Here is a 72,089-nt window from a genome sequence, read left to right as displayed (position 1 = left end):
CTAAAAAACACAAACATGTAAAAACACACCATAAATAAGACTTAATACACAGAAGAGTAATGGTAGGCCATGAGGTTTGCAAATGATTCCTGAACTGCAAATGACTGAAAAAAAACCTTTTATTTCTAGCAAACATCCCCTATTAAAGAGCCTTTTTTGGTCTTTTAGACTTGACCCTCTAAAAAGGCTAGAGAATTTGTCAGGCCCAAAGGGTGATATAGAAGGAAGCTCACTGGAATGGAGGCCAGGTAAAAGAGCTCTGGTCCTGGTCTGATCTCTAGCCAGCAGTGTGATTTGGGCATGTGTCTTCCCCTCTATGGGTCTTAATTTCCTCATCTGTAAAATTAATGTTGTACCAAGTAATCTCTAGGGCAGTTAAGTGGCACAGTGAAAGAGTATCAGGTCTGGAGTCAGGATATGCATCTCCCTGAGTTCAATAATGGCCTCAGATACTAGCTAGCTGTGTGACCCTGGGCAAGTCACTTAAGCCTGTTTGCCTCATTTTCCTCATATGTAAAATAAGCCAGAGAAAGAAATGGCAAACCACTCCAATATCTTTGCCAAGAAAACTCCAAAATGGGGTCACAAAGAGTCAGACGTGACTGAAACAACTCAAGAACAACAAAAAATGATCTCTAAGTTCACTTAGAGGTCATATCTGAAAGTCTATGATTCTCACCCTTTCCTGACGCTAATCAAGTGTAAATTATTGTCAAGACTAAAGGTGGGAAACTGAAAGTCTCCAGTCTAAGCCAGAATCTATGAGTGCAGATGCAGAGAAATGAAAAATATTAACTTGACTTTTACCCCTTCACTGCCCCCAGTCTCCTCTCTCAATGGACTTAGCTCAGATTTGGGTGGCTCTCCTTGTTTCACTCCTCCTGACTTGCATTGCTAAGTAAATCCTAGGCAGGAGATTAAGTTTTTAGAAGTACAATGACTGTGAGGAGACTAAGTTGTCTTAATAGGAAGGAAGGAAGCCAGTATTTGAGCTGAGGAAGAGTTGATGTGATAACAATATGATAACAAATATGCTAGGAAAATTTTTCGAAGCAGTCATTTTTTAAAAATGACAGCAGCATCCATCCTCTATATGTATCAGGCCACGTTGTTTACTGCACAATATAGGATTGAGCTCTACCAACCTTTGCCCTCGAATATGATGAAGAGACACCCCGGAGAGTTAAACAGACAACAATCAAGGCCAAAAGACAAGACGAGTTCACACGGAAGGCAGCATTGCATTGTGGTTAGATGACTGAACTTGTAGTGAGGAAGCCCAGAGTCTGAGTCTTACCTAGCTGTGTGACACTGGACAAGTTGGTTAACCTCTCTCGATTTCAGTTTCCTCATTAGTAAAAAGTGGAAAATAACAGCTAGCCCCTATCTCACAGGGTTGTTAGGAGAATCAAATAATACGCAAAAAGTACTTTCCAAACCTTAAAGTGCTTTATGAATATCAGTTATTATTATTTTTATCATTATTATTTAGAGGTAGCTAGGTGACACAGTAGATAGAGCTCTAGGCTTGAAGTCAAGATTACCTAAGTTCAAATCCAGCCTCAAATACTCACTAGCTGTGTGACCTTAGTCACTTAGCCTCTGTTTGCCTCAGTTTCCTCAACTGCAAAATGGAGAAAATGAGAGCACTTACCTCAAAGGGTTATTGTAAGGATTGAAAGAGATAATATTTATAAAGCGCTTGGCACAGTGCCTGGCACATGGCAAGCTCTATATAAATGCTAGTTATTCTTTATTAATTGTTATTATATATCAACAAAGCTAAAAGGCATCAAAACAGGAAAAACCCCATAGGCAAAGCGGATTGATTCATTTATCAGGACTACTACATCATGCTTAAGATAAAGAGATGTTATCTATGGTCTAAGCACAGTCACTCTCTCTGCTGATATATAACACAACCTCTCCATACCCTCCTCCCTTGTTCAATTTTTGTCCATATCATTCCATAAACCCTCCACAGAAGCTCTACCCAGTTCAGTGAAGACTTCCCTATGCTTCTTTTAACTATATTGTTTTTCTAATAAAAAAAAAAACATCCTGATGACATAAAATAGCTCATTCTTTAAGTGCTGGCTGACTAGTGCACATCAGATAGAAAAGATAAATTGAATGGTATACTTTTATGGAAGTATTAGTAAGGAACTCTTGTGAGATTACCTTGATGAGGCTGGAAATGGATGATATACCCTAAATAAGGTGTGAATGTGCGCATTGGTCCATTGACTCCGCACTGAGGATAATTAATTGAGTCATGACTAGTCAAACAGCTGGACTATATTCTTGGACTTTTGCCTTTAACAAGGCAAGTAGACCAAGACCAAGATAGCGCATCTAGGAGAAAGGGTCTATTCTGAACCATGACATGGAAAAGCAAACCCAGATCTTGTGGATCTTTCACTGATGCCATGAGTTATGTGACCTGTACAGGTCCTGAGAGAGGAGATAACTCTCTAACAACCCCCAGAGGTTTCCTTTTAGAGTCAGGGGTGGTCTAGAATACCATAGCTTTCTCTAAGGAGCATGGAGGTCAATTGGAGAGAGAATGAAAGTTACTTTAACTGCTTATGGATTTAAGTACAAGTTCTGGGAAAGGTCTCCTGCAGAAGGTGACATTTAAGTTGAATTTTAGGGAAAGGCAGAGCTTCTAGGAGGTAGAGGTGAGAAGGCAGAGCATTCTAGGCATGAGGGACAACCAATGCAAAGGCATTGAGGAATGCGAACTGCAGAGGGGAAAGGAGGGCATTCTAAGAAGAGGCAAAACTGTAAGCAAAGGCCCAGAGAAGGGAACAGGAATGGCATGTTCAGGGAATTGGTGAGTTACCAATCTGGATGGAACATAGAATTTGTCTAGGACAGTACCATATTAAAGTAATAATAATGAGGTTGGAAAAGTAGGTGGTGAACAGAGAATGAAGCCCCCTCATTACACAGATTAAGACTTGGTATACGCAGGGTGAATATCTGGTTGTTGTCCTTCCTTCTCAAAGAGGATCAAAATGACATCACTATGTCAAGGTCAAGCTACAGTGTGTCTGACTGTGGCTGATCAAATCAACATGGGCTTGGAAGGCTCCACCACAGGTTGGACACAAATATTCCATATGAGCATTTGGAGTGGAAATGTTTCTAAATTTGTGTTTCTCATGATTCTTTTGAGCTGCCGCAATTCTGCTTTACTCATGGAGCATAGCACCTTCTTTGATGTAGGCATACAATGCTGAGTAGTTCTGTACCAGGGTCTCCCATGTCTCACAATTAATTCCAAAGTTCTACAGAGACACTTTGAAAGTGTCCTTGTACCAATTCTTCTGACCTCTACATGACAGCTTTCCTTGTGCGACTTCTCGATGAAATAGTCTTTTAAGCAAACATGCATTTGGCATTTGAACAACACGACCAGTCCATCTGAGATGCACTCTCTGCAGTAGAGTTTGAATGCTATTTAACTTATTCATACAATTCCGGTTCCTTCTTCTTGATAAGCAGAGAGGAAGAAGGAATTGTAAGAAAAAGTGAAATCCATAAAGAAATGGAAAACCCAATTTCAGCCATGAGCTTCATCCCACATCAAGCCTTCAAAAAGTGATTCCAAAGCAGTAACTTCCCTCCTTCTCCTAACCTCCCTCCCTTCTTTTCTCTCTTCCTTCCTTCCTCCTTTCCACCTTCCCTTCTTCCCTTTCTTCTTTCCTTCCTTCCTCCCTCTCTTCCTCCCCTCCTTCTTTCTTTCCCTCCTTCTATACTGCCCCAATCAAACCATATTTGGAGCATTCTCTCCAACTCCACATCTCAGCGAGAATCTTCTACAGAAGATTTACGGGAAAAAATGGACAAAAATCATACATGATGAGAAGTTTTGGAGGGATGGTGACAGTTAAGAAAAGACCCACCTCAAAATAAATATGGATCCACTGAAGAATCAGAGGAAATAAATAAGCTCCTGCCTTGTCTTTCAGTGCCCTAACTTTGACATATTAGATTTGTATAATGCTTTTTGCTTCTGTTACAGCAGAGTTATCATCCTGCTATTATCTTTTTGTCCCAGCACCTAGCTCAGGACCTTCACTGTATTGGGCACTTAATGAATGTTTGTGGGATTGAGTTATTGTACTTTCAGCAGCAGAGAAGACTGACACAAGGGACCAAATAATTGTGGTATTATCATTGTCTAAAAGTTAGCACCTGCTGAGACAAAGAATCTAGCAGCTCTGATGGCTTTTCCATTGTGGAGCCTGCTGCAGCCATAAACCTGATTTATTCTACCTGCCTATTTAGTTTTGCTGCAATACATAAAGACTTCCAAAATTTTAAACTATAATAAATGTGTAAGTAGAGTCTATAGTTGGAATTGACTCTATCCTTCTCCATTTTGGCATAGGCAATGAGGTCCTGTGGTCTGAGCAATTTTAAATCTTGTTTTTACTGCTGATGCCTGTGGCAGCCATCACTACATGACAAACTATACTCCATTTTCTCTATCTCTAAAAATGGTGATATTCCTCAGAATATCAGGGGAAATACTTGACATTTTCTAGGGTTCAAATCCTTTAAAGGTCATAATAGCCTTTTACTAAATGCCACAATGTTCTCTTGGGATTCGTCTTAGGTTATGTGCTCCTCCTATTTTTCTTTTGATATATCTCCTTTTAAAATCTGAGTTCATCATATTGTTCTCTTTGAAATGACCTTTTGGTCTTTCTTCTCCAACAGGTTAATTTGCTATTCATTCCTTCAGCAAATTGCTAAATAATGATTGTGATAAATATTTCACTAATCAAAGGAAAGATACAAAGTTTAGATAAAATACGATCTCTGTCCTCATGAGGCTTATAATCTAATAGGTGATTAAGATACTAATGTAGATACCAAATGTACCCAACAGTATATGATATGGTTATATTCAGAGAATTATAAAACCAAGTGCTTTGTGAAGTCTGAGGGGGAAGTTGCTACCAACTAAATCATTAAATTATTGAATTTTGTCTTCAATATTCTCCTTTATATCCCTCTTTAGCCGTATTGCTTTTTAAGGTCTCTGGCCACAGGATTAAATCTATCTTTAAAAAATGTATCACTCACTTAACCTGAACTCACAAGGTCTCTAGAGAGTGACTGATTACTACTCCATTCAGCATTCCAAGAATCAACCTAAGCGAAAGGGGTTTATAGTACTGCCAGTCATAAGCCCCCACCAGTGTGCTTCCCATTGATTATGAGCCAGATGGAAGTAACTTTAGGAAAGATAGTTACTAAACAAGGAGAGCAAGTACCATTGTAACAGAAACATCCCCTAAAATTAGGGGCATGTTATCTCCTTGCATGCACAAGCTGCCTGGGGAGCGTGGGTTCAAACTTAGAGAGCACAATTGGCCAAAGAAAAAACTATACTCCTTTTCTCTCCTTGGGGAGAATATTGGAGAAACTCATGAGGTTTCTATTATGTATAACTAAATATGGCATTCTTAGGGCCGTGCCTAAATCTGCCTTTTCTAAGAGTATCTAATTTGTATTCAGTTTATCTCAGCTCCCTGTGATCCATCAAACTGCTGATCAACAACTCCCAGTTGTTCTTGAGTAGTTTCAGTCATGTCCAATTTTCCATGACCCCATTCGGGGTTTTCTTGGCAAAGATTCTTGAGTGGTTTGCCATTTTCTTCTCCAGTTCATATTTTACAGATGAGGCACTCAGGTAAACACAGTTAAAATGACTTGCTGAGGGTCACACAGATAGTAAACATCTGAGGCTGGATTTGGATTCAGGTCCTCCTGACTCCAGGGCAGGCTTTCTATCCACTGTGCCATCTAGCTGCCAGACTGCCCCTAGAGTCGCTGCTCAGTTTTAAAGTTTACAAAATTATCTTCTGATCAATAGGTATGCAGGGGTAAGTGGGCAGAGAGAGAGAGAGAGAGACCTCTTTCTCCTTCCCTGTCCTGCACACCTACTCAGGAAAAGGTTGCTCTCTTAAGTTCTTCACTACTGAATTCAATCACCAATCCATTGACTGCTGCTGGAATGCATGCTTACAGAGTTACAAAGCGGCTCCAAGGTATATCTGATTCTTTCAGTCAGTCACAAAATATTGCCTGCACAGCATCATCTACTTGTATCCAGTGACCCAAAGTACCTATGATCTTTTCAGACTAAGGACTTATTTTCATGTAGCTGACTTTTGATTAATTGATTTAAGAAGTCTGGGTCTTCTGTGATTAAATTAATTATGCTGTTGCAGAGGGTTTATATCTTAACTATGGCAATAACAGAGGGGTGTGCTGGTAGATGGTTCAGTGGATAGAGTGTCAGGCCTCAAGTCTGAATACTCATCTTTGTGACTTCAAGTCTGGCCTTGGACACTTACTAGCTGTGTAAACTTGGCAAGTCATTTAACCATGTTTGCCTTAGTTTCCTCATCTGAAAAATGAGCTGGAGAAGTAAATGGCAAACCACTCCAGTATCTCTACCAAGAAAACCCCAAATAGGGTCATGAAGAGTAGAGCACAACTGAAATGACATGACAATAAACAACAACAGATCAAGCATCATTTCCCACAATAAACAGACAAGGAAATTGGATGTTGAATGACCTACCCAGAGTCTTGCAACTAACAGGTGACAGTATGTATGATATAGTTGAATATGATTAAGATTTCCTTCTGTGGTTCTAAGATGATGTAAACATTTCCCCAAAAGAATTTGACCACTTCCACACCAGCAACCAGTTCATTCTTCTTATTAAGGATTTAATACAGAGAATTCCTCTTTTTTGCCTCCTAAGTCTTCTGAGAAATAAAATTGTCAGCAGGACAAATCAAGAATTTATCAGACACATGGCTTTTACTGGAATTAGAGTTCCAGCTGGTGTCTGCATCACTGAATTCCCCCATCACTCAAAATCTTGCCTTTGTGCAAATTATGTGTTCTATAATGGAAAAGCATCATATTCCAAAAAAATCTATAATGTTGCCTCTAATTAGTTTTATTTGTTCCTCTGTCCTTTTACTTCCAAGGGTGGGGAACTTGAGGCCTCGAGGCCACATGTGGCCTTCTAGGTGCTCAAGTGCAGCCCTTTGACTGAATTCAAACTTCACTGAGGCCTTGAGGCCACATGTGGCCCCCTGGGTCCTCAAGTTTGGATTCAGTCAAAGGACCATACTTGAGGACCTAAAAAGCCGCATATGGCTTCAAGGCTTCAGTGAAGTTTGAATTCAGTCAAAGGGCCACACTTGAGGACCTAGAGGGTCACACGTGGCCTCGAGACCAAACATTCCTCTCCCCCTTACCCAAAGGCTCTCCACCAACATTATACCTTCATGGGCTACTCCACCACCACCCCAAACATATAGCAGGCATACTTTTTAAACAAGGTATGCCATACAATGACCAGACTGCAATCATGAGCCTAATCTTGTCAAGTTTCAGACACCTATAAGAGCATAATATTCACTTTCTCTTTTTTTTTTTTTTTTGAGAGTCACGGTCACATTATTTGCTACCCATTCTCTGCCATGATCTATAGATATCTCAGGTCTTGTTCAAGATCTTCTTCCCTTTATTTTCTCCTGCAAAATACTGGACTCTCATTCGCTGAAGTTCTTCATTCTCTATCACACCTAATGGCCTCTCCAGTCTGATTTCATTCTTTTACCCAACTATTTTTCTCCCTTTTCTTCAAACATCAGCTTAAAGTCCCTCAGTCTTCTCAGATACATTTCTTCCCTTGCAAGGAAAGCCTTTTATTCTTTCTCTTACCCTCTGTTCCTCTCTTCTTACTTCCTTCTTTCCTTCCTTCTTCCTATTCCTCAACAAATATTTCCTGAATGCCTACTATGTTCACAGCACAAGTGCCCTATATTGTTCTAGTCCTAGTTGAGGCCCTCCTTGAGATGAGAATAACTCCAGAGAATCAGCAATAAAAGAAAAGCTATCGGTCTCCAGTTGGTCTTCCTATTTTTAAAATGTGCTTTAGATCTAGCCTATGATGCCAAACATTTCAATGAAAAGGGAAAATTCAACCCATTTGCCAAATGTTTCTACAGTTTGGAAGCAGGTAAACCAAATTGTAGAAGACTGTGGCATTAGGTGGAAACTGCAAAAGCTTTGGGATAAATTTTCTTTATCCTTTTAATTGCAAGTACACAAACTGTTCATGTTGCATCAGTCTTTCTGCCCAAGGAACCTGTCTGGTTGTTGATACTGTGCCTCTCTGATACAAAGAAATCTGATGACATAAACATATCCTTTTCCCCAGTGTTCAAGTTGTGTGTGTGATTTAACCTTTAACTCCTGCTTGTTGATATAGGTGAGATGTCAAATATTTTTGCCAGAGCTGTTGGCAAGTGTTTAAATGCATTTTCATCACTCTCACACTAAGGCAAAGTGAGCAGCATTCCCTTTGACAGGTCATTGTAAGGCAGCCCACATCCCCCACCCTTTCTCTTCTCACCACTTCCTCCAGCCTGAGACAGGAAAGCTGGGACAATGAGCTGGGATCAGCCCTGTAGTCACTGTAAATCTGTAATTACTTAAAATGTCACTTCCTGTTTGGGGAAGAACAAGTCTGTATCACACATGGCATGGAAGCCAAGGTCTTGGTGCACAAACTGTGAACAAATGACTTAAGTTGGGACACAAACATTGAGGAGTCTGGTGTCAGATACCATAATCCCATTCTTAGCTCCTCTTAAGTCTCACTAGACACACAGATAAAGCCTCTTACTTCCTTTGGCTCAAACCCACAATGAAAAGCCTAGATTAACACCTTCTGCTCCCCTCATGTTCAGTAGAAACACACACACACACACACACACACACACACACACACACAAAGGCACAGGCACATATTGCAACTTCCCCGTAGGCTGAGAAAAAACCTTCAAGGGCTGATTCACAGGAGCTAGAAACCTGGCTTCAGGATGTTTTTATTGACAATTTAAGCTATGTGTCTAGGGGCTTATGGGATGTGGACATGGAGTTAGACACGGAAATGAACAGACACATGCTTAGGGATGCAGAACACCTTCTGTCACAAAATATCTCAGCACAGTGATTTATCAGAGGGCTTCATTTTGCTTGCTGGGCATGTGCCTTTTCTTCCTGACCGGCAATGCCCAGTTGCCTACTGTACTCCATCTCTCTCAAGCTGCCCACAAAATGAGAGCATAAACATGCAACGGTTGCAAAAATGGCCCCTGGAATGACTGTTTTGGATAAAACACAGCCCTGACATTAGCATTTTCACCTGCTGGAATAGAGTATGGATTTGTCTCTTGGCAGGGGATGCTACATTTAATTAAAGAAAACTATTGTTCCCAATGCCCAGGAAGTGTCTTTTTCCCCCAGGGAGAAGGGAAGAGGAGGAGAGGGGTCGCCACTGCATCACTCAAATAAGCTTGGGACTCATTCTATCACTAATGTTTCAGAAGCCCATTTCACTTTGTAGTCTAATTATAACTGTACAGTCAGAAGGGAAAAAATAAACTCCACCAGATAAACAGAGAAAGTCTAGAGCACTTTTTTTTTTCAGGAAGTCATTTTAAAGCTATTTTCTACATTTATTTTTAATTGAAGGTTGACTTAAAATGGTCACTGAAACCCTGAAGTGTATTCCTTCAGCCTGATCTCTTCTTCCTGGGGAGTTCAATATATCATTTTCTTCGAAAGTTTCAAAATAGGCTTGTCTTTATTTTAACAAGTATCTGATCCTTCGTTTCAGTATGATCCTGCCCAGCAAGCAAGTTACGCCCTGAAAGGAAGAGCTAGAAACTGGAAGTAACTTCCTTCTTTCCTGCCAGTTCTTGAGTATTATTCCTGGCACTTGATGACATTACGGCCCCAAGGACCTGAAAGAGTTAGTGCTCTTCCCAAATAGCCCCAGTCATCATCACCTGATATTTATTCAAAAGAATTCAGCATGTGGAATGTCCCTTTTATAGAGCTGATAAAATATGAACCATGCTTGTACCCATTTTTCCTGAGTTTACATCTCTAGGGACTTGAAGCTTCAAAATATAATCTGAGAAAGAGGGAGACTGGAGTGGTACAATGCAAAGATTGGATATAACAGCAATGCGGGAAATGAAATCCGTCTTGAGATTTACAATCCTTCCATTTGTAAAGAAGAGGGGGTAAGAAGAAGGATGGATGATGAAGTGAAAAAGATAAAATGAAAAAAGGAATCCAAGCCATGAATTTGACATCATCATATGAACAAGACCTAATTATGTCTGAAATTTACTAGAAGTATTTGCTTACAAGCAGATGGGAAGGGTAAAAATCTACCTTGGAAGCAAAATGCATATCACGGGAGAGATGGGGAGAGACAGAGACGGAAAGAGACAGAGAGAGCTGTATAGAAACTGAGAGAGAAAAGAGATATTTCTCCCTTCTCTCTCTGTCTCTCTGTCTCTCTCTCTGTCTCTCTCTCTCTCTGTCTCTCTCTGTCTCTCTCTGTGTCTCTCTCTCTCTGTCTCTCTCTCTCTCTCTCTCTCTCTCTCCTTCTCTTTCTCTCTCTCTCTCTTCTCCCCCCATCTCCCCTCTGTATTTCACACAGCCACAGTCCCTGAATGTAAAAGCTGCTTAGAAAGGGCACTAGATACAAATCCTCTCTTCTGAGTTCCCCTTTTACACATGAGAAGACTGATCCTCTAAGATATGAAGTGATTTGCCCAAGTTACACAAGTGATAAACAGAAGAACATGACTAGAACTCAGCTTCTTGACTCCCCATCTGGTACTCTTTCCAATATTCCTGACTTCCTTTCTCAAACGTCTAGAATGTTTTGCTTGGTCACCTCAATGACAGCTGTGTTCCTGTCTGACGCAGTCCGGTCCTCTTTGTGAGCCTTCTGTCCCTTCCCACAACTTTTAGAGTAATCTTTCTTTTATCACTTACTTTTGTTGACATCTCCCATCATTTGTCTTTGCATTTTAATTGTGATTTTATTATTATATTGGGCTAATCGTCCCCGCCCCATGCAAACACATTTCCACTTATATAATAGAAATATTTAGGAAAATTCAATATGATGTACAAATTGTTACTCTGAAAAAATGCATCTATTTCATTTATGGATTGTACTTAAAGGCAAGAGAGCGTAACCCAGCTGAAAGAGCACAGGATTTGGAGCTGAAGGACCTGAATTCAAATTCTAGCTTTAATACTTACTACATGTGTGATCTTAAACAGGTCACTTAATCTCTGGCCTTCAGTTTCCTTGTTTGTAAAAAGAGAGAGTGGACTAAACATTTTCTGAGGTCCTTTCCAGATCAATGATCCTTGATGATAGAGGTCTCAATCCCATGTGCCTGCAACATTCTAAACCAAATTAAATTGTAACTGGGAATATCTAACAAAATAAATAAACATACAATAGAAGATAGACAATGTTAACATGTGGTTTTCTAAGTCATTATGTGGCCCCAGGAATCCTCATGCATAGATTAGTGGCCCCATTTCTATTGGAGTTTGACCCCACTGCTCTTGGATACTACCAGGGTATACATAGAAGGCAATATGCTATACTGTCACATTACTAGGCACGTTATTTGATCTCTATCTCATGATTCCTAATTTGTAAAATGAAAGAGTTGAAGTAGATGTTTCATAAACTTCCTTTCAGAGCAGGATCTAAGTCCTCTTATTCACCTGGTCTTTGCTCTCATGTGTTTTCTATAAGAGCATTTCTTACTCATGGTGGATCAGCCAAAAACATTTTAAAATAGACATTTTTCTAATTATCACACAGTAGAAAGATTCATGAGCCCTAAATTTCTGTTCCTGCTGACACCTGAGTGCTGGGTGGTCTGTGCAACATATTTCTCCATTTATTTCCAGCAAAATGAGCTGGCTTATGTCCAGCTAACTGGTATTTGTTTCACATTATACCAGTGGCTCTCCTATCTTTACCCAGATACTTTTCTTTGTTCATGCTCTCGCAGCAGCATAGTGAAGATGAAGGGGGGAATGGGGAGGAAGGGAGGAGGTTGGTTTATAGCAAGCTAGATTAAAATCTCTCCCACAGAGCAGTCAAGTGCTAACATGTCTGAAACACCCTGCCCCATCAAATGAATGGCATGGTAACAAGGTGTCATTCCTGAGCGAATGGTCCCAGGTTCATTTCTGTCCATTTTTTTTAATCTACAGATTCCTGCCCACATACTTTATACCATTATATCTGGAATATGGTCAAGAAAGCTGTGAGGCAAACTTCAATGGACAAAAATGCTGTGCCTAAGAAAAAGGAAGAGTATATACCGTCCTTGAGGGCATAAAGCATGGAAATGGTCTATCTTGGGACCGAGGGAGGGGTTCTAGATCTGGTGTCAATAGACTTGGGTTCAAATCCAGGCTTTATTACTCACTAACTATATAACCTAAATAAGTCACTATACAAATCCAACATTCTGGAAGAGGCCTTTCCCAGCCTACATCTCCCACTTCTAGTGCTTTCCATCTGAAGTACACGCTTATTTATACTATGTATCAGATAGATGATAGATAGATAGATAGATATAGTTATTTTTTAATGTCTTTCCCATTAGAATGTGAGCTTGAGGGCAGGGATGGTATTTTTGCTTTGCTTTATAACTTACAGCTTAACATAGTACCTAGACACATCACAAGGACTTAATAAATGCTTGTTGACTGACAAACTGAACCTCTCTGGGCCTCAGTTTTCAAGTCTGCAAAATGAAGGGGTTGAACTGAGTAATTTCTTAGGATCCTTCCAACTGTGTCTCAGATCTTTTAATTATATTATAAAGGAACAAAATTGACTTCAGAAACAGCCCTGGGAATTCCCCATTGTTTTCTTGTTAAACAGCTGGAACCACATCCTCCACTTCACGGTTCTCCACTTCTTTTCTTTCCCTTCATAGATTCTTCTCTGCCTCTCTCTTTCATTTCCTTGTTGTTTTTGTTCCTTCCTCTATCTCCATCTTCTCTGGTTTTCTCCTGGTCCATTTCTGAGATATGTAATGGATATAGAAGACTGGTTCTGGCACCTGAAAGATGTGGATTTTAGTCCTGCATCTAATCCATGCTAGCTGTGCTAACCCAGATGAGTCACTAACCTCTCAGGGATTCAGTCAGTTCTCTGAGACTCTTTGCTACAGACAAGTCGCTGACCAGCATCAAATCCAGAGAGTTTCTCTACCTGAAAGACCCTACCCAGATGAGAGCATAGACCTGGATCATTTCTACAACAAAGAATCCTGTCATTTCTTGAAATTTCATATTCTTGACTCTCTGAGCCTCATTTCACTTGGTTGTAAAATGAAGGGATTGGACTTTATATTGTTTTTCAGTCATTTCAGTCATGTCCAACTCTTCATAACCCCATTTTAGAGTTTTCTTGGCAAAGATACTATAGTGGTTTTCCATTTCCTTCTCTAGCTCATTTGACAGATGAGAAAACTGAGGCAAATAGGGTCAAGTGACTTGCTCAGGCTCACAGAGCTAAGTGTCTGAGGCCAGATTTGAATGCCAGGCCCAGTGCTCTATCCACTGCACGCTCGACTTCATGACCTCTAATATTTCCCTCAGATCCAAGTTCATGATCCTTGTTAAATGTCGTTTTGCTAAAACAACAATATTAGTAATAATACATTTACATGACAATTTCTGTACTCTACAGTAAAGGATTTAATGGGCTTCTTGCCTAGTTGTAACACTAATATCCCTGTTAGCCAACAGATATCATACTCAACAATAATTTATAGACCAAAAAGCTTTGTAAACCCTACTTCATTATATAGAACTGTGAGCTGTTATTATTTTATTCCTAGCACTTTGCCTGATTCTATGGAAGATGCAGAAGGAAGATCTTCCCTAAGGATTACAATCTCATTAAAGAGAGAAACTAAATTGGGGTAAAAAAACAGCCCAAGAAAGGATAAATTTGTTAAAGCCATAAGCTTCCATCATCTCTAAATCTCTATTCCATAGGACCATAGAATTTCCCCATTGGATGAGACCTCAATGGTCATCTAGTCCAGTCATTATCAAGCTCAAATAGAAAAAGGGGCCCATAAACCATATATAAGGATCCCTAATGGCCACATATTGACTTAGTAAACCACAAATTAACATTATCTATATTTTATTGTATTTTTATTTACTTTGTTAAATAATTCCTCTGGTTCAGGCCACACTGGATGGTGCTGCAGGCCATATGCAGCCTTAGCGACAGTTATCTGAAACCTAAAGGGGTGATGTGATTTGGATCCTTATTATCTCTATGCTCAAACACAAACATCTTCTTTTGGTATTTAAGGCCTTTGACAACTTGCCTCCAGTTTTCCCTTCCAGCCTTATTATACTTTAATATCTGCCCTTCATAGTCTAGCCAAATTGCTCTTTTTTTGTAATTGTTCACACACCATATTCCACCTCCTGTTTCCATGTTCCATCTTATAATGAAGGTCAGTCTCACCTGTACTTCTTAGATTGTCCACTTTCTTTCAAAATTCAGATCAAGTCCCTGGCATACAGAAGATGCTTAATAAATATTTGTTGTCTGATTGATTGATCAAGATTAAATAGGCATTAAGTGGCAGAGCTGAGATTAGGAATGTAAACTTTGTGACTCCCAATGCTATGCTTTTGGCACTAAGTCACACTGTTCCCCCACCCCTTAAAATGAGGATTAATCAATAAACATTAAGTTATTATTAAGTGCCTACTATGTGCCAATGTACTGTGCCAAGCACTAAATGAGAATACCAATCAATCAGCAAGTATTTAGTAAGCTCCCACTATGCGCAAGGCACTGGGACACAGACAAAAGAGAAAATATTCCTGTCCTTGATGAATTTAGTCTATCAGAAGATAATACCAGAATTTGCTACTTCACAATTATGAAATTGAAAATGCTATGTGGATGTGAATTATTATTATGTATAACTATAAGATGAGCATTTCAAAGAAAAGTTGGAGAGACAAATTTAAGTTTAGCATAAGAAAACACTTCCTAACAATTAGAGCTGTCTAAATAGAGAATGGGCTGCCTCAGTAGGCAAGCAGTGGCTTTTCTATCACTGGAGGTCTTCAGTCCTAGACCTAGGTCACTACATATATTTTTATTATTCAGTCATTTCTGACTCTTTGTGATCCTATTTGGGGTTTTCTTGGCAAGGATACTGGCCATTTCCTTCTCCGGTTACACATATAGTGCAGGATTAATTTAATGAGCTGTCCATTCAACTACAAATTGAAAGCAAATAGAATCAGGTTAGAAATCAGTTCCTCTGACTCCAAATATAGTGTTCTTTTCCCTACATCAATAATTATATCATAATGGAAGCAATGGAAACATCCCAATTTATTCTCATGGGCATGAAACACACAAAGGATGAGTGCAGTGACATCCATATATATGCCCAGTCAATTCAGCTGCAATAAAATATTCCATTAAGAAAAACACAAATTAGATTGGTTTTGTGCCATTATGTAGACACACACACACAAAATTAGTTAATTGGTTTGTTTAATAATTCATTACAAATTTAATATTAAACATTCAATTTGATTTGTCTTGTAATCACTTACGTTTCAAGAAATATTTTCAATGCATAAAATGTCCTATTAACTTTTCAGGTGCTCTCTTTACATCTCCATCAGGATTCTTCATTTCTCCCTTCATTCCCATTCACTTTTCTTCTACTATGGTCATACCAAGGACTCTTTTCTTGCTGACTTTGCTGTTTTCACTGTGAATCATTCTACAAAGGTCTTTGGAGATCTCCACTATCCTAACTGTGTCAATTTACTATGTCAATCCTTATGTCAGTCCTAACTATATCAATTTATGTTATTGTGGTATGATTTCTTTAGCCATTTTCCTTTTACTAGGAATTTCACAAAGTTCTTGCAACTAAAAATAAGGCTACTTTAAAAAAAATTTAAGATAGCTTTTTTTTTTTTTTGCTTTTTGCTTTTGGCTGTTGTTGCTGTTTGTTTGGGTTTTTTGGTAATGCTCTTGGGATGTATTCCAAACACACAATTTATTGGGCCAACAGGGCAGCTAGGTGGCAAAGTGAATAGAGCCCTGGGCTTAGAATCAGGAAGACTCATTTTCACGAATTAAATTTGGCCTCAGACACTTGCTAGCTGTGTAACACTGAGCAAGTCACTTAACCCTTTTCCTCATCTGTAAAATGAGCTAAAGAAAGAAATGGCAAACCACTCCATTATCTTTATGAAGAAAACCCCTATACAGGGGCAGCTAGGTTGTACAGTGAGTAGAGCACTGGACTAGAGTCAGGAGGACCTGAGTTCAAATCTGGCCTCAGACACTTGACATACTTACTAGCTGTGTGACCTTGGGCAAGTCACTTAACCCCAATTGCCCTGCCTTCCCCCCTCCAAAAAACCCCCATATATGTAGAGCCTATATCGAATTGCATGCCATCTTGGGGAAGGCGGAGTAGAGAGAGAAAACTTAAAACCAAAAAGTTTGTGGAACTGAATACTGAAAACTAAACATAAATAAATTACTTTTAAAAAAAGAAAAAAGAAAAGAAAACCCCAAATTGACATCATGTAGAATTGGGAATTACTCAACAAGATTTTTTTTTATATTTGCAATCACTTGGTTTGCCCTGACATCACAAGAATGAAGGATTCTTCAGCTTGCCTCCAATAGTCTTCAAAAATAGAACTGCAATTGAGTATAAAACTAGATTGGAGTGTATGTTGGAAGTGAAGCCTTTCCCTTCAAGTTGCCCCTTTAAATACTATCCAATAACAGAAGGAATTCAAGACACAAACAGTATGCTCATCTCCCTCTAGATACCTATGCATTCCTTTAAAATGTGTCAAGCTATTCTGCATCAAATATTTCTTCATGTCACTCTCCCATACTGATCATCAACTCAATCCAGGTTAACAATCATAAAGGTGTCTACAATGTACCAGGTCCTGCGCCAAGTGGTAGAGAAACTGTCAAGTGAAAATAACCCCTTCCTCATGGAGTATATATTCTACTTTCTGTCTTTTTCCTTATATTGTCTACTTCATCACAATCCCCAGGCTGCCATCTTTTCCTCATTCTAAAAATTTTCAGGCTACATCATTGTGTTGTATTATGCCTAACATACTATGGGCACATAGAAGGTGAGAGTGCTGGTGGTGAAGGAGGGATGGGTAGAAGACTTTTAAACAACACCAAAAAGGATGGTGATTCAGTAAAGAATGGCCTTTCCATATAGAAAAAATACCAATTCATTGGTTGTAATCAAGTCAATAAGCAACTACGTTCCAGGCATTGTGCTAAGCACTAAAGGTAAAAGGAAAAGAAAAATATTCTCTGCCCTCAAGGAATTTACAGTCTAATGGAGACAAAAGACAAACAACTATGCCCAAAGAAGATACATACAGGATCAATTGAAAGTAACCTCAAAGATATGGCATTAAGATTAAGGAAGATGGGGGCAGAGATTGCAAAAAAAATAACAATAAAAGGGAGAGGGGATTTTAAATGAGTTGTGAAGGAATCCAGGGATGCGAGGGAGACAGGAATGAGGAAGGAAAGAATTCTAGGCATTGGAGACAGCCAGTGAAAATGCAGAGATGGGAGATGGACTGCCTTGTGTGATGAACATCAGGAAAGCCAACATCACTGGATTGCAGAATACGTGGGTGGAAGTAAGGTAGAAGATTGAAAAGGTCGAAAGGGGCCAGGTTATGGAGGGTCTTAAAAGACAAATGGAGGATTTTATATTTGATCCTAGTAGTGAAAGGGAGTCACTGTACTTTATTGAATTAAGGATGGGGGTGACGTGGTCTGAATTTATATTTAGGAAGATCATTTTGATAACTGAGTGGAGAATGAACTGGAGAGGAGAGAGACCTGAGGCAAGGGGACCACCCTGGAGGCCATTGCAACGGTCCAGATATGAGGTGATAACGACCTCATCAGGGCAGTGGCAGTGACAGAGATGAGAAGGAAACACACATGACAACTGTTACAAATATAAAATTGACAGGTCTTGGACACAAATTGGATAAAAATTGGGGGTAGAGCAGGGGAGAGTGAGAGAGAATAGAGTTGAGAATGGCACCTAGTTCTCAAGTCTGGGTGACTAGAAGGTTGGGGGGTTCTCTTAATAGGAATAGGGAAAGAAAATAAGTTCAGTTTTAGATATGTTATTTTAAGATGTCTGTAGGACACCGTGTTTGAGATATCTAATTGGAAATTAGAGATGCCAGTACAAGGGTTAGGAGAGGGGGTAGGATGGATAAATAGATCTGAGAATCAGCAGCAGAGAGATGATAATTGAATCCACGAGAGCTAATGAGATCATCAAGAGAATAGCATTAAAGGAGAAGAGAAGAGAGTCCCTGACAGAGAACTTGGGGGACCCCTACCTTTAATGTGTATGATCTGGAGGGACATCCAGCAAAGAAGACCGAGAAATGGTCAGAGGGAACCAGAAGAGGCCAGTGTTATAAAAACACAGAGAAAAGAGAGTGTCAAGGAAAAAGGGTGATAGACAGTGTCAGAGGCTACAGAGACATTAAGAAGGATGAGGACTGAGGAAAGGTACATTAGATTTAGCAACTGAGAGATGACTGGTAACTTTTGAAAAAATAGTTTCAGTTTGAGTGATGGGGGTCAAAAGCTAAGAGGCACAGTTAAGAAAACAGTGAGACAATGGGGTGGGGGAATGGATGGAAGGAGGAAAAGGACTTGGAACCCAAAAAATTTTTTTCAAATGAATGTCAAAAGAAAAAAAGAAATAATTAGTGATATGATTCAATAAATAAATAATGAATTCATTATTTAATTTTTTAAAAAGATAAAAAAAATTATTTTTAAAAAGAAGAGTAAGAGGAGAGAAAGTTTTGTTATATGTTATGCTATAATGTGATATGCTGTGATCTGTAGTGTATATATTATATGGTACTGTATTATGTTACATTACATCATGTCACATTATGTTATATCACATTATATAGTAGTATATTGTACTGTATATTATATTGTGTTACGGTATATTATAACATTATATCCCATATGTATTTTATATATATGCATACATATATTTTGTTTGGATATATATTGTTTCCCCAATAAAAGGCAAAATTCTGGAAGTCAGGGCCTATTTCTTTTTGTCTTTGAATCCCAGTGCCTGATACGGGCTGAATAGATGCTTGTGGGTCTCTTGTGCTATTTGGATAGGAAGGTGGGATATTGCTGGTGATGGACGGCAGGTACTCTACCTGTGCTGAAGTCCTGCTACTTGCCAAATCCGTGACTGTGGCTAAGTCACTTCACCTCTGCTTCCTCATATTTAAAGTGAGAGAGTTGATGATCTCTGGCATCCACTTCAGTTCTAAACCTATGCGCCAATGAGCCCATCCTACTCTACTGCTTCTCTACAGCATAAAGGCATCTCTGGCTGTTCAAAATCAAGGCTAAAGGAGCCCAAGCTCTGGCAGGTCCTATTCCCAGTTGGAAAGGCTTGGAGTCTGGGTCTGTCAGTGGCTTCTGTGTCTTGTCACCTGAGTATCAGCCTCACTAAAGTTCAGAAAGGCTCATCACCCAAGGGCTAACCAACAAAGGCTGAATTTTTTTGACTACAATTACTCATGAAGATTTTCTCTACCTATACATGGAGCTGTTGTGATCTGCAGTGGTACAGGAAGGTACTCACAACAGCACCATCTAGGAACATAGGATGCGGCATGGTGTCATAGATAGAGCACAGGAAGACCTGAATTCCAATCCTGCTTCAGACACCTACTAGCTGTGTGTCACTGGGCAAGTGACTTAACTTCTCAATTTCTTTTTCTGTAAAATGGGGATAATAATAGCTCATTCTCCACAGGGTTGTTGTGAGGACCAAATGAAAAAAATATGTGTAAAGCACTTTGCAAACTTAAAGTACTATATAAATGCTAATTATAAGCCAGGGCATTTAACAATACAAGAAAGACATTAATTTTTTTATCCAAAGGAATGTACCACATGGATGAACCCTCTCTGTCTGCCCCTAACCCCCTGAGAAGTTTTGAACAGCAGGTATTCTTAATTTCCTCCAAAAATGAATACTTCTGCTATACAGCTGTGAGCCTTGGAAACAGCTGCTCTGTTTCCCTAAGAGGTGGCTACATTTTGGAATAGGATGAAACAAATTCTATGTCCAAAGTGCATCACACTGAGATACCCTAGAATGAGAGGATCTGTAAATATCAAAATCAGCAAAAGGCTTTGATTTTATTATGTTTCCAAGGTAAATAAATATTATATATGTACAACACACTTCCCTGAATTCATAAATACTTTAGAACCTGGAGTGAGCTGTTCTCGCTGGAACATTTGAAGTAGAGGGAAGAGGACATCTTGGTTTTTGTAAGAACAAATTCAGTTTTGTCTCAAGGTCTCTACCTGTATGGCAAAAGAAAATATGATGTAACTCAGTAGAAAGAAAAAAAGAGTCAAGTCAGTAATTTGATACTAAGAGTAATAATAAATAAGATTTATACCGTGTTTGAAGGTTCACAAAATGTATTACATACATTCTCATTGGAGCCTCACAAGAATCCTGGGAGATGAGTGCTACAGAAATAATGATTCCCACTTTGCAGTGGAGAAAACTGAGGCCCGGAGAAGTTAAGTGAGTTGTGCAGAGTTACTCAGTTAGTATCCGAGGCAAGATTCCCATCCCAGGTCTTCCTGACTCCAAGCCCAGCATCCCATCTACTACATCGCGCTGACTCTCTTTACATAAAGCCTGGATGGATGGATTCAGTTTTTCACTTTTTAACTAGTTGTGTTGGTAACGTAGGGGCACAACCAATGGCCCGTTCCTCTCTGCCTTGCCCACTGTGACTTCAGGACTTGAGAAGTGTAAACAGATAAGTCCATGGAGTAAATCTAGAAGGAAAGAAAATCCCCCATCAATGCTATTTCTAACAAGTACAAGGGGAAAAAAAAATGAAATAAGTGGAAAAGAAAAGGGACATTTGAAAAGCATCTTTCTCTCTCTCTACTGAGCAATAAGTTTCCTAAGTTTCTGTGGCTCTGCTGATGTTCTTCAGGAAACTCAGTGATGTCATTTCCTCTCAATTGGCCAGTTACATAAAGGCTGGAAAGGGGCCAAGTCAAACAGCCCTCAAACAGATGGCTATGTGTGTAAATGCCAGAAAGTGAGAACAGCCACTTGCAGTTAAAAAAAAAAATTACCCCACACATGGTATAATGTTTATTTTACAACCTCTCTTATGGACTTAGGTGGGTCATTCTTGTCATTTTTCCAGACAGAAATCCCATAGGAAGCAATTGTAAAATGCCAAAGGGGGGAACATTTCAGTGGAGATATGAAAATAAAGTAACTTCAGCAGAAGAAAATACAGTGGCTTTGTAGATATAAACATATTCCTAAGAAGCCATCCAAAGCACTGGTATTTGGATACTGCATGAATGGGTTTGGGATACAGGGAGATCAAACCAGGCTGAAATTTCAAGGGAGGAAGGTTTTGTTGTGGAGAAACCAAATTCATCTGCAAACCTTGAAGTTTGAAATTGACTTGCTCAGACAAAGAGGCTCACTTTGCAGGTTTACTTTGAACCCATCAAAAGCCAATCTAAATTTAGCATAAGGGAGCTCTTCATTGACTGACCTATATATCTCTTAGTTCCAAGTACATATTGGTGCAATCAAGAAAAGTTTACACTTCTAAAGCTGGGAGGAATTTCAATTATGCATAATAAAACATGGCAGGGAGCTTTGGGTTTTTTCTTCTTCAGGAACTAAATTCTTGAGCCTGTCTGCTGCAACTGATAATGACAATTCATCCTCCTGGCTAATAGGCAAAATGGAAGCCAGGCGTCCTGTTGGTTAATAGGATGAGCTACTTTTAAAATGCTGCTTCAAAGGATGGTAAGTTGACTTTTTTCCCCAGAAATCCTTTCAATTAGAGTCTCCTCATGCACCAATTTTTCACAGATATGGCAGTATGCCAGTATTGGGCTATTTCTGGCCCCTCTCCCCTTTTGCCTTTTGATACAATAGAATCTGCAGGGAGAAGATAGAAACACATGGGGAACTGTTACAATTCCTTCATTCGTTTCTTTCTTCTCTATGGCAATCGTCTCATATTTTCAAGGACTCGAGTGAACCCACTTCCTCCTTCCCCACTACCAAAGGCCCCCAAATGCACAAAACCCATCAGCTCATAACCACCTTCTAATTCCTACTTATCTTGGTGAACCCAGTTACCACTCAGGAATCAAGGGTTAATTGATTCAACCTCAGATCATTTCTGAAATGGGTCGAACATATTAACTATCAATGCCCAAAATCAAATATTACTCTTTTGTACTCTTCCAGTTTCTACACAATTTGCTGAACTTTTTACTTCTTGGATCCCAGGCAGATATTCAGAACTGTGCTATTTCTCTTAAGAGTTCTGTGCCCGGTAGGTCAAGGAAGGACAATTTTAGAGACCCTGTTACCTTAAGGTAGGCTTGTGTCCTCAAATGTTTTTTATGCTTATCTTGGACCCTGCTGCCTGAACTCCACCAAACAGACTAATAAGTTCCATATGCCCATTTTTTTGAAGAACACATTTTCAAAGCAGCAAATGTTTTGACGGATTGGCTCACGGAGAGCCTGAATACTGTTATACACATCGTTTAGCATTTCACAAGGCCCCCACTGTTAAATTCTGGGAATGGGGCCAGGGTGACCTACCTAATGCGGCACTGACTTACTTTAAAAAATTGAGAATTCTTAACCATTGTGCTGGTCAGGAGCACATTCAGAATCCGAACACATCTTTACAGCCCCAGTGTTTTGAGTGTGGGGGACAACAAAACTGGACAGGCCCTTAAATTGGACAAAAGAACCCAATGTTTTAGTGTTTCAGCCGAAGACATCTTTGAATCTGGCTCACAATGATAGAGACCAGAAAAAAGCAGCAAGAATAGGGTGCTAAGTATATGGTTTGGGATCCCTGTGGCTTCCAGACATCATCAACTCAAAATTTTTTTTAAAAAATTACCCTGAGGCCCTCAGGATCCAAGAGTTGTTATCTCTTTGTATCATATTTTCCTTTTCTCATTTACCCAGATTGGCATACTAGCTTCATATGAGGTCACTCTGTAGCCTCAATCTAAAGGCATTTCTGTATTCAGCCACCAAAATCAATGGTTTTCCAGTCAATCCTTCTACTCTCCTCCCCCCACCCTGCAACCTCCCTTTTTCCAACTGTCTTAAATGGCTGATCTCACACCGTCTATCTGATCCATAGAGTCCCATCAACATGGCTCCATCTGGTGTTTATCACTGTCCAAGAATGTGCTGCTTTAGGAAAACTCAATCCAGTAGTCTGAGCTTACCAACCAGATCAATTTGACAATAATTATTTAGATAAAGGATGGATTCACCTAGCTGAATATTTCTTTACAGACTATTAACTACTGGGAGAGACAGAGAAAGGGAGGAGGAAGAGAGACAGACAGACAGAGAGGGAGAAAGACAGAGAGAGAAGGAGAGAGAGAGGGTAGAGAGACTTAAAGCTGGAATGCTAAGAGTTACTGTTGCCAGTCCAAGATCTTTTAAAACAGAGCCTTTCTGACGTTATTCTATAAAGTAGTGGGAAAATAGGGTTGGATTTTAAAATTTTGGATTTCCAAAAAAACTTTTCAGGAACACATATGACACTGGAAATAAGAGACACAGTGGAAGAAATCTCACAGCTTGCTCATCATATTTAACCCTAAGAGGTGGGGTCAAGTGGAACATAAAAGACAGTCTATATTCATCACCTGACATCCATTCATTGTTCTGCTCCAATTTCTCTTAAATTGCCTTGCCAGACTCTACCCAATTCCCCATGGATTGACTCATTGGCTCCTAGGAACTTTATTTCCCAAGAGATAACTCCGTTAAGATTTTCTTTACAGATGTGCAAGACCTGGGTTCAAATCCTGATTCAGAAACTAGCTGATTGACCCTCAACAGTTTACTTCTCTGCCCCAATTTGTCCATCTGTATAATGAAATGGTTGGATGTGATGGTTCAGTTGGTCCCTTCTAAATGCAAACCTATCCTCTTATGTTCCTAGAATTTCTTGACCCAGTCTAACTCAGAACATTTCAAAGATAGAATCCTACACTGGGAGATCCCCAACTCACCCTCCATATGGTGTTTGCTAGGAGCTTCTTTGAGGAAATTCTAGTGAGCTGCCATCATTGGCACAGCAACCTCCTCCTCCCCTTCCTCTTCTTCCTCTTCCTCCTCCTCCTTCCCTTCCTCCTCCTCCTCCTCCTCTTCTTTCTCTCCCTTCTCAGACATTTTCCAGGAGCCTCCTCAGGTTAGCTGCTATGTGCATTTCCTGACATTTCCCTTGTAGGGAACCAGTCAATTCCTTGCCATGAGGATGTCTACTTTGCCTCTTGTAACAACAATGCAGCTTGCAGCTGCTGTGGAGGTGTAAGGCCAATAACACCAGCACACAGGAGGGCTGCTAGCACAGGTTCTTTGATCTGCTTTTCTAAGGAAAGCAACTTTAAAGCGTTTACAATCTCATTTTAATTAAACATACGTATATCATGCACTTAGTTTAGGGGGAAAAGTCAGCACCCTGAACTTCAAAGAAAACACAAACAGAAATTACAGGCAGAAATTATATAAACAGAGCAAATAACACAAATCAGCAGAGAGAGCTTCCATAGCAATACATACATGGTTACCAGAGAGAGAAGCACCAACATCTGAATTTTCAAAGCTAGAGGGCTCCAATGGCTACCAAGAGTCTCATCTGGCCAAATCACACAAACACTCTTACAGTCAGTAAGCCCTAAAGCAAAATACTAATGGGTGTCACAACCATGTGACTCAAACTCATGTGACTTAGGGTTTCTCGTAACTTAAGCAGGTCATCAAAGACTCTTGATTCAATTAAAGGCAAGGCTCAATCAAAGGCACTTGATTGCCTCAGTGCTAAGAAACACTCCAAAAGAAAAAACAGCAAAAAGTCCCACTTTGCTTGCCATTACACCTCTGCAGCCAAGAAACATATTTATAAACATATGATAATATTTTATTATAATTGTTTATGTTGAGAGCCAATACAGTAGAACAGTTTCAGAGCTAGCCTTGAAGCCAGGAAGACTTGGCTACATTCAAGTCTTCTTTCTAACACATAAGACTGTATGACCCTTTTCTCCAAGCCCTGCTCCTTCTAAGACCCCAAGTTGCAGAGAAGGTGCTGTCTTGCACTGGGAGAAGGAGTTTGTTTCCTCACTTAGGAAGCCCCTTTACTACTAATAATAATAGTAGCTACCATTTATATAGCACTTACTCTGTGCCATGCATTGTGCTAAGCAGTTTACAATTATTATCTTATTTGATCCTCACAACAACTCTGTGAAGTAGGTGTTATTATTAGGCCCATTTTGCAGAGGAGGAAATATAGGTCAAGTGACTTGCCCAGGGTCACCCACTTGGTAAGGTATCTGAGGCCAGATTTGACCTCAGGTATTCCTGACTCCAGGCCCAGCACTCTATCCACTTGCACTATTTAGGTGCCCCCTAACTAAAAAGTCATAGATACAATTCCTGCACAAGTTTAAAAATTGACATCCAATACCTATCCATTAAAAATATTCTATTAAAACTATTTGAAGTTATTAATTAGATTTTGCTACTATAGAACTTCATTAATTAAAATTAAACTTCATTAATTAAAAAATTAATTAAAATCAAAACTTCATTAATTAAAAAAATTAATGAAAATTAAAACTTCATTAATTAAAAAAATAATCCATTAGGATTGACAAATGAACAAACAAAAAACAAAATTCAAAAGTTCTCATCCAACATCTCATTTTGACTAAGAAAAACTGTGGTTTTCATCACAAGTGAATGTTCCAGAGTACTCCTCAATGGGGAAGGATATCATAGAGAAGTTCTTTAGGCAATATCTCACACTCTACTTCTTCCCTTTTTGACTAATTTGCACTACCATAGTTCAGGCTACCATCACCTCTCACCTGGATTACTGCAACAGCTTCCTAATGGGGCTCCCTTCTTCAGGTCTCTTCCACCTCCAAGTCATCCTCCACATAGTTGTCAAAGCATGTTCTTAAAACAGAGGCAAGAACAGGTCATTCCCCACCTCAATAAGCTCCAGTGGTTTTCTCTTGCGTCTGAGATCAAATACAAATTCCTCTGTTTGGCATATACACAAGCTACTTTTTTGAGCTTCTTATCTATTAGCCCCCTTCACTCAATCTAAAGACCAGTCATGCTGGTCTTCTTACACATGATATTCCTCACACACGTTATGCCATATCTTCTATCTGTGTCTTTGTATAAGCTTCCAAACCTGGAATGCTCTACTACTTCCTTGTCTGTGTTGTAGAACCCCTTGTTCCTTCAAGGCTCAGTCCAAGAACCCCTCCTGCATGAACTCCTTTTTCTGATCTCCCATTGCTAGAGCCTCCCCAACAAAATGACCTTATATTTACTTTGTATGTATTTTATCCAGGCATACACTAGTACACATTGTTTTCCCTGAGAGAATGTAAGCTCTTTGAGGGCAGAGACTTGGTCATTTCATCCTTGTAACCACCATGCTTAAAACAGGGCCTGAACCATAACAGATGCCTCATAAATGCTTGTTGTTAGATTGTTTGGTAGGTAGATGTTTTACTTCAGAGCTGATTTGTGACAGTTTTATACCTTGAGTTACGCAACCATATCTGCCATACCCCTATGTTCAGCTTGCTACCACATTATCAATGTTCTTTTCTTCTACAAAGAACAACTACATCGGATTTATGCTGGTAAATGTTGAACAATGTATGTAGGACATATTTTTAATTTAATCTGCCTTGCCATTTTCTCCACCACTTTCTTAAATCTAGATAGTCTATTACATATAAATCTATACATACACACATATGTATGTATATATGTATTAAGGTATATCCGCATGTGTATGGATAGATAGATGGATAGATAGATAGATAGATAGATAGATAGATAGATAGATAGATAGATTAAAGGGGCTATCCCTTGACTCACTTCCTAAAGAGGCCTATTCACTGAATGGGCCTTGCCTTACTCAAAGTGAGAACTTGAAAAGACCCTAGCTTAAAAGGGCTGTGATCTCTCACTGCACCTTGGACCATCTCCAGTCATCCAGATGAATATCTGGCAACTAGACCCAGAGAAGAAAGTGAGGCTGATGACTTTGCATAGGCCTCTCTCACCCAACTCAGAGTCAATTACAAGTCATGTCATCATCTCCCTGATGTCATGGTCCTCTTTGAGAATGAAGGATAGCCACACAACACATATATGTATGCGCGTAAAGCCCTGATTTCTAGTATTTGACTATTTCCAAGGTATAAATGTTCACACTAAAAATTTAACAATCTGCTTTCACAAGTCTGTATGAGCTCTCACTCCAGAACATGCCTATATGATATTTAATGTGTACATATGTATATGTATGTGTGTGTACATATACACATGTGTTAGACTAATAAAATTCCATAGGCTCATAGATTTGCAGCTCAAATGAACCTCAGAGATGATCTATAAAGATGAAGAAACTAAGCCCCAAGGAGCTGGGCCAAGCTGTGAACCCAGGTCCTCAGACTCCAAATCCAGTGTATGTTTCTTTACTGTCTCAATAGTACTAGGAAGTTTACCTTAGCTAATATCAGTCACCATAGTCAGATAACAGCTGTTTCCATTTATATGCATCTATGTTCTGCCTCTTGCAGCTGTGTGACCTTGGGCAAATCACATAACTTTCCTGGGCCATGGTCTCTTCTATCATAAAATGAGTGGATTGGACTAAATGATCTATAGTATCTTACCCAGCTCTAAATGATGGGATATTACAACCTATGAATCAGAGTGAGCAGTAGGGTACAGTAGAAAAAACACTGAACTTGGAGTCACAAGACCTGAATTTGAATCCTGCCTTTATCTCTTACTAACTATGTGACCTTGGGTAAGTGACCTCAGTTTCTTCATCTTTTAAATGAGGAAATTGTGCTAGGAAGTTGAAGACTCCTCCTAGTTCTGGGCTCATAACTCTATGGTGCTATGAACATGCTATACTGGAAAGAACTTCAGTCTTGGAGTTAGCATCAGTCCTTGGTCCTTAGCTCCAGTCTCATTCCTCTTATTTACCAGCTGTGTAACCCTGAATTATGGCTCCAAGAAGCTGTAGCATGAGCAGTGGCAGCCACCACCATCACCACCTCCAGTAAAAAGTCTCAGCAGATGGGCTAAACCAAGTAGCAGACAGGCTAAACCTGGTTGAAGATAACCAACAGACCTCAAACCCATCGGTGAATTAGTGGGGTGCCCCAGGCATATGAAGATTTTCCCTGATGGAATGAGCATATGAGAAAAATTGTTCCAGTGACACTGAAGACAGCTGAAGCAGCCACTGTGGAGCACTTAGGGCTTGGTCAGACATCGAAGACGCCATAGTCATCTACTGCATCACGGCCCATCACCATGTATCTTGACTTTTGTCTTCCCACTGGACTTTGATGACTCTGGAAGAGAGAGTGAAGCTGAAGACTTTGAACTACTCTGCCTCACTTAAATCCAATTCATGCTCCAGTCAAGACATCACCCAGTGACGTCATTGGTCATCTTTGAAAATGAACAAACAGCAACAATCCTGGGCAAGTCATTAAACCTCTTAGGACATCACTTTCTTCCTCAGTAAAATGAGAATGTTGAAATCTGCGATAACTACCTCACGTAGGAATGTGCTTTGAAAACCCTGAAGTGTTGTAGAAATGTGAATTGTCATTATTAAATGTAAAGTTTCCACTGGAAACATGCTAGTAACACTGTTTCAGATAAAATATGAAAAACCAACAGGTATATGGCAGAGGCAAATTTTCACATTTGAATTGGTTACTATCTAAAACCACGTGTATAATATAGGACTAGGACTGGCCTCGTGATTTCTTTGGTAGAGGGACCTCCCTCTACCAGGGCAGGTCAGCACCCTTTGGGCACCTTAGATTAAAGCAGTTGCCAAGAGCAGTGGGGTCAAACTCCAATAGAAACAGACTCCAATAGAAACAAACTCCCACTTACCATACATAAAGATCCCTGTTGGCTGCATATTGACTTGGTTTTAAAATGTGATGTTATTTATTTTTATTGCCTTTTTGTTTATTTGTTAAATATTTCCCAATTACATTTTAATCTAATTTGGGCCACCCAGGGGAGTACTGTGGGCCTTTTGTGGCTGGCAGGCCATGTGTTTGATACTTCTGGATTAAAGCATTGAGAAATTAAGTGACCTCCCGGGGCCACACATCCAGTGTGTGTCAGAGGCAGGATTAGCACTATGGTCATCTTGGTTCCAAAATCAGTTCTCTATTCATATATCACACTGCTTCCTAGCATATAAAACATAAAGTTGTACAATCTGTAGCTTTGGAGCTTAAGAAAAAAACCTTAAGAATCCATCATCTAATCTAGTCCTTCATTTTATAGATGAGGAAAACTGAGACTCAGAAAAGTGGCGATATGCTTACTGTTATGCAGCCTAATATGGGCAATGTTTAGTCATTGATTAGTTCATCTATTCAATCAAAAAATAGATGCTTAGTATTTAGAACTAGTGTTAGACTCTGGGAGTAGAGTGAATTCAAAGAAGAATAAGACTCAGTCTCCGGACACACACACACACACACACACACACACACACACACACACACGCTCATAGCATTCAAACTACATTACTGGGTTGGGGAGTTTTTTAGGCAACTAGAGTCTTGTTGAAACTAGGAGGAAAAGTAAATTCAGGCTCTCGTCCAGTGACTGCTATTCAAATACAATCAAAATATTAATTTTGCTTTTACAGTCACCAGAGGGGGGAAAATAATCCTCATCCTGCAACTTTGGCCTCACAATCTATGCACATTCACATTCCTGGAGCTCTGGAACAAAGAGGGAAACTCTTCCCACCAAAGTTTCTCAGATCCTTCAGGGCAGTGCCCCTTATACTGTCCTACTCACAGGGAGTGGGTGACTAGTGGACAGCACAATCACTGTCCTTTTGCCTTATAAGGCTGAATGCTAAAGTAGGAGCAGAGAAAGGCCCGGGGTTAAGTTCACCTGATGTCAACACAGAAAAAAAATTGCTTCAAGTCGTATCCACCTAAAAATACAATTCACAGAACAGGAAAAAGAGAATGTTGATGCAAAAATACCACAGGCCAAGCAAGGCCTCATAGATACTGTTGTTGAGAAGTTGATACTATTAATTTCTACTCTCACAATGCTGCCAATTCTCCTCATTCCCGGTTCCCATCAGGGCGTCTCCTTTAAGATGCAACAGTGGTAGGTGTGGCAGCCACATCTTAGCTCTCCCTGAAAGTTGGTCACTCTTTGTCATGGGCCAGTCTGTCTCTATCATGACGAGCCAAGCATTCTGTAATTCTGATTGTTCTCGGCTTTTCCATATCAACCCTCTCATTGCCTGTCCTATCCCAGTTAGGGATGTTTTTCTCGATGGTCTATCTTGTTTGACCAAGTACATGTTTGGTTTCCACTCTTTTGCTCCCTTAGATTTGGCATATCCCAGTCTCTCACCACCACTGGCTCTGTAGTTGCCATTGTAATAGACTTACGCAGGAAATTATGTCTGGCTTATCTTTGTATCCCCAATGCCTCATACAACACCTAAGGGTGCTTCATAAAGTCTTGCAGATTGTTTGATTTGTTGACTTGATTTGCAATAGCCAACATATATTCTTTCTCTGTGTGCCCTAGATGTCACCTTTTACATGAAGCTTTCTCTGATCTCCACTTGAAAGTCACTCAATAAATATTCATTAAGCATCTACTATGTGCCAGATACTGTGCTTAGTGCTGGGGATACAAAGAAAGACACAAGATAATTCCTACCCTCAAGGAGCTCACAGTCTAAGGAGGTGATATCTGCTTCCACATACTTCTTATAGTACTTTATCTAGACACCTTCTTTGCCTCAGAAATACTTGTGTACAGCATGTACTCTTTATTAGACCACAGACTCTTTGGGGGATGAAGGGTAAAGTGTTATCTTATTTCTCATCTTAGTATCTTCCCACAGTACTTTTACATGGATAGGGTCTGGACCAATGATTTTCTAGGTACATAGAACTCTCAGATGAAGAGACTCCCTCTCCCCATGCAGGTCAGCATCTTCTTTACTATTTAACATCTTAGATATTTGTTTAGCCCATTGAGAGGTTAAGATGCTTGCATGGGGTCACATAGCCAGTGAGAGAGATTACAACTGAATACAGGCCTTCCTGACTATAAGACTAACTCTCTAGTCACTACACTATGCTGCCTATCCTGAAGGGGATGGGGTAAAATAAGCCTGGAGATAGGACCCAGTCAGATTTTGGAGGGCCTTAAATGCCAGGCTAAGGATTTTGCATGTTATCCAAGTGGCAGTAGGAAGCCATAGAAGGCTTTGGACAGCCAAGGCAAACCAAGCTTATCAAGGTGACCAAAGTAGCATTGGGAAGCATGAGATTCAGGTCAGAAAGTCAAAGGAAGGCTGGGTAAAAAGGTAAAGCAGAATTCATATGCTAGAGAGGATTCCTTTTCAGGGCCCAGTAGGACTAGAGGACCTCTGGCATCCCATCCAACTGCTGAAATTCCATTATTCTGTGAAATATCCACAAATTCAGTGAAATAGTAACCATTCCCTTAAAATAACCAATTTATTATGAGCTGGAATCTTCTGACCTATTAGGGAAGTATGGATGCCTGTCAACCTGACAGGTCAGAGCTTTTAAACAGGCAAGACATTCAAATCCAAGGCTACTCCTATGATTAAGAGAGGGAGTTAGCTCTCTACCTCAGAAGGTTAGGGCAGCTAGGTGGCACAGCAAAGAGCATGCTGGACCTGGAGTCAGGAAGATTCATCTTCCTGAGTTCAAATCTGGCATCAGATACTTACTAGTTGCATGACCCTGGGCAAGTCACTTAACCCTGTTTGCCTTCGTTTCCTCATCTGTAAAATGAGCTGGAGAAGGAAATGGCAGACCACTCCAGTATCTTTGCCAAGAAAACCTCAAACAGGGGCACAAAGAGTTAGACATGACCGAAACAACTCAACAATCACAGCGAATCAGAAAGTTAAGAAATTATAATAGATTGTCAATGTATGATAGCTCCTAAATTTGATGGAATGGGCACCAGACGCTATAAAGATGCAACAATAAGTAGTATGAGGCTGCTTCTCTGCAGAGCAGTACATTTTGCAAACGTCACAGATTTTCCAAGGTGTTGGGTGTACAACCTGTGGCCCACCATGAGGTACCGGGATGATGGTTGACTTGGTACTTAGGCCTCTCCCACTTCAGCATATGATGAGGCACGGAAGCAGAAGAGGCCTTAGAGAAAGTTCTAACATTTCACATAATACATTATTTGTTAAATTTTGTGGTGGAAGATTCCACCATTTAGAATTATTTCCCTTAGAATTAAATATGTTTTGGGCAAAGTTCAATATGAGTTCATTATCTGGAAACATAGAACAGAATTCACCAACTCCTGATTTTGGATGATTTTTGCAATTTAAATTTTAATCAAACAACAAGTATACGTAGGTAGAAACTATGCTAGCTGCTAAATTATACGTCTCTGCTCTCAAGGAACTTACAATTTAATTGGTGAGAAAATACTAATGCATTGGATATAATTACAAAACAATTAGCCAGGAACATGATTTAATAGAAACAGATTGGACTAGAATTCAAGAGTCCCCCAGTCCCAACTTTGCAATGAACTAGTTACATAACTTCGTCATAGTCCAAAATAATCTGTTGTGTTGAAGGGAGGGGACGCTGCCTTTCTGAGATCCATAATGTTTATTTACAACAAGGTTAAGAATGCATACCGCTCCCTTTTCTGGAATCTTCTGTACCTGAAATCTTCCATGATACCTCTATTTCCCATGTGCCTTCCTGCAGGAGTAGGAAGGATATTCTTTGAGTTGCCACTTTCTGGGTTTTAATAGGAAGGAACAAGACCATCTCAGATGTCACAGGCAGGGAGAGGTCAAGGAGGTAAGGTGAGGCCTATACTCTAAAGCATGGGGGATGGAAGTATCATGGACAACCAGGCTTTAACTCCTGTATGAGTTAAAATGTGCCTAATGATACCTACTGATGTTATTATCCACTGGTCAATCCAACTCATTTGCAAAAAACTTCTTAAGCCTCCAGAACCAGAGGTATACTCGATCTAGTTCATGCTAGCTAAATTTTCAGTGTGAACATTTACAACCCAGAAGTTGGCAAACAGTACAAATCAGGACTTGATTTACTGTTTTGTTGATTATCTAGACTTAAGGAAGTGATGGAGGAAAATCTTAATAATGTAGATTAAACTTAAAAGTGTGTCCTGGGTACATTGGGAGTGGGGATTGGGGAAAGGGGTATTGTTAAATATTTGCCAGAGATCAAAGCGTACTATTTTCACTTTTTTTTCTTTTTTTTCTTTTGTTCTGTTTCTTCTTTCACAACATGACTAATATGAAGCTAATGTTTCACATGGTTGCACATATATAACCTATATCAAATTACTTAACATCTCAGGGAGAGGGGAGGAAGGGAGAAAATTTGGAATGCAAAATTTTATAGAAAAGATAATGTTAAATTTGTCTTTATGTGTAATTGGAAAAAAATAAAATACTATTTAAAAGAAAAAAATGTTAAAAAATTATCCTTACATGTAATTAGAAAAAAATAAAATGCTATTAACATTTGCCATCTCATCCCTGCCTGGAATACCCTGGGATAGATATGTAGTAAATCACTTCACCTACATGAGCCTCCATTCTCTCATCTATGAAATGAATAGGATGTATTAACTGATCTTTTGGCCCCTTTCCAGCTGTAGAATCTTGACTCTCTTGCTCTTCTGTGTTCAGTTGTGTAATAAAAACACAATAGGAGTTTAGCAACGGGGGCGAGTTGTAAGCTGCAGACCTCAGAGAAACCTTCACAGCGGAGTCAGGGCTTGCATTATGCCATGTGGACAAAGGTTAGCTAGGCAGAAGAGGGAGACATACAAATTCATCCTATTGTGAAGCATTATTACTTGTTATCTTAAGTAAGAATTCGTCCTTTCAATGACAATTATCATGAAATGGAAATATCAAACAAGGCTGAGACTTTGCTAGAAAATGTAAGGCCTAGGATGTGATTCATTCATCTTCATGAAAAGTAAGGCAGGCTATCTCTCACTGACAAGCAGTAAGAACTAATCATAAAACTTATAATCGAACAAATGAGCAGATAATTCTAATTGACTCACACTGAACCCAAAAAGGTAAACAACAACTCCAGAGCAGCTAGGTGGTTCAATGGATAGAGCTCTAGCCCTGGAGACAGGAAGATTTGAGTTCAAATCCAGCCTCTGACACTTATTAGCTATGTGACCCCGGGCAAGTCACTTAACCCCCTTTTCCTCAGTTTCTTCATTGGCAAAATGAGCTGGAGAAGGAAATGGCAAACCACTCTAGTATCTTTACCAAGAAAACCCCAAATGGGCTCACAAAGAATCAGACGTGACTAATCAGCTGAATGACAAAAATCAAAACATCACTTCAATTAATGATTTTGTTAGCAGTTATTCCCTCTTTATTTTTATCCGGAGTTGCTCTTTAGCCCAGATACATACACCGAAGACAAAGTCATTCAAAGAAACTGGGTGCAACAAAAAAGAAGTACTGTAATTTCACTGAACAAATCAGGTGACTTCATCTGACAAATGGGTTTTCCAGAGTATAGCATGAGGTAATCAGATACACAGAGAAAGACGTTAATACCTCCAGAGCTCACACACTCTCTCATTCAGTCTGCATGTAAGAAGGCAGAATCTTTCCCACTAGCCCCTATCCGTGTCCCACACTCCATTATAATCCAAAGCAATCAAATCAAAGTACAGGAGAGGAATGCATCATCTGGCCACATTTGGGGTTCATCCATCCAGTTCCTCAATAAGTTTTTCCAAAGTTTCAGTGAGATACAAAGTACATTCTCAAAGCCCTTTTCATTGTAAAATTGATGATTCTCGTAAGGGAAAATTTAATCCATGTGTTCATGATTCATTCAAGCACCAAAATGTTATTGTGTTGTAAGAGCCATTAATGTTCAAGAAGCTTTTTGACCCTTTATAAAGATTTCCCCTCATAAAGAAGAAGCTGTGGATTTGTCCCATAAACCCAAACATGGCCCCAAAAGTATGAAGTAATTCTCAATAGGGTTAACATGAGTTCTAAAAGTGGGATAGAATATAAAATGAGGGAAGTTGACCTAAATGATCTCTAAGGCTCCTCCAGTTCTATCATGTTATGATTCTAGGATTCCTTTCCTTTTACTCACAATGCACACACACACACACACACACACACACACACACACACACACACTATGGTATACAAGAGATGTGGTGTCCCTTCAGTGGAACAAAAGATTTGCTCCTTTCCAACTGCATTCTTTAGAGCGATGTTTCCCAACCAGGGCCACTTTGTGCTCCCTAAACTCACTCAGCCCATTCCATTGGGGGCTAGTCCAAGACCAAACTGTAGGGACTGGTGAAAAAGAATGGAACTATACAGAGGAGTAGCAGTATTCAGAGAAAAGGAAAGGTCAGGTTTTCAAATGAATAGGGTTATTTTTTGGTTTTTTTTGTGAGGCAATTGAGGTTAAGTGACTTGCCTGTGGCCACCTAGCTAGTCAGTGTTATGTATCTGAGGTCGGATTTGAACTCAGGTCCTCCTGATTCCGTGGCCAAATGAATAGTTTTGAAGAAATAAGGACACCTTGTAGTAGCTTTCTGTATTTCCACCAATTGCTATAGACTGAAAGTTAGGAAGTACTGCTCTAGTGAGTAAATGATTTCTTAGTGTTACATTCAGCTCTACTATATATCCAGGAAACACTACATACATCTTGTCCAGTGACCTAGTTCATCTTACATGACCTCTAACTTTCCTTCTGGCTTGAAATCTATGATCCTATGAGCTTTCAGTCAAATTAACTTCTCTATTGGAATGGCTACCCTTTGTAACACTCACTCGGGGCTTTTCATAGAAGCATATATATTGTTATTTACCTGTTTTCCCAAATAGGAAAGTGGGCATCGTGACTTTCACTCATTTGTATTCCCAGCACAAAGCTCTAAGTGAATGTTTGTTGCTAACTATGATTCTAATAATTCCTACCATAGGACCTTGAACTTAAACTAGACATGTACCATTCACATAGTGAATTCAATTGATTTGCATTCCTACAACAGGCATGCTGACCTGTCATATGCAAGACTTCAATAAATACAGCCCTCCAATTCTCTGAATAAAAAAGGACAAGTGAATAAAAGGTAAAGACCCTGACTCTGCTTAACATTATTTCTTAGAGAAGTTGAAATGATGTAAAACAAACAACACAACAAAGAGTCCAAAATATCCCAGAAAACTATAATAGCAAGGAAACATTTGATTTCCTTGATAAGTGAAGACACTAATCAGTTTAGAGGGCAGGCTCATTTGAGAAAGGTTGTAGAGAAGGAATACCATTGCGAGTAGTATCAATCACATCAAAAAACAGTAAGGCAGCCCAATGGTTTGGTGAAGTGGTATCAAAGTGAAATAGAGACAGGGTTCCTAAACCATACATAATGGTCCTTACCAGTCACATATTGACTTAGAAAACCACATATTAATATTATCTATGTCCTATTATATCTCTATTTATTTTGTTAAATATTTCCCAATTACATTTGAATCTGGTTCATGAGGGAACTTGGGAGTGTTACTCCCCTCCCCTGCCCACCTTTGACAGCTCAGGTAAAGTGATTAGGATTCTGGACTGAGTCAGGGAAACCTGGGTTCAAATCTTGCCTCAGATACATACTAACTATATGACATTGCAGAAGTTACTTAATCTGTTTCAGCCTCGGTTTCCTCTCCAAAATAGAGATAATATTAGCTCCTTTTCTTACAAGGTTGTTTTAAGAATTAAACAGCATAATAGATGTAAAACACTTTAAATTTTTAAATCATTATAGAAATGTTAGCAATGATTTGAAGGAAGAGAAGAAAGAGTAGGAAGGGGAAGAAGAGGAAGAGGAGGAAGAAAATCGGTGGTAGTGAAAGTAAGCCTGTAAAAAGCTTTATGTGAGAACACTCCAAACATCTCAAGAGCATTTATAGATGAAAATGGAAAGACAACAAATAGGTACAAAATATAAAGGATTCCCTAGCATTTACATAAAAGATTATTTTCATTATCAGTGATTTGCCACAGTACGTCAAGGACTGTGGGACTTTTTCATCTGACTTGCATTTGAAACCTTACATATGTGCTGCCTTTCTCGTTAGAATGTGAGTTCTTTGAGACTCATGATGGTCTTATTTTTCTGTCTGTATCCTCAGCATTTAGCATAGTGTTTTGCACATAATAAGTATTTAATAAATGTTTTCTTTATTCATTCACTCATTGTGTATTTTAAAGGTGACTGAGCTAACCTCTACTGGCCCTTATCCTTACTTACTAAAGCCAATAAAATCTTTATGAGAAAGATCTACACACAGAGATAAATAGATAGATAGATAGATAGACAGGTAGGTAGGTAGATGGAGAGAGAAAGAGAGAGAGAGAGAGAGAGAGAGAGAGAGAGAGAGAGAGAGAGAGGTTTCCTTGATGATGAAAAGGGAAAAGGTAGTCTTGTACAGTTGCCTAGAGAAGACCACATCTTCAGACATGCAACATACTGACGCTGGTAGAGAATACAAGATTCCACTGTTTTATCGTTTATTGCAAAAGGAGATTTGACTCGACATAACACAATGCTGCTTTTTTTTAATAAGATTTCTCCCATGCATATGTTAAGATCATACTTGGTTCCTTGCTAGATGCAACCACAGAGCTCATTTTCTTCAACAATCCTCTGATTATCAACAGTAAGTGAAGCATAAAATCGGGATATGCTCACCAAAGGTGTTGGTCACTGTCATGGGGCTGTCCTGCATAGAGACCAGATGGAAGAAGAATTCCCTACAGAGAGTGATATTTTCCAGATGTCCTCACTTTCAGATGACATGGTGCTACCATCAAACTGAAATAGTACTGTCATAAAGCCCTGGAATTCTATAAGGCCTCTTCATTCAAATCTATAGCCACACAAAAGAAATTCACCTAGAATTCACACAAGAGAAACCATAAGGATGAATAAATCATATTATTAATATAAATAATGTAGTCCATCAATATAAATATTCAAGTTAGGCACTCTAGATTGACAATAAGCTGGGCCCAGAACTGACTAGGAGAAAGAGAGGGGAATGGCTTCTATACGGGAAATCTAAAAATTTCATGGTCCTAAATGTTGCACTCTAACACTTAAAAAAAAAAATTTAATACCAGCATTCTTCTAGTGATATTGTATACTTATGAGCCATAGAAAGTCACAATATCCAAAGAATCAACTTTGTGGTTTCTATGGTGGATTTAAGTGAGTTGTACTAGGTTACCAAGACAACTTGCAAGCAAGAAGTGGCATATAAAGTGTCGTAAAGGAAATGCATGATTGGAAAAATCTGGTCATGTAGCAACAGAGAAGGATAGCTAATGGACAGACAGCTAAATGATGCTCTGGTATCAATGAGATCTTAAAAGTATCAGAGAGAATCTTCTAGCATGTTGGATGGATCTCCTTGGGAGAATTTATGGAAGAATGTATACAAGAATCATATAGAATGAGAAAGCATGATTGGGTTTTATCAGAAAAAGGAGTACCCATGTTGATGAGATTATGAAATTATGATTTGATCTTTGATCAAAAACTCATTGTAAATCTAAAGTGGCACTTATAGTTTAATATACTTTTGCTCTGGTACATCAAAAATTAACATTTTCCCTGAAATGACTAACAGAGTAGACCTATTATACATATCCTAGGGGGTGGTGGAAGAAGTTGGTGTAGGAGTCCTCAAGCTTGAGAAGAAGTTAGATGCCAAAATCCATGGGAAAAAAAATGGCAGAGCCATCAACAGAAACAGTAACATCCCAAAAAGGTTTGAAGGAAAGGGTTTGTAAACACTTGTGGGCAGAGTGAGTTGGAAGTACCAGGATTTCATTCATGTACAGCTGTAGATGCAAGTCTAGAGCTTACAGGAGAAGCTGGCACTAGAGATAAGGATTTAGAAATCACCAGAAAAGAGGTGAAAATTCAGTGAGTAAGAGTGGATTGTTAATATACACAATGACTTCAACAATGGAAATGGAAAGAACAACAATAAAACAAAGAGACATGAGAAATCACAATGACCAACCTTGATCCTGAAGAAGAGATAGGAGGAGCCTCCCTCCCCCACTGTCCATCTCCACTCTCCTTTGCAGAGGTGAGGGACTAAAGGTGTGGACCACTGAATGCAATGTCAGACTTCTTTTTGATGTGTTGGTTAGTTTTGCTCAATTTCTTTGCTCTTTTTTTATTTTTTATAATCAGTCAACAAACCATCCTAGGTGGGAACATGACGGAAAAGTCACAAGTCATTTTTTCATGATGATAAAAATAATAAAAGCAAATTGTGACATAGTACTTTAAGGTTGGCAAAGTGCTTAACACATGTTATCCATCCCATTTGATCCTTACAGTAACCCTGAGAGGTATGTGCTCTTGTTATCCCCATTTCACAGATGAGGAAATCGAGGCTCAGAGAGGCTGCGACCTGTCCAGTTTCACATAGCTAGTAAGTGTCACAGGCAGGATCCAAACTTAGGTCCTCCTCACTCCAAATGCAGTGCTCTTGCCACTGCAACTTGTTGCCTGAGCACTATTTATGTACTCCTGCTACAACATCAGATACTTCATAGACAAAGGGAAGGGAGAGAGAGACAGACAGACAGACGGATAGAGACAGAGAAACAGAGAGAGACAGACAGAGACAGAGACAGAGAGACAGAGAGAGACAGAGAGGTGGAAGAAACTACTTCAAAATTAGAGAAAATCTCTAAAGGGAAAAACATTTAACTTGGCCTCAAGGCAAGATGAATGGGGAGCTTCAATTTCCTCAGTAGGACAAACATCTGTTTGGCTTCTCTTGTCACCTGTTTCTGCCATCAACAGTAAGGGCCGCCATTGTTGTCCTTACACATGCAGAGCCTAGAGCCTGAACTCAAAATTAAAGAAAAAAATTTTTCTTCTCTTACATTAGCTATAACCTTCATATGTATGTTCAAACCAAATTGGTTTGAATGAATGATTAGAGTGAAGAAGGACCTCCTATTTCTCAGAAGAACATGTAGAAGGGTTAATGGAAATCGGGCATAACCTTTGTAACTCACTTCATCAAGGTTGTTTCTGTGGTCAAAATTCTCATGTAAATAAAACTGTCTTCTTTCTCTTGGGAGCCCAAAATATGTCTGCTTAATGGCAAACAAATGGAATATTCTACCTTATGAAGCTCAGATACAGAGACTCTTGAGTTGTCAGGTTTCAGTCTTCCCTTTGCAGTTGATAAAGGGTTCCATTTGCCCTCCTCAGGCCATAGAGTATAGTAGAGCCTCCTTTTTCCTGTACTCCCCATCTCCCCATACTGACCTCAGTCTGCTGGTATACCTGAAAGTTCACAAAGCTTTAATAAGCTCTGGGTTTCTTAAATAATACAAATGACAAGTGTTTATATCCATCATGAGTGTCTACTACATGAGATCAGAGGTTACCTCCCAGTAGGAAATCCTTCACAGGTTTCATGGAGGGTAGGTTTTTGTCCCCTGTGGCTAATCAAGCTGTTACTATTTTTCACACTCATTTATTCACAGAATCACAGGATCTGGGTTAGAAAGAATTTTTAGAGGTCATCTAGCTTGACCCATTCCTGACCAAAGATCTCCCTTCTAACGTCCCATCAAGCAGTAATTTGGACTCTTCTTGAAAAGCTCCAGTGATGTGGGACCCCACAATTTCTCAAAGCGGCCCACTCTACTTAGGAATAACTTATATTATCGGGAAATCACTCCTTACATTCAACTGAAATCTACTTCTCTGCAGTTTCCACCCATCGCTCCTACTTCTGACCTCCCAGGCTAAAGCAAAGCATGTCCAATCCCTCTTCTTCTTGACAGCTTTTCAAATATTTCAATGCTACTGTCACTCCTCTCTTCTCTATGCTAAGAATCCCCAATTCCTTGAGCTGATCCTTACCAATTTGGGTCAGTCACCTCTGAAGGCCCTCCAACTTATCAATGTTCTTCTTAACATGTAGCCCCTAGAATTGAACACAGAACTCCAGAGGTGGCCTGGTCAGGGTAGAAAGCACAGAGCCAAAGGCACTCTCCCAATGAACACTACGTCTACATTATTTTGTCCTAGGATAGCATAGCCTTTTTGTTGCTGTGCATTCCGTAATGATCTATTGATTATCTGATTTTAGTTAGGCACTGTGAGAGTTACAAAGAAGTAGCAAGAAGTTTACAATCATACAGATAATTCCTGTGGATACACATCCTGCCCTAGGTGACTGCTGACCTGCTCAAGGACATGAAGTGGACAGCAAAGAAACGATTTCTGGGGACAGGGTCAGCTACCACAGATAAGGCAAAAGCAGGCCACAGCAATTCAAAAGAACCATTCTACAGAAGCATTGTGATCATGGAACTAACTCACAGTATCAGAGCAAGACATTATTTTGGGATATAATGGCACACCTTTATGTTCCATGTGTTGAGTCATTCACAGCCGAGGGTGAATAATCATGTAACACATACCTTGTGTATTATTATTTAACTTCTATGTATATATGCATATATTATGTGCATGCACCCACATATATAATGTATTGTGTAAATAGGTACATATGTGTGTATTACATCTACATATGTAAACATATGCCCACACAACCCTTACTTTGATCCTTTAATACTCTAATTAGATACTTGGGGCAGCTAAATGATGCATTTGGATAGAGCACCCTCCCTGGAGTCAGAAGCACCTGAATTCAAATCCAGCCTCACACACTTGACATTTACTAGCTATGTGACCCTGGGCAAGTCACTTAATCTTGATTGCCTTGCCAAAAAAAAACAAAACAACCTTTAATAAATACTTGATGTCACCAATGTAAGGGCACTTTCCAACAATATGGATTACAACCTATATATTACTTTACAACCTATGTGATTCATGCCCACATCCTCCTAAATCCTCTATCTCACTGTATGACCAGCCTATTTCCTCTTCTGCTCCTATACTGCTAAGATATATACATACATATATATACACACATATATATACATATATGTGTGTGTGTGTGTGTGTGTATGTATATATATATGTGTATATATATATATATATATATATATATATATATATATATATATATATATATATCTCCACTATGTAACACTTCAGTGGTAGTGGTAGTGTGCTGATGTCTAGCATGTGTCTCTCCATTTACCCCTTGGGTGACCAACAATTTTAATTTTTCAGTATTGTTCCATATTTCATAACCATGCAACATCCCTGGAAGAATATACAGATAAAGACTTATTTCTTCTCAGCAATGCAATGATCTAAGACAATTCCAAAAGACTCATGATGGAAAATGCTATCCACATCTAGAGAAGGAACTATGGAGTCTGAATGTAGATCAAGGCATATTATTTTCACGTTTTTAGTTTTTGTCTTTCTCGTGGTTTTCCTTTATTGTTCTGATTTTTCTGAAAATATGTTTAGTATGAGTGTACATGTATAACCTATATCAGACTGCTTGCTGTCTTGAGGCAGGGCGAAGGGAGGGAAGGAGGGAGAAAAACATTTGGAACTCAAAATTTTATGAAAGTGAATGTTGAAAACTATTTTTATGTGTAACTGGAAAAAAAATAAAATACTATTAAAAATAAAATACAAATAAAATACAGCTGAGAAGTTTGGGATTATTTAAAACACTGTGCAAGTTTCCATTTCAAGAATATACTAAGTGTTTTTTATGTGCCAGCCACTGTGCTAAGTTCTAAGAATACAAAGAAAGGCAAAACAGCCTCTGCCCCAAAGGAGCTTACATTTAATGAAGGAGGCAGCATAGAAACAATTAGGTACATGGAAGATATAGAGAGAGTAAATAGGAAATAATCTTCGAGTGAATGTACTAATAGTACATAGGGGAAGGAGGGAGAGACCAGGAAGTGTTATTACAACAACGACATTTATATGAGGGAGCTTGGTGGTGCAGTGGGTAGAGCTTCAGGCCTGGAGTCAGGAAGACTCATCTTCCTGAGTTCAAATTTAGCCTCAGACACTAAATACCTGTGTGACCCTAGGCAAGTCACTTAACTCTGTTTGCCTTAGTTTCCTCATCTGTAAAATGAGCTGAAGAAGGAAATGGCAAAGCGCTCCAGGATCTTTACCAAGAAAGTCCCAAAGGGGGTCACAAAGAGTTGGACATGACTGAAAAAACAACTGAACAAAAAAAACATTTATATAGAACTTTAAGGTTTGCAAATCACCAAAGGCAATCCAACTAACTCCCTTCTTCCAATTCATTTCTGGGCCGAGTTCCTTGTCTGTTTGCAGCATTTATACAAGATTCATTTACTAATGGTTGAGTTTACTGGGCTGTCCATACAGCTACATATCAAAGTATGAACAACAGGCAGTCTTTATTTGGATTTTCTTCTGTGAATAGGATAGGCTTTGAACCAATAATATTAATAACTGACATTTGCATATTTGTTTACATGTCCCAAAGTACTTTGCAGCCTCACCACAATCCGATGAATTAGTTACTATAGGTTTTTAATCTATGTTTTACAGATGAGGAAACTGAGACTAAAGAGGTTAATTGGGCCATATTTGATACAGCCAGTGTCAAAGGCAGGTTTCAAATTGACCTTTCCAAGGGCAGCACACTTTCCCCTAGGCCATCTACCTAAAGAAACCCAGGGCTATCCAAATCAAGAGGGTCATTAAGAATTTTCATTCATAGCATTCCATTTCCTATCTCCATGCCTTTTCAAAGGCTGCTTCTTACACCAGGAATGCATTCTTTCCTCATGTACATCTCTCAGAATTCCTGGTAGGCTTCAAAGTTTAAATCAAATACTGCCAGCTGTCTGAAGCCTTTCCTGACACCCCCAGCTGCTAGTGAGTGGTTCCTCTTCCCCTGAAAATCCCTTGAATTTTCAATGTATTTTATCGTTCTCGATTTTCTATCTAAACATCTTTTCTCCTCTAATCAAGTATAAGCTCTCTGAGGGAAGGGACTGTTTAATTTTTATCTTCCTATTTAGTCACTTAATTTCTGTTTGCCTCAGTTTCCCCAACTTAAAAAATTGGAGATAATATTTGCACCTACCTTCCGGGGTTGTTGTGAGCAACAAATGAGATAACGATTGTAAAAGTGCTTAGAACAGTGTCTGGCTCATAGTAGGTGCTTTAAAAATGCTAGCTATTATCACTATTATTAATTATTGTCTTTAAGTCTCCAGCATGTGTCACAAAGTCAGAACTTAATAAATTATTCGTTAACTGATTGATTAGCAGAGCTGTAATCCATTTGAATTCTGTAGATGTGTGTGTGCCTCATGTGTAAGCAGTTTATATTTATTATCTTCTTTGCCTAGAGCAAAATAGTTTCTGTTGTACTTAAGACAAACAAAATCATCCGAGAGTGTGTTACTGGAAGGAGGAGAGGGAGAAAAAAATGGAATAGCCATTACCAGGACGATAGTCAAAGAGAACAGAGCTTTCACTGGGGTGGAATTACCAAGAAGTTGATCCACTGCAGCAGATTGGAACCACTGAGAATAGCACCTATTCGGCGAAAACAATGATTTAAAACCAGAAGCTTCCAGAAAGCTTCTTCCTTCCCACCCTTAGTCCTTCACCCACAAGCCCTGGCAGATGTATCCTAAGTGAACTCCTCCCTAACCCATCCCCTACCGGTATCCTTCCCTAGAAGAGGGACTCTCCAGCAGCTGCCCTGGGGTTTCTGCACCTGAAGGCTGTGTCCCAAGGCCTCTCCTGCATAAGGTAGTGTCCTCCCAGAAAGCCTTGTGTCCCAGGGTCTGCAGTAGTCCCCTGAAGTCCCCACTCTATCCCCCAGCTCATCTGTGCTCACTCTAAATACGAACATTTTTAGTTACAGTTCTGAACCAGAGACTCGGAGGCCTTGCTGGTGGAAGCAAAGCAGGAAACTACCAACTATTCAGTGGTTTTGCCCACCACACAAACTGAAGTGAATCCAAACTTCCCCAGGTCCTATTGTGGCACATTTCCCTTTTTCTTTTCTCTAACCTACCCTAGGGCCAACAGCTTGCACAAACTTCCATTCCCCAGCTTGCCAACTAGAAGACTTCTTTCCTGGGCAATAATAGTCGGCATTCCTCCTTTAGGGCCATTTTACAGCAAATAGTGTGGACCTCAAGGCAGCTGCAAATGCAGACTCAGCTGTAGATTTTTATTAAAATCTGGCAGCGGCTTTCCACCCACCTAATTTTACTCTTTCTACACTCTCCCACCCTTTCCCCCTTGACTCCTCTCTTATTTTTCTTGGAGATGCTCATTCACATGTCAACATTCCCTAGAAATTGGTGCCGAAGTGTTAGAGCCTTAGAGCCTTACGGGGGCCCTAGAGATGCCTCACAGCTATGTCAGAGAGGAGAGGTTGCCCAAGTTCACTCTGCTAGCACTAATTATTACTACTTCTCCAGAGAGGGGTTGTGATGTTTGGGGTTTGACTCAGAGTCATGGCCAGAAACTCCTCCTGTGAATGCTCCAGCCCCAGATCAAAATCATCCACCTTTTAAACATTTTTCTATCCCTGGCTAGCAGGTGAAGCAAACTTTCTGACTTGATTACAAAATATTTGTAGGAACGATCATTGTGTTGGGATACAGAGAAAGTCTTTGTATTTGGACTCTACAGACAGAAAGAAAAATTAAGTGGAAATGGGGAGGTACATGCCAACTAACATGCCAGTGACATCAATGGGTGTCTTATTTGGTGTATCAGATACATATGAGCCCCAGGGGTGTATCAGATGCAGTGTGAGGTGACAGACAGAAAGCCGTAGCCCAGGCTCATCCCTCTAGAAATTTTCAAAACAGTGGTTGTATAAACATCCAATAAGAACAGAGAATCTCAAGGTTGGGAGGAGCCATAGAAATCCTCTATTCCAACCTCTTGACCTGTTGCAGGAATCCCAAATACAACATTGCTGACACATGGTCATCCACTCTGCTTAAATACTTTCTTCCAGTTAGAGGAAGCATCAAGCACCCTAGTCCATTGCTGGAAAATTATAGTCACTTCCTCCAAACACACACATGTGCGCGCGCACACACACACACACACACACACCTTGCTTAATTTTGAATGCTTTGTGCTTACTTATATACATACATGTTGTTTTCTTTCATTTTTGTCTTTTTGTGCCTAGCTTGCTTAGCACACAGTAAGTGCCTAATAAATGGTTTTTGATTGATTGATTGAAAAGCTCATCCTCATAATGAACTAAAAGCTGCCTCCTAGTAACTTTCAAACACTAACCCTAGTTCTGTTCTCTGAAGCCATGCAGGAAAAAAGTCTATTCCTCTTGTACATGAGAGCCCCTTAAATGTCTATAGGAACCTGTTAAGTCTTGATTTTTCTCTTCTTTAGAGGCAGCTAGATGGCATAGTGGATAGAACTCTGGGCCTGCAGTTAGGAAGATGCTAGTTCAAACTCTACCTCAGATGTTAATTAGCTGTTTGACCCTGACCAAGTCACTTAACTTCTGTTTGCCTCAGTTTCCTTGCCTATGAAATAAAGTTAATAATAGTATCTACCTCCCAAGGTTGCTGTGAAGATAATATTTGTAAAATGCTTAGCACAGTTCCTGACACATAGCGGGCACTTAGTAAATGTTCATTGTCTTCTGTTAGGCTATAAAACAACAGAGAACAGACATGCAAGATGATGTAGTAAAAACTAGGCCTAAATACCAAAGGCTTACAAAGCAAAGCATTTATATATTTAGGCAGCACTTGATATTTTCTGCTCACTATGAAGTGTGTATTCGAGATAGGAGATTCTTGATGCATCAAGATTGTCTGAAGGGATTCTTTCCCCAGAATAGTTTCAGTGAGCCTTTCAGTGGAGCAGATATGAGATTAGATAGATAGGTAGACAGATGGACAGACGAATGGATGGATATACATACATATACATACACACTATACATATATATATATATATATATATATATATATATATATATATAATTTGTATATATTTGTTACTATTCAGTCATTTCAGTTGTGTTCAACTCTTCATGACCCCGTTTGGGGTTTTCTTAGCAAAGATATTGGAGTAGTTTGTTATTTCCTTCTCCAGCTTATTTTACAGATGAGGAAACTGAGACAAACAGGATTAAGTGACTTGCCCAGGGTCATACAACCAGTAAGTGTCTGAGGCCAGATTTGAACTCAGGTCTTCTTGACTCTAGGCTTAGTGCCACCTTGCTTCCCCTATATACAAATAGACATACATATAAAACCTGCCACATATTTACAATGTATAGAATACATGCATATATTCATACAGATATACATATACATGCATGTAGATGTGTGTATGTATTATATACCTGTCATAGTACCTATATATGCGTATATGTGTGTGCATATACCTGCTATAATACCATGTAGATAATACCTGCTCCACTGTGTGTATATACATGTATTTGTGTATATAATTCTGAAATTTTTCTAATAATCATCCTCTGTTGAATTTATATAACCCTCCTGGGCAAATTGCTTAACTTTTCTCAGCCTCAGTTTCCTCACCTGTAAAGTAGAGATAGCAACAGCATCTACCTCATAATACTTTGTGATGATCAAATCAGTTAATGTACATAAAGCAGTTTATAAACCTTAAAGCACTATAAAAATTTGGCTAATATTATTATTGTAGCAGTTATTAATTACTATTATCATCATCAGAACGCACAGACCCCAAACCAGAACTTCTTTGCCTTATTTCCTGATCAGTCTTTTGAGACTCCCCCAAACCTTTCAGGAGACTACAATTTTAATGAGCTTGCTTAAAATGTGTACTGCATGCGATGGCCATGTTTTATGAAGCCTTAGATGTCTGCCTAAGAGCCTGAGGGGATGAGATGAACATAATACTTACAACCCAAGCAGCCGAGCCAAAAGACTACAGGTACCTCTGGGAGAATCCCACTGGTTCCATTAATTTAACAAGGGATGGTTATGGAATGTTATGGGAGATTTCAAATCCTAGTATCATAGAATTATAGATCTAAAAGGGACCTTAGAGATCGTCTTGTCCAATTTCTTCATTTTATAGATCAGGAAACTGGGGCCCACAGAGATGAAGCTCACAAGGCTAGAAAATAGGAGAGTCATGATTCCAATGTAGGTCCTCTGACTCCTAGCCTAGTGTTCTTTCTGCTTCAAGGACATGAGACAAAATCAGCAACATCTCACTCGCCATACAAACCAGAAAGCTAGAAAGGGGATCCATGGTTGTACCTGGATGAGCTACACAGATAGTGGTCACGGTGAGTTCTATCTTTTTTGTTTAATAATAAATGGAGTGAATTGTGTGCATTGGGGTGGGTTGGGGGGGCAGGGAAGGAAGAGCTTATACATTCAAATACTACATGAAAAATGGGAAAAAAATCAATTTCCCATCTAATGAACCAAAAGGACATAGCCAGCTCAACATAAGCTAGACAGACGATAGGAAGAATTTATTGGATGAAAATCCTTGGGAAATAAGAATGTTTTTTTCTAAGGAAAATTATGGAGTTTACTTCTTTGTAAATGCATAAGAATAAGAAGTTATCTTTCTACAGTGGTTTGAGTACAATCTTCCTTCTAGGCAAAGGAATGGACTACATGACTAGGAAAGGTCTTTTAGCCCCAGGATCCAATGAAGTTATAACAAAATCTATGTATGTTTTAAAAAATAAATTAATTCTAACCAACTGAGGGCTATTGGGATAGCTAGGTATTATATATCATATATGTATATATCATATATATATTACATATTCTCTATATTATCTATGTATATTATATACAGAGAGCATGCTGGGCCTTGGGGTAGGAATATTTGAATTAAAACCCAGCTTCAGACATTCACCAGCTGTATGACCCTGGACAAGTTAACATTCTGCCTGACTCAAGTTCCCTCCTCTGAAAGATGGAAATGAATAAGACCTCCTATGTCCTAGTGTGAGGATTAAATGAAATGATATTTATAAACATGCTTATCGCAGTGTCTGGTACATAGTAAGTACTTAGTAAATACTTCGTAGTAAGGATCAAATGACATCATATAGGAAGTGTTAGGCATGTATAAAGCATTGTCATTGTTAATTATATGTGCTAAGGAAATTAGCCTGTAGAACTGATATGGAGATAAATGGCGGGAAGACGGGGCTGGGGTCAGGTCTGCCAGTGGTATGCGGGCAAAGAAAGGAGGAGGTGAATTATTTTCATTTCCTTGCTACAAAGTGCAGAGTGAAAGCAGCTTAGAAATGTGATGGACTTCCTGTAACCCCAGATACTCCAGCTGCCCAGGTTGTCAACACCTGTACACTTTATATGATTTTATCAATAGAGCATCCAAGCGCAGTCAAGAATCCTACCTCCCACTGATATTTCCTCTTGAAACTTCTACAGAGCTATGCCTAACAATATAAGAGACTGGAGAGAAAAGAAACATACACACAAGTTTATAAAATCACCAAAGTGCTGGGAGTCACACGATTAATACCTTAGCAAACACCTCACACTTAATCATTCTTCACAGCTGATGAATTCTTTTTTTTGCCTTTTTTTTGGTTTGTTTCTTTTTTTTAGTCATTTTTCCCCTTTCAATCTGGCTACTCAGCAGCCTTACCCATTGAAAATCTCAAATACAATGGGCTAGATTCACCCACTTGCAGCCCCTCCCTCCAATCTTAAAAAATATATATTTTTTTAATAAGAGCAGAGTCTGAAGCCTGCAAATTTTAGAAATTGCTCCTGTGAATCACCCAAGAGTCATCCAAATGGAGGCTTCCACATCCCATTCCAGTAAATGTTATTTCAGATCATTATTTTCTTGGCTGCCTTGAGATCACGGGAATGATTTGGGACTGGCAAAGAAGTCCTCTGGGTAATGACTTTCCCCCTCTCTGTTGGAAAGAATCCTTCTTAAATTAAAGAAAAAGGATCTTTTTTTAAAGCAATCTGCTTTGTTATTAATTGGTTTTTTTCTTATTTGGGAGAAGGGAAACTAGTCGGTGGTGGGATAGAGGTAGAGTAGAGTTGGGTTTTCTACCCAAATGGATCTGATGCATATTTCCTTTCAGACATTCAGATGATTGAGATCTGATTTCAATTCATCCATGCTGCCATTCATTCAATAAGTGTCTAAGGAGCACTATATAGGTGGTGTGAAGAATATGAAAGATTAAGGCACTAGCCACAACCTCATGTTGCTTAGGGAAACAAAATAGACAATGAAGACATTTAAAATGCACAAGAATGTCAAAACAAATTGTACAACTCAGCCATGAGCCTTGGCATAATGGGAGGTTTAGATTTGGTGTCAGAACACATGGGTTCAAATCCCAATTCTTCTAATTACTACCCATATAAAATGCTTTTGTCCATTGTAAAAGGTTACATATCTATCAATTCCTCTTGGTACTCTTGAAATACAACTTCGTACCTTGTGTCTTTGGGTTGATCTTTCAGACAAAGGGTTATTGTGTCACGTTCAACCATGTTCTGTTGAATTAATCCCACCCCAACAAGGTAGGGATCCTTTAACTCATTGATCAAAACTATTAAAGCATAGGACTCACCATCAAAGGTTTACATGCAATATGGCCTTGTATAAGTCACTCTCCCTGATCCTCAGTTTGTAAAATGAGGGAGAGGGACAAGATGATCTTTAAGGTCCCTTCAAGATCTAAAGCTTGGAATACCCATGACCCAAAAGAAATCAGTGTTATGGAATGGGAATTCAAGCCACAGACCTGAAATGTGGTTAATTTTTCATCCCTCCCTATTCTTTCTTTTGAGCAAGATTTTCATCTGAATCTGTATTCCTAGGAGATTTCAATATACATTTGCTATAACCACAGTTACAGTTATATCAATAAGCATTTATCAAATGCCAAGTCATGAGCCCACTGGTATGCCAAAGCTAAGAGGAAAACTTAAGTTGTCACTAGCACATGTGGGTGAGGTCAATGCAAATTTTGCTGATCTAATAAAAAAAACCCTTAGGCTAATCATTTTTGAAAGCAATTTACAAAGTAGGATGAACGCCAATAGATTAAATTCGAAGTGTCAATAAGGCCTCCTCCCTCACATCCCCCAAGATCTGTACCCAGAGAATTTAACAGAAATGAGGTCAACAACCAAAGGGACAATTCTGAGATGATGTCCTTTGCTTTAACAGTGTTGTTGTTCAATGAGTTGAAGGATCCCTACCTTGTTGGAATAGAATTAGTTCAACAGAACATGGTTGAATGTGGAACAATAACCATTTGTCTGAAAGATCAACCCAAAGAAAGAAGGTAGGAAGTTGTATTTCAAGAGTGCCAAGAGGAATTGATCTAAATTTGTTTAGCAAGTAATCACTCATGAGGCCAAAAATACTTGGGGACCAGAGAATGGTCTCAGGGACAATTTTTTGCCTTTCTTGGTATCTCCAACACTTAGCACAGTGTCTGGCACCTAGTGAGTGCTTCATAAATTTATTGACTGACAGACATGAGATTAGGACTGATAGGTGGTCATTTTGAGGATTTCTCAAGGGGACAAGGAGAGAAGGGGCCTGGGGTCTCCACACTCATATAGGGCAACAACACCAAGGTTAGTGGCAGTCAGTAGCAATAACAACTGAAGTTCTCTTTTTCAAAACCAAGCCTTCAGTGAAGACCACAACATGTGACTCTAAAGGAACAACAGATACTTGAATCTGTTTGTTTGTTTGTTCACTTTAATACATACGATCATGAAGCAATGAGAGAAAAGCAAGCAGGAGAAAGTGGTGGTCCTTACCTCTGCCCTTTGCCTTACTTTATCAGGGTGTGACTGGCACCAGATCTTTTGTATTATTTATTATTGCTTTAAAGATTGCATTTGAGGGACCTAGCTTATTTCTCTTAAACATCTGTGGCTGACTCTGACCTTGTTTCCCAGTGTTTCTTTGGTTTTTTATTTTATTTTATTTTTAATTTATGGAATAAAACAAGCCTTTCCATAATAAAAAAAAAGATGATAATACATGAAACTGCAAATCTGCTATTCACAATTTGCTATTCCTTTCAAATATACAACAAAATTATCATGTAATTTTTTTCTTTCTTTCCTTTCCTTCCCCCCCACCCTAGAGATGGCTACTGTCAGACACAAATAAGTATATGAATGTACAATTATCATATACGTGCTTCTATTTATCAGTGCTTTCTCTGGATGCAGATAGAGTCTTCATATGTCCTTCATAGTTAATTTGGGTATTTGTAATAGACAAAATAACTTATTTGCTTAAAGTTTTTCTTAAAATAATATTGCTATTACTGTATATGATATTCTCTTGGTTCTGCTCATTTTGCTCTTCATTATTTCATGCTAGTCTTTCCATGTGTTTCTGAAATCATTGAGCTCATCATTTCGTATGGCACAGGAGTATTCCATCGCAATCATATACCACAATTTATTCAGTCACTCTCCCATTGATGAGCATCCCTGAAATTTCTAGTTCTTTACCACCACAAAGAGAGCTGCTACAATCATTATGGAACATATTGCTTCTTTTCCTTTTTCCTAATCATCTTTAGACATAGACCAAGTAGTGATATTGCTGGGTATAGGTAGTATAGGTAGTTTAGTAACTCTTTGGGTGTAATCCCAGATTGCTCTCCAAAACGGTTGGATCATTTTACAACTAGTGTTCCTATGTTGACAACCTAAGAGCACAAGGCAGCCCTGGGAGCCACAGAGGATTACAGGGATCCTTCCTAGCCCTGTACAGGGATCTTAATCCTAAACCCATTGTTTTTGCTCTCTAACTCTGGGCATCATAATGAGCCATTTCATAACTCTAATTCCAGGAACATTCCAAGGTTATCATGACCATGGGTCATTTAAAAAAATCTTCCTCATCAGATAAATAGTAAAGAGAGTTCCATGCATGTACCTATGTAATGTAACGTTCCATTTCCATGGAATCGTTGTCTTTCCGGTAGAACTTAAGTTCCTCAGTGTCAGAAACTGCTCCATTTTTGTCTTTGTCTCCCTCCATGAGGTCATTTGATCTAATATCCTCATTTTCACATGAGGGGTGACTGAGGATCATGGAGATTGGAGATTGGAAATGGAGTCACGGAGTTGGAAGAGACCTCAAAGCCCATCTAATCCAGTCTCCTCATCATACAGATGAAGGAAACTGAGGCCTAAAGAGGTTAAATATCCTGCCCACTACGACATGAGTAATGACAAAGCCAGAATTTGAACTCTGATTTGGTGAATCCAAGTGCAATGCTCTTTCCACTGCACCACACTACCTCTCATCGGAAGAGCTGATTTGGCCAAACTTATATGGTAAAGAAATTGGATAGTAGGAAGGGAATAAGCATTTCTACAGCACCTACTGCATTCCAGGCACTGTGCTAAGTGCTTTTCAAATACTATCTTCTTTGATTCTCACAACAGCCCTGCAGTGTAGGTGCTGTTATTACCTCCATTTTATGAATGAGCAAAGTGAGACAAACAGAGGTCAAGAGACTTGCTCAGAGTCACACGGTTAGTAAGTGTCCGAGGCCAGATTTGAGCTCAAGTCTTTCTCACTATCCCCAAAGCCCTGAACCACCTAGCTGTCCTGGGATACTTTGTAATGGCAAGCAGGGTGGGACTTTTTGCTGTTTTTTGTTTGAGTGCTTCTCAGCACTAAGTGGATCTAGTGCCTTTGATTGAGTCTTGCCTTTGTTTCAATCAGGAGTCTTTGACTGAATCAAGAGTCTTTGATGACCTGCTTAAGAAACAAGAAAGCCCCAGACCCCAGGCCCCACACCCTTTTCCTCAGTAGATACTAAGCCTTTTCCCCCACCCTTATGCTAAGTAGGCACTAAGCCCCAGGGCCCTAAACAAGGTATATATACTCTGAGGTTGGCATTTTGCTTTTGGAGACACACTCATTGGAAGAGGGTTGGTGATTTGGCCAGAGGAGACTCTAGGTAGCCATTGGAGTCCTGCCCCCTTTGAAAAACCCAGATGTTGGTGCTTCTCTCTCTGGTAACTATGTATATAATGACTTGGTTAGACAGCTAGAAGCCTGCCTGCTGATTTGTGTTATTTTGTTCTGTTTATGTAATTTCTGCTTGTAATTTCTGTTTTTGTTTTTTCTGAAGTTCAAGGTGCTGATTTTTTCCCCTGAACTGAGTGAAAGATATGTATGTATATATGTATATATATATATATATATATATATATATATATATATATATATACACACACACATATGTGTGTGTGTTTAATTAAAGTGATATTGTAAACTCCTTAAAGTTGCTTTCCTTAGAAAAGCAACCTGTACTAACAGTCCTCTTGTGTGCTGGTGTGATTGGTCTTCCACAGCCACAGTAGCAGCAAGTAGCATCGTTGTTACATACTCCCACATATGGTACTGGGCTACATGCTTACAAGCTAATCTCTTTTAAATATTTGAATTTATAAGTATCTGTCAATTTGATTCTGAAAAAAATCAAGAGTTTTTACTGACTCACAAGGCCAAATCAATGTTACTCTACTAACTTCACTTCTGGAGAAACATGATAAATTGCTTATCAATCAGAATCAGGCCAGCCCCCACAGCCCAACTCATTTCAGTGATCAGAGGAATCAACAAAGAAGTTCTCCTAATCCATCAGTTCTTGGGCTTTTGTTTTGTTTTACAAAAAATGTTTTGTAAAGGGCTAAAATTAATTTAACTTCATTCAGTCATAACAGTCATTCAGTCATCTATTCAATAGACATTTATTAAGCGCCTAATATATACCAGGCATTGTGCTAAGTGCTAAGGATAACACAAGAGGCAAAAGACAGTCCCTGCCCTCCTACAATTGAATGGGGGAAACAACATGCAAACAATATATACAAAACAAGCTATATATAAGATTAAAAAGGCAATAATTAACAGAGGGAAAACACTGGAATTCAGAAGTGTTAGGAAAGTCCTCCAGTAGGAGGTAGGATTTTAGATAGGACTTAAAGGAAGCCAGGGAAGGCAGCACTTGAGGCAGAGAAGAAAGGGTGTTCCAGGCATGGGTGACAGTTGGAGAGAATACTCAGAGTCCAGAAATGGAACATCCTGTTTATGAGACAGCCTGGAGGCCAATGTCACTGGATCGAAGAGTGTGCGTGGAGAAGTAAGACGCAATAATACTGGAAACGTAAGAGGGGGCTAGGTTATGAGGAGCTCTGAATGTCAAATAGAGCATTTTGTTATTTGTCCTAGAGGTAATAGGGAGCCATTGGGGTTTTTTAGTGGAGGATGACATTATTGGACCTGAATTTTCAGAAAATCACTTCAGTAGCTGTACAGAAGGTGGCTTGGAGCGGAGAGAGACTTGAGGCAGGCAGCCCCACCATCAGGCTATTGAAACAATACAGATATGAGGTGATGAAAGCTCACACTAGAATGGTGGCAGTGTTAGAGGAAAGAAGGGGACATATTTGAGAGATGCTCTAAAAGTGACATCAGAAGGGTTCTGCAACAAATTACATACAGGGAGTGAGAGATAGTGAGGAGTCCAAGATGACTCCTAGGCTGTGAGCTTGTAAGACGGGTAGGAGGGTGTTGGCCCTGTACAGTAATAGAGAAGGCAAGAGAAAGGGGGAGTGACTAGGGAGAAAAATAAAGAGCTCTGTTTTGGATATAGTGAGTTTAAGATGTCTGCTGACATCTCATTTGAGATGTCTGAAAGACAATTGGAGACGTGAGACTGGAGGTCAGCTGAGAGGTTGAATCAGGAAAGGCAGATTTGAGAGTCATCAACATAGAGATGGTAATTCAGTTCAATTCTGGGGCACCACAAGTGTTCAGCAGACTCCTATCACACGGAAAGCACTCTGTAAAAATGTTTGGAGATATATAAAGAGGAGTATGATGATTCTTCCCTTGAAGGAGTGAATTATCTTAGGGCACTAACAGATTTCTAGTACTGTCAAAAAGGCACTATCTTTCTTTCTCCAGGCCAAAGCAGAGTACAGGGCCCTATGATAGGGTAAGGTTAAATTTCAACCAATTAGAGGGTAGGAGCAAGGGTCACATCTCCTTTTCCCAGTAATAACCAGTCATGGTGATTATCTCCAATCCAACAAACCTGCTCTGATCCTTTGACACTCTTCTCCTCAGTCCTCTCTCTCTTCTATGCAAATTCCCAAGCTACCCTGTTCTGAGATATCCCTCTCTGGGTGGTTATAACTTAGCTAATACCTAGTACCCACTGGAGCAATTAAACAAGTGCCATTGGAAAAATCACTGCCACCCCCTCCCAGCACACTTGCCTTCATCCCAAGATCACCTTGGAGCTTCAGCAGGTGGCTTTCAAAAGGTGAGTGTGCCCAGGGCCTTGATCTAAGAATAAGGACCCCACCCACCCTTTTTTGCTTTAGGTGTAACAGGGAGATAAGCAGGCTCAGTAGGTCCAGATCTGTAGCTCAGATATCGTTACATTATCTTTCCCCTAAACCTGCCTCTTTTCCAAACTTTTCTATTTTTGCTAAGGCCATCACCACTTTTCAATGATCAACTTTTTTTTTAATTTTTAAATTCAATTTCATTTTATTTTCATCTCCAAATTCTGATCACATCTCCTCCTCACCTCTCCCAAAATGAAAAAGTAAGAAATATAAAACCCACTAAAAACATATACAGTCAAGAAAAATAAAGTCATGCATTGGTCATGTCCCCCCCCCAAAAAAAAACCTCATTCTGCATTTTGAGTCTATAACCTCTCTGTCTGGAGATAAGTAGCATGTTTCATCAAGATTCCTTTGGAACTGTGGTTGGTCATTATATTGACCAGAATTTCTATCATTTCAAAGTTGTTTTGTCTTTACAACATTGTTACTATCAATCAATTAATAAACATGTATTGTGTGTGTGTGGTTCTCAAAGAGGACCATGACATCAGGGAGATGTCATGACTTGCAGTTGACTTTGATTTGAGTGAGGGAGGGCTGTGCAAGGCAACCAGCCTCACTTTCTCCTCCAGAGCCATCTGGATCCAATGGCCAGATATTCATCAGGATGACTGAAGATGGCCCAGGATGCAATGGGAGACTCTGGCCCTTTTAGGCTAAGGTCTTTTTGGGTTCTCACATTGAATGAGGTAGGGTGAGTAGGGTTCTTTAAGTAGTGAAAAAAGGGATGGCCCCTTTAATCACCAGTCACTGTGCTAAGTACTGGGAATACAAAAAGAACCAAAAGACAGTCCCTTGTCCTCAAGGACATTATAATCTAATGGGGGAGACAATGTGCAAACAAATACATATAAAGTAAACTATATATAAGATGAAAAGAAAATAATTAACAAAAGGAAGATAATAGGTGTTGGGAAAGGTTTCCTGTAGAAGTTAGGATTTTAGTTGGGACTTAGAGAAAGCTAGGGAGGGCAGTAGTTGGGACAGAGAAGAGAGAGTGTTCCAGGTGTAGGGGACAGGCAGAGAGAATACCTGAGTCCAGAAATGGCTCCAATGATACTGGATACTGGATCGTAGATTATGTTGAGGAATAAGGTGTAAGAACACTGGAAAGGTTGCGGGGGGGGGGGGGGGGGGCAAGTTATAGATGCCAAACAGAGCATTTTGTATTTGTTCCTGGAAGAAATAAGAAGTCACTGGAATTTATTGAGTGGGGGGGAAGGGGGTGACATTATCAGACCTGTATATTCAAAAAAGTGACTTTAGTGTCTGAACAGAGAATGGATAAGGAGTAGGGAGAGACTTGAGGCAGACAGACCCACCAGCAGGCAGGGCCTGTCTGTACTAAAGTGGTAGCAGTGTCTGAAAAGGGAAGGGGGCATATTTGAGAGATGTTGTAAAGAGAAAATTAGCAGTCTTGACAACAGATTGGATGAGGGGAAGGTGGGGGAGAGATAATTAGAAATCCAGGATGACTCCTAGGTTGTGAGCCTGTGGAATTGGGAGGATGGTATTGGCTAGGGTAGCTGGGTAGAAGTTGGGTAGGATAGAGGGGGGAAGGTACTGAGTTCTATTTTGAATGTTTTGACTTTAAGAAGTCTACCGGACATACGCTATGAGATATCTGAAAGGTAGTTGGAGATTGGAGATCAGTAGAGTTTTGCGAAGGATGGTAAGTTTAAGAGTCATTGATATGAAGATGGTAATTAAATAAATGGGAGCTAATTAGATCACTAAGTGAAGTACTATAGCAGGAGAAGAGAAAAAGGCCCAGGAAAACCCTGGGGAACACCTATGGTTAGAAGGCATGATCTGAAAGAAGATACAGCAAAGAAGTGATCAGATAGATGGAAGAAGAACCAAGAGAGAGTGGTGTCCTGACAACCTAGAGAAAAGAATATCAAGGAGAGAGTTATTAATAGTGCCAAAGGCTGCAGAGAGGTCAAGGAGAATGAAACCACTAATAGATCATTAATAACTTTGGAGAGAACCACTTCCATAGAATGATAAGGTTGGAAGCCAGATTGTAAAAGTTTAAGAAGAGAGTGGGAAGAGAAAGAGTAGATTTGTAGACCACCCTTTCCAGGAGTTTAGCTAGAAAAGGCAGAGGAAACATGGAATGATAGTGGGGATGGAAGGATCAAGTGAAACTTTTTTCAGTACAGGGAGACATTGCATATTATTGTAGGCAGTATAAATGAACCAGTAGACAGAGTGAGATTGAAAATAAATGAAATAGTGGTGACAGAGAGAGCAGTCTGTTGGAGATGAGATAGAATGGGATTGCTTGAACAAGTAGAGGGGGTTAGCCTAGGTAAGGGGTAAGGCCACTTTGTCACGTGAGACAAGGGTAAAGGAGAAGAGAGTGGCAGAAGGTATCTGAGAGTTGGGAGATGAGGAAGAGAGGAGGAATTGAGAAGAAGAGGGGGTTCATGGTGAATGGCCTCAATTTCTTTCCTGTAAAATATGAGGCAAAATTCTCACCTGGTGGAAGGGCGTTGGGGTTTGGGAAGTTTAAGGGGAAATGAAAAAGTTTGGAAAAGCCACTGTGGAAAGTAGGATAGTGAGTTGATAAGGGGGGTATAGTAGGATTGCCTAGCAGCAGTGAGGGCCCAGTTGAAGTTGTGTAACATAAATTCGTAGTGGACCCAGTCAGAATGGTTGCATAATTTTCTCCATCTACATTCAATAGCAACTGCATAGAAGCAAAGACAACTAATGGTGGGGGTGATCCAAGGCTGAGTCTTGATAATTGTCAATGTGATGAGGCAAAGCAGAAAGGGATTCAAGAGAGGAGGACAGCATAGAGTTGACTTGGTTCACTAAACTTGTGGAAAGTAAGTAGTTTGAGGAACTGAGTAGTTAAAGTATTTGTTGTTATTGTTTTTCAGTCATGTCTGACTTCATGACTCCATTTGGGGTTTTCTGAGCAAAGATACTGGAGTGGTTTGCCATCTCCTTCTTCAGCTCATTTGACATATGAGGAAACTGAGGCAAACAGGGTTGAGTGATTTGCCCAGGGTCACACAGCCAGTAAATGTCTTCCTGGTTCCAGGCCTGACACTTTATCCACTGCACCACCTAGTTGCCCCTAAGGTATTTGAGGGAGAGTCAAGATGTATATTGAAGTCCCCTATATGAGGAGGAGTTAAAGAGGAGAGAAAAATTTTGAGACAGGAATTGAATTCATTGAAAAAAGGAAGAAGAGTGACCTTGGAGTCAATAGACAACAGTTACTAGGATTTTGATTGGGTAAAAGATATGATAGCATGAACCTCAAAGGAAGAGAGTGGTGGATGAAGGGCAGAACCTATATTCCAACTGCCCCTGCCTCAACCAGTGAAGCAACGAGAATGAACGAAGGAATAGCCAGTACTGGAAAGGGTGGCCAGGGAGGCTGCATCATCAGGGTAGAGACAGGTTTCATTAAGAGCTAGAAGATGTAAGGAGTGGAAGAGGGAAGAATAGATGTAAAAGGGAAGGAAGTTGGTTTCCAATGGAACAGGACACAGTGGAATGGCTGGGTGGCATTAGGTTGAAACTTCCTAAGGGGGTTGGGAATGGGGAAATCAAGAAGTGGGGTGGGGAATGAGAATGAGCAATCAAGAAGTTGGGGTAGGGAATGGGGTTTGGATGATGATCTACAGGTTTTCAGAGTAACTGGGATGTGAAGGGTATGACCAGGCATGGGGACATTCATCACTGATTGGAGAGCACTGCTCCTCTACCCTCAAGGGAGGGGCAGCAAGAAATGGGAGGCCTGAAATAGAAGGGAAGATCTCTCTTTGTTGCCCTGGAAGAACTCCAGTCCCAGTTGGGAGTCTGGTCTGGGAGCAAGAAGCGGAAGCTCCCTTGTGCTGGCACAGAAAGAAGTGGTTGCTCTGAGGCAGATGGAAGCTGCCTGGACCTTCCCCTTGCAACCTTCCCTCAGGGGACACACAGGGCTCAGCAGGATATGGCAAGGGAACTGTGGCTCCACTTCTCACCTGAGGAGGCTGGCAATGAAGCTATAGCAGGAAGTAGTGGATTCCCCATACAGGAGGAAATCCTTTGGGAAAGATGGAAGACTCCCAGCCTGGTCCCTCGAAGCCTTTCCTCAGGGGATACATTGTGCCCAGCAGGAAAGGGAAGACACAAGAATGTTTTGTAATTGTATTCACAATGTTGTCCTGCGTCCTGGCAAGTAGACTTGTAAATATTTTACACTGCCTGTAGTTCTTGTAAACAGAATTTCTCCTTCTATCTCTTCCTGCTGAATTTTGTTGGCTATATATAGAAATGCTGATGATTTTTGTGGGTTTATTTTATATTTTACAGCTTTGTTGACAGTAATGCACTTTTCAAATTTATTTTTTATTTTTTAATATTTTTAGTTTTCAACATTGATTTCAACAAGATTTTGAGTTACAAATTTTCTCCCCATTTCTACCCTTCCCCCACCCCAAGATGGCATATATTCTGATTGACCTTTTCCCCAGTCTGCCCTCCCTTCTATCACCCCTCTCTCCCCCTCCCTTATCCCCTTTCCCCTTAGTTTCTTGTAGGGCAATATAGATTTCTATACCCTATTGCCTGGATATCTTATTTCCCAGTTGCGTGTAAAAACAACTTTTTTTTGAGCATTTGTTTTTAGAACTTTGAGTTCCAAATTTACTCTCTTCTTCCCTCCCTACCTACCCTTCTTGAGAAGGCAAGCAATTCAACACAGGCCACATATGTATCATTAAGCAAAACACTTCCATAATAGCCATGTTGTGAAGGACAAACTATATTTCCCTCCATCCTATTCTGTCTCCCCTTTATTCAATTTTCTCCCTTCACCCTGTCCCTTTTCAAAAGCATTTGTTTTTGATTACCTCTTCCCCCAATCAGCCCTCCCTTCTATCATCTCCCCACTCTTATCCTCTTCCCTCCCACTTTCCTGTAGGGTAAGATACCCAATTGAGTGTGTATGTTATTCCCTCCTTAAGTCAAATCTGATAAGAGCAAGATTCACTCATTCCCTTTCATCTGCCCCCTCTTCCCTTCCATTATAACTGCTTTTCCTTGCCACATTTACATGAGATAATTTACCCCATTCTATCTCTCCCTTTCTCCTTCTCCCAGTATATTCCTCTCTCATCCCTTAATTTTATGTTTTTAGATATCATCCCTTCATATTCAACTCACTCTGTGCACTCTGTCTATATATATGTATATTCCCTTCAACTACCCTAATACTGGGAAAGGTCTCATGAATTAGAAAAATCATCTTTCCATGTAGGAATGTAAATGAAATGGTTCAACTTTAGTAAGTCCCTTATTATTTCTCTTTCCTGTTTACCTTTCCATGCTTCTCTTGGTTCTTGTGTTTGAAAGTCAAATTTTCTATTCAGCTCTGGTCTTTTCACTGAGAAAGGTTGAAAGTCCTCTATTTTATTGAAAATCCATATTTTGCCCTGGAGTGTTATACTCAGTTTTGCTGGGTAGGTGATTCTTGGTTCTAATCCTAGATCCTTTTACCTCTGGAATATCATATTCCAAGTCCTTTGATCGCTTAAGGTAGAAGCTGCTAGATCTTGTATTATCCTGATTGTGTTTCCACAATACTCAAATTGTTTCTTTCTGGCTGCTTGCAATATTTTCTCCTTGACCTGGGAACTCTGGAATTTGGCAACAATATTCCTAGGAGTTTTATTTTTGGGGTCTTTTTCAAGAGGCAATTAGTGGATTCTTTCAATTTCTATTTTACCCTCTGGTTCTACAATCAGGGCAATTGTCCTTGATAATTTCTTGGAAGATGATGTCTAGGTTCTTTTTTTGATCGTGGCTTTCAGGTAGTCCAATAATTTTTAAATTATCTCTCCTGAATCTATTCTCCAGGTCAGTGGTTTTTCCAATGAGATATTTCACATTGTCTTCCATTTTTTCATTCTTTTGGTTCTGTTTGGTAATTTCTTGATTCCTCATAAAGTCACTAGCTTCCACTTGCTTCATTCTAACTTTTAAGGCAGTATTTTCTTCAGTGGTCTTTTGTACTTCCTCTTCCATTTGGCTAATTCTGCCTTTTAAGGCACTCTTCTCCTCATTGGCTTTTTGGTGCTCTTTGGCCATTTGGGCTAGTCTATTTGTTAAGGTGTTATTTTCTTCAGTATTTTTGGGGTCTCCTTTAACAAGTTAACTTATTTTTCATAATTTTTTTGCATCACTCTCATTTCTCTTCCCAATTTTTCCTCTACTTCTCTTACTTGCTTTTCCAAATCCTTTTTGAGCTCTTCCATGGCCTGAGACAATTCATATTTTTTCTTGGAGGCTTTTGATGTAGGATCTTTGACTTTGTTGCCTTCTTCTGGCTGTATGTTTTGATCTTCTTTGTCACCAAAAAAAAAGATTCTATTGTCTGAGTCCTTTTATGCTGCTTGCTCATCTTCCCAGCCAATTACTTGACTTTGGAGCTTTTTGTCAGGGTATGACTGCTTTCAGAGTGACAAGTGCTTTGTCCTAAGCTTCAAGGGTTTTGCACTGCTGTTTTCAGGGCTACTTCTACTCCACAGTCACCACAAGCTCTGCCACACCTCCCTCAAGAACCTCCAACCAGGACCATGACCCAGATCCAAGCAGGGCAAAGCAAGAGAACCCTGCCTCTGCTCCAGCAAAGTGCTCCCTGTATTCCTGCTCTAATCGGCTGCTTGATTCCTCCCACAGTGTGAGCCAGGGGCTTCAGAAGCAGCTGCCATTGGAGTTCTAGAAGCAGCTGCTGGAGCTTCCTGCTGCTACCGCCCACCACCCCAGGGATGTGGCCTGAGCCCTCACTTCTCTCAGCCAGATCCAGCAGTTTTCCCACTGACTTGCTCCCATGTCTTTGGCATTTGTGAGTTGAGAAGGCTAGTAACTGCCACAGCTCAGTGATTCAGGGCCCTGAGACCTGCACCAGCTGATCTACTCCCAGCCTGGTCTGTCTTGGTGTGGTCCACACTGGGCTGCACTCTGCTCCCAGTAGGATGCGGTTAGTCTCTTCTCAGCAACCATCCAGGCCATCTTGGGCTGGAGACTTGTTTCTCTCTGTTATTTCATGGGTTCTGTAGCTCTTGAATTTGTTTAGAGTCATTTTTTACAGGTGTTTGGAGGGATTTGGGGAAGAGCTTAAGTGAGTCCCTGTTTTCCAGCTGCCATCTTGGCTCCACCCAATAATGCCCTTTTATAACTTCAATGTCATCTTCACCTCTTCACTCTCCATCACCTTACATATCTAATCTCTTGGCAAATCTTGTAATTTCTGCCTCCACAACATCTCTCAACTCTACCCCTTTCTCTCAACTCACATAGCCACCACTCTAGTTCAGGTTCTCCTTCACTCTCCCTGAACTATTGCAATAGTCTCCTAACTGAACTCCTCAATTCAAATCTCTCCTCTCTCCCATGCATCCTCCACACAGCTATTAAAATGATATTCTTAAAACTCTGGTCTCACCATGTTTCTCCTCTATTCAATAAATTCATTGACTCACTATTGACACTAGGATCATACGCCATTTTGACTTTATCTCATCATTTTTAGCTTCTATTTTTGTGTAAATTTTATGATGGATATAATTATTAGTATAGTAGTTGTTTGTCCTTCCCTTCAAAAGAGACCAATGACATCACAGGGTAATGTCTCGACTCATGCATGAATTGAAGTGAGGCAGAGTTGCACAAAGTCATCAGCCTCACTCTCTTCCAGAGTCATCAAAGTCCATTGGCGAGACAAAGTCAGGATAAATGGCAATGGCCCAGGATGCAAAGGACTGGTGTCTTTGGTGTCTGACCAAGCTCTAAGAGCTCCACAGCACCCATTCTGCCAGAGGAACTCTTCACATGCTTGAGGTAGACACTCCTAACTCACCAAAAGTTTGGGACGCATTGGTTCCCCTCAACCTGGTTTAGCCTGCCCGTAGAGAGTTTTCATGGGGTGGGGGAGGTTGCTGCTGCACATGCTATAGGTTCTTAGAGCCACAGGTGAGAGCTGGGTGACAGGTGGACACCAAAGATGGATGAGCAGCCCTGAAAAGAACTCAGTAAGTCCTCACACCAGAGGTGCCAGTCTTTCCTGAACATCCCAGTATATGCATATAATTGATAAATAAGAAAATATACTTAGCATTTTCATCTCAGCAATTTCCACCCTAGGGCCTTGCTTTCTTCATTGATGAGTACCTCACATGGCTCTTGATTTCAATGCAGGGGTATTCCAGTCTTGACTCACTTTACTACCCAGCCATCTCCTTACCAGCCACCTTGTCATCCTCCTATGTAAACTTGCCTCTTTCCCCTTCTCTCCCTATCCCCCTACCAAAAATTTCTCAGGTTTGGGAAACATTAAGAAATCCATCCTACCATTTTTCCTAAGAAGGGATGGATCAGTCTAGTCCCCTCTAACTTCATTCACCATCTCATTATCTTTCCAAGCCAAAACACTCCTCCTTGACTAGACTTAGCAATGTGGAACTTATTTTAAACATTGAATACAGGTTTTTTTTTTCATTTATTCAATATCCACAAGTTAGGGGTTCTGACATAAAAGATTTTTACTGATGAGCTACATAATCAAAGAAGTTTTGAGATCACTGCTATAGATAAACCTCATGGTTTTGCTCATTGGTATTATGTGAGGTATTACAGCGGGTAGAGTGTTGAACTTCCACTATGCCAGCCCCCTTCTTTTATTTGTGATTTGTTTTGAGAGCCTCCATCTTGGGGAGGGGCCCAGGCTGGCCTTTTCCAGGCACAGGGGTACCTCTCCCCTGTTTTTAGCAGTTCCTTTTATTGTGTTTTGCCTACACCTGAGAAAGTAAGCTCCTTGAGGGCAAACAATGTCTTCTTTTTTGTATCTTTTTGTATTTGTATCCCCTGGGGACAATTTGGTGGCATACAGGATACAGCACTGGGCTGGGAATCAGAAAGACTCATCTTACTGAATTCAAATCCAGTTTCAAACATTTACTAGCTGCGTGACCCTGGGCAAGTCACTTAATCCTGTTTGCCTCAGTTTCCTCATCTGTAAAATGAGCTGGAGAAGGAAATGGCAAACCACTCCAGTATTTTGCCAAGAAAACCCCAAAAGGAGTCACGAAGGGTCGACATGATTGAACCAACTCAACAGCAACAAAATTTGTATCCCCTGTGCTTAGCACAATGCCTGACACATAATGAAATGTTTAATAAATGCTTGTTGTCTTGCCTTGCCTTCAATGGATTTGTATAACAGTGATTTTCCTTAGGTCTGCTGATATAATTAAAAGGCATTCACAATAAGGTAACCCAGTTCTCTCCCTTCTGACTCTGCAGGATGTGACACCATTCCCCACGATATCACGGAGGAGAGATCGATCTTCAAGAAGCAATCATTTTGTGCTAGGTGCTGGAGATACAAAAATCAAAATAAAATAATTCCCGCATTTCTGAGTGTATAGGAAGCAATAATCCCATCTGAAAGATCAATGTGACAAATGAAGATACAGAAAGGACCTACAAGACTGGGAGTGGGGAAAACTAGGTTGGGATGAAAAGTAAACATTTCTTGTTTCTTTCCCCCCTATTCCTAGGTCAGTCTATGCTTAACAGCAAGGACAAAGGTGCCTGATGAGTCTTCCTGACCTGTCTTGCCACTGGACTCCAATGACTCTGGAGTAGAGAAGGAGGCTACATAGCCCTGCCTCACTTAAATCCAATTCACTTGCAAGTCAAGACATCAGCCTCCTGAAGTCCCTGGTCCTCTTTGAGAAACAACGGACCTGAAAGTAATCCCTCTGGGTTAAGCATTGTCCCCACCAGGTAATCTCTTTTAAAATGAAAAGAAAAAAAAACTCCCTACAGGAGCATTTAGCCACAGTACCAGGCCCTTAGTAGACTTTAAATAAATGTTTACTGACTGACTGATCAAGAAAGATCAATGGTCAATGTAAACACACTGAATTGGAGCTGGGAGGAGGGGAAAGGAAGGGCATTAAAAGGATTTAAGAATATACCAAGTCAAAGGGGAGTATCAAAGAGAGCCCTGTCTCAAATATTGAGGAAGAGAAATGCTTTCTTTTTTTTTTTAAGTTGCAACATCAGCTTTGGGGTTAGTGGCAACTGCAAATTTGGACTGCAACTAACAGAAACAGGAGGATTATATCCCCCAAAATTCTGGCTTCATCTTCACATTGTCAGAGCCAGACTATGCAAGAGAAAGCAAGATCAACTTCATTTCCGATTAGAGTGCACAGTTAGAAACTTGTAGATTTCAGCCTGATAAAATGGCTATCTCTGTGGCAAAGTTTCAGTCAAGATTTAGCTCAATCAAGCTAGCTAGGTTTGGGGCCGAGGGGATGGGGGCAGGGAGCAGTAAGTCTATCTTTGACTACTCCTCTGTCTGCTTTTGACACTTTTAAATGCTCTTCAAAAAGTGTGGAGAAATGAATGGAGAGCTGGCCTCTAAGTGAGGAAGACTTGGGTTCACTGACTCATTTGCTGTTCCTTGAACAAGAAACTCCATGGAACATTATGTACAGTAACAGCAATATTGTACAATGAGCAACTATGAATGACTTAGCCATTCTCAGCAATACAATGATCCAAGACAATTCCAAATGACTCATAATGAAAAGTGCTATCTTCTCCAGAGAAATAACTAATGGAGTCTGAATGCAGACTGAAACATACTATTTTTCACTTTCTTTATTGTGTCTGTGTGCATGTTTTTTGGTTTGTGCTTTCTTTCACAACATGACTAATATGGAAATGTTTTGCATGATTGCGCATGTATAAAATATCAAATTGCTAACTGTTCTAGGGAAAGGAAAGGAGAGGGAAGGAAAGAAAGAATTTAGAACTCAAAGTTTAAAAAAACAAATGTTAAAAATCATTTTTACATATAATGGGGGAAAATTAAATAGTATTTGAAACATTAAAGAATAAAACAAGAAACTTTATTTCCCAACTCCAGGCATTTTCAGTAGCTTCCCCCATGTCCGGAATTCTCTCCCTCATAATCTGTGTCCTTTGCCTTCCTTGGCTTCTTTCAAGTTCCACATAAAATCCCACCTTCTACAGGAAGCCTTTTCTGACTCCCCTAAATTCTAGTTCATCCCCTCTGTTGTTTAGCTCAAATTTGTTCCATGTATAGCTGGTTTGTACATAATTGTTTAAATAGTGAGCTCCTTGAGGGCAGGGACTGTCTTTTACCTTTCTTTGTACCCTCAGAGCTTAGCGTGGTACCTGGAACATAGTAATATCATGGAGCCCTTTGGCAGTCTGGGGAAATCTACAGATCCACTTCTCAATCAATCTATCAACCAACATTTATTAAGCATCTACCATGTGCCAGGCACTGTGCTAAACACTAGGAATACAAAAAGAAGCAAAAGACAGTCCTTGCCCTCAAAAAGCTCACAATCTAATGGGAGAAACAACATGCAAATAAATCTGTACACACAGGTTATATAAAGGAAAAATAGGAAATAACAGAAGGGCTACCCCGAGAATTTAGAGGGGCCGGGAAAGACTTCCTGAGTAATATCTTTAAATGAAGAGAATAAAATACATCCTATTGTAAAGAAAACTAATTACGTTGAAACAGTTATCAAAAGTTTTGTTTGTTTGTTTTTTAATTCATATACCTCAGCTAAAGAACTCCCACTAAGACCGAGCTGGAGAAAAGTCGTAACCTGCGTTGGTAGGGGGCAATTCCTTGCCTGTAGTTCCTTCTATCAGTTAAATCACAAGGTTCAGATCTTGTCCTTAAATTCTCTTTGTAGGGCCTGGTCAGAGATTCCCTCAGCATTGCCAAGACCCTACTGTGCCCTTTGAGTCATCATGCTAACCTTTGCTCACCTGCTGTTCTCATCAAGCTCTCCTCTTCTTGCCAGTTCTCATTGTTACTGTACCAAGTGTATGCCCAGGATTCATTCCAGAGAGTTCCCACCCTATCCAAGGACAGAGCTGAGCACGGGATGAAAGGCATTCCATGTTAAGTCCACACGGGGTTAAGTAGTAGCACCAGAAGAATGATGACATGATGGGGGCATGTGCATGCGCTCTGGAGAGATGGCAACCTAGTTCTGTGTCAGTGGTCTCAAAGAATGGGAAAGCAATTTCCACTGTGGGCAAAGGAGATCTGTCTACACACTTGGCACCTTGTGTTATGGCAACAAATAGACTTCGTTAATTCTAGCTACATTAAGGAAGAGTGTCTAAGACTACAGAGATGATAATCCCAATTGGACTCAGACTATATCTGGGGTTTTATGTTCAGTTCTGAGTTTTTCACATTTTCAAAATGACATTGATAAGGTGGCAAGTGTCCAGAAGGGGGACAAAGGATAAAGAAGGGTTTGTTAACCAAGCTAGATGAAGATTAGTCCTGCCAGCTTTCCCCTAATAATCCCCCTACTGCCTGCCTCTGATACTGTTCCAATCTATAGCCATGAAGCTAACAAAAAGTGAAACTCCTAGAAAGCCACTTCTAATATATCCCAAATAAGTCTAACAGTCTGGTTGAGGCATACTGCAGGGTTTTCCCATTGAGCTTCTCAGATCAGAAATATTGCAGAGAATTAATCACCACAGTTCAGCTGCTTTATACTTAAAGGTTTAGAATAAGAAGAAATGGAAACTATAAGGAGACAATGGTGGGAACAGCCCAAGATTCTGAATGCAAGAGACATGGGAATAGCTGTGCCTCTTAAACCCCCAGATCTGCTTCCATCCCAATCACCACAGCCATCATTGAGGGGAGAAATCATTGTAGTGAAGGGGCCTAGGTTCCTCATGACCACCAGTAACAACTACTGACCAGCTGCCACCAATAGGCAGATAAGCACAGAACCCCTGGGCATGGCAGCATCCTCCAGACCACCAGTCCTTCATCTAGCTCAAAGCTCATAGCCATTGTCCCAGGAAGCAGCACATGTAAAGAAGGGGCTAATGATCCCCACCAACAGCCAACCAACTGCCACTGACAGTATAGGGAAACCAGGCTACCTGAAGCAGCAGGGGACCTTGAGGGAGAAACAGAAGGCAAGTCATCAAACCACCATGACTATCTTGACACCATCTCCCCCCGATTTTGATTGAGACAGCCCAAGTATAAAAGATATCAAAGTAGGTAAATACAAAACACATACTAGATACAAGTTCGCCTTTCAAGGGAGGCAGCTAGGTGGCACAGTCAAATCCTAGCTCTATGAAGTACTCCCTGTAAACATACACATTTTTCTTCATCCTCCATCACCAGGCCTTAGTTTTCTCATCTGCAAAATAAGATGGGAGGATAAATCTAAAGTCCTTTCTCACTCTATATCTTAAGATTCTAATTCAAACAACCATGGTGTAATTATTTTAATCAGGTGGCTACATTATTCCAAACCAGTCAGATTAGTTAACATTAGATTTAATTAAACTAGTCATTTAGATTTAGTTGATATTAAATTTAATCAATCATATGAAATATTAATTTGAGTGCTTTCATAGTAGAAATATTTAAAAGATGACAAAATTGAAATATAATGCTTCTGGTAATTTTGTGAAAGATCGTTACTCCCCAGCTTTTCACTTGTAAACTAAATAATTATCCACTAGATCAGAGCTGGAGGCCAGTGGAATAGCAATGAACATAGACATGAACTTGGGGTTAAGCAACAGTTCTGCAGCTGGCTGGCTGAATGACCTTAGCTAATTTACTTCCTCTCCTCAAGTCTGTTTTCTCATCTGTAAAATGATGAAGTAGAGCTAGATAATCTTCGGTTTCATTCTAGTTCTAACCTTCAATGCATCTCTAAGATTAGATCCTAAACAAGCCATTAACTGGTTGGTTGAGGTGTTCAGTGTGGCGGACCAAGAGGGTGCACCCTCTTGCCATGGCCCCCCCCATAGTGATTTATGGGCCCTGCCAAAGTGTGTGTATTGAAGCAGGAGAGGACCCAGAAACAACCATACTTGAAATGCTTGAGGCAGTTGGCCCTTCTACTCCCCCACAATTCATTGGTAAGACTTCTCTAGCTGTGTGATCATATTGAAGGATAGTCTGTTTGACCAACATCATCCACCCCATCCCCACCTCTGACTCAAAGACTTCTATATCAACACAACCTCCGTATACCAAGTCAAATGTGAAGACCCAGACAAGGATAAAAACAGTCTCTCACTGAGGAGAGGAGAGGAGAGGAGAGGAGAGGAGAGGAGAGGAGAGGAGAGGAGAGGAGAGGAGAGGAGGGGAGGGGAGGGGAGGGGAGGGAAGGGGAGGGGAGGGGAGGGGGAGGGGAGGGGAGGGGAGGGGAGGGGAGGGGGAGGGGAGGGGAGGGGAGGAGAAGAGTCTGTAGACCCCTCTGCTCTTCTAAATTGGCATTTCTACACTGATACACATGCACATAGAAACACATATATACATATATATATATGTTCATGCATCATATTTAAAGTCCTTTTTATCTCAATTCAAATACTATACCTCTAGATAAACAACTCAAATCACTACATTCATTCTCCTTAAAATAATATAGATCCAGACTTAGGGAGAAAGCGCCATTAACATTTGGGGAGGAGGAGCAAGGGTGCCATTGAGGACACTAAAGCATTTATTTAAAAAATGGTACCCAAGTGGCCTAAGAGAGTCCATGCTGCCTCCAAAGTGTTGAATTTTTTCTCAGGAAGTAAACATTTTGCAGCTGTCTGTCAGATGCCAATGAAGTGGAAAACTCTGAAGAAAAAAAAAAGGAAAAAAAAATACACACGCATAGTCAATTTTGATACCAGACTGACTTGCCTGATGCAACCTCAGTGTGGCCAGCTTCAAAATAGGAAAAATAGAACTGAAACGGTCTGATGTTGGTATTGGCAGCAAGTCCTGCTGAACTGCAGGGAAAGACAGGATCCTCCTGCTGCTTCCTCTCTGTAGAGCTCCTACCCTGGCCTCTTGAAAGGGTTCCCTTGAGGTGACTGAAAATGCAAAACCCCCAATGTAAGTGAGTTGTTTATGGCCTGAATCATTTGTTAGAAAGCATTAATTTCTGCTGAATCAGGAGTAATTGCTTTTGACAGACTCCCACATAAATTGGTAAGTGATATCCAAGACACGTGGTTTGAGTCTCAGAATTTGGAACACCCTGACTGTGAATAAAGGGTCATAGCATTTGACACATCCCTCTGTGGAATCTTAAACAAAGTCATTTCTACCAGCAGAATAATGGGAGGAAAGAGTTTTTGAACTGAACAAAGATGAGATAAATATTGTCCTAGTAAAGGGAGTAAAGGAAAGAAACACACACAGGTCTTCAGAGTTGGGGCTTTTAAGCAAGTGGAGAATTTTAAACCAGTCCAGTGGAAACACAACATGAGTAGGAGGTGGCA

Source organism: Trichosurus vulpecula, chromosome 1, assembly GCF_011100635.1.
Source record: "Trichosurus vulpecula isolate mTriVul1 chromosome 1, mTriVul1.pri, whole genome shotgun sequence".
Lineage (NCBI taxonomy): Eukaryota > Metazoa > Chordata > Mammalia > Diprotodontia > Phalangeridae > Trichosurus > Trichosurus vulpecula.
The sequence above is the reverse complement of the archived record's forward strand: the minus strand, read 5'-3'. Positions refer to the sequence as shown.